Below are 58,577 nucleotides of genomic sequence, written 5' to 3' on the forward strand. Positions count from 1 at the left end.
CTCCCGCCTCATGCCCTCCCGTCTAATGCCCTCCCGTCTTCTACTTTTCAAAATAAAAGCTTGTCTGGTCCGCTATTTCTCCATTCTACTTTGGTGTATGTTTTTTTTTTTAGCTAGACTACAAACTAAAAATCCATTCTAGCAGCCTGGGAGGCCCGGTTGAGTTTAGGCGTCACAACGACGGGAGGCCCGGTTGAGTTTAGGCGTCACAACGACGGTTGAGGTTAGGATTAGTTTAAGGCCAGGAGTCGTAGCAGAGGTTTAGGTTAAGGTTAGGCACAACCACGACGGTTGGGGGACAATGATGGTCGGTACAGCACACCGTGCATTTTGTCATCTGCGGTGTGTTCTTTTTTTTAAAGACACTGATGTGTACCTTAAGGAAAATCTCAAAAAATAACCATCAAAGTCTGCAACCATAAATTGCTCTAGGTAACGTTAGCTGATATTCGCTAACAAATGTCAGAATAAAACGCTGATGCAGTTGATGAAGAAAGTGTTTTGTCCGTCTCTTCATAAACGGAGTGACTAAGTTCAGTTGAGTTCTGGATTTTAATAAGTATTTATCAATCTGCAGATTGGGAGAGAAAACCAGACCTCTGGCAATAAATGACACCACAACACCAGGCTTAGGTCTCAATGATGTCTCTCTCAGCTCTGAAAGCCAGAGGACCATCTTTTATAGGGCACAAGAATGTAAACATAGATAGTGACAGTCAGGCAGTAATGACGTTACAACAGTCTCAGAGAAAGAGATTCACTGCTCCCAACACATGACAACTCTCAGACTAGAGTTCAGCAGTACTTTCTCCTGATCCCGAACATCTATTAATCCTGACACATAGACACAATCTACTATTATTAATAGCAAGCTTACATGAGAACATACTAACTAGTATGTAATGACTAGTTCTATTGATTAGTGAATAATGTAAGCACACAGGAAATCGCAATTTCTTCCAAACAGTCATCGCAGGTTTCATTAAATATACGTTAACATCAGGGAAAACCTCCAGAAATCAGCCAACTATATGGATAAAAAAAGTAACATTTTAAGTTTTTCAATTTATTGCAACAAACGTGCTCACGAATTTACCTTTAACTCCATCCGTACAATAATTCGCGATTTGGTATTTTTGACCCTCTGCATTTGCCGTTGGACAGCTTGGGCATGAGATGGGAGGGCATGAGACGGGAGGGCATGAGACGGGTGGGCTTGAGACGGGAGGGCATGAGACGGGAGGCTGCAGGCTGCAGCCATACCCGTCTCTCGTAAGGGTTGAAGCTAAGTTAAAGGAGACATGTAATGCTTTTTTTGGATGCTTTTATATAGGCCTTAGTGGTCCCCTAATACTGTATCTGAAGCCTCTTTCCCGAAATTCAGCCATGGTGCAGAATTATAGCCACTACGAGTAGTCCCACAATGAGCTTTCCTCAGAACGCGCTGTTTTGGTGTCTGTAGCTTTAAATGCTAATGAGGAGGAGAGGGGCGGCAACATGCGCTAATGTTTACAACGGATGTATCGCAATGGCTCGTAGTCCCCGTTGCTGTAAGATGCCTCAAATTGAGTCATTCTCAATTCTGATCAGGTGATTCATTCTGATCACCCTGGTTTGCAGAGGTGCACACTCATAGTCATTTCAATGAAGAGAAAGGCGGATATCGCGCGCCATAACAGCAGAACGGTTATCCAAATAACAAAGAAGTGCACAACACTGGCGTTACAGCGTTTGTATTCACACACATAGCCTACTTGATGCCATCTATCTTTACATAAGCAACAGTAACTCTGCTGTTAGCTGCAGAGCTAATGTTACAGCCACATTCTAAGGGTAGCAAGCTAGGGAACCATATACAGTAAAGCAACAAAATGATATAGCGTTAGTTAGCTTGCTTGACCAAGGAGAGTTAGTAATGATGGATGAAGGAACTAAAAAAATACTTTTGTTTTTATTTGCACATCCAAGCAATGAGCAACTGTTATGCTTTGTTTGTTTGCTCGCCATGATGTCTCTCCAGGAAAAACCGATATCGCACTCGCCCTTGCACGGTGGCAGATCAGTTTCTCATGGGCGGGCCAGATGATCTGAGCGGGCAAAGCAGAGAGAGGGTAGGTAACCTTTCTCGTATCTACGTCACTTGGAGGAGATTTTCAAACAGAGCGTTTGAGCCTTCATTTTGTCAAAGGCGGAGAAGAACACGCAGGGCTTGGTTTACACTTATCGAAAATTCTAGCCATTGGGGGACCAAAGGCAGGCTAGGGGAACTCATATTAATGTTAAATAACCTCATAAAATGAAGTTTTCATTACATGTCTCCTTTAATCAATTGTCCCCTTAAGCCCGTTAACATTAGCGAGCTAACTAAGAACCGCAAATATCGGTTCGTCGACGGCTGATCCGCATCCAAATCATGTGGTTAATTTTAATCAGGCTAAACTTATCAGGGCAAGTGCACGAGCACGTCCTACTTCAAAAGGACGGAAAGGTTGATAACCAAAACCGGGATTTTATAATGGTATGATGGCGGAACAGACGAAAGAGAGAGCGGTGATATTCTCGCCATCTGAGCGAACTATTATAATGAGTCTCTACGAAGACAATAAGCATATTATCATGACTAAGTCAAACACCACTGCCAGAGCAAGACAGGCAGCTTGGCAAAAAATTGCCGATAAACTAAATACGTATTTTGGTAAAATGTATAGGCTCATCTTTAGTGCCTTTTTACCCCAATCAATCAGATCTTTAAATATGCCTGCTGGCAGTAGGCTTAATGGAAATTAATCATCGAATGAGATCTTGCTAGCGAAAATAATGATATCAACTCTTTCAGAATAAGTATCAAAACAAGGCCAAAGAGTATCTAATTGATAAGAATTCATAGACACTTGTGAGGATATATGTAGGCCTACCGAAAGCGTTTATATCGTGTACTAGGGTGATATCGGGTAAAATGGGCCACGTTTTGGTAAATCGTTTGGGACAATAATACAATACCATATATGCCTTTTCCATGTGTTTTTATGATTACTAATGACTGTTTTTGATAATGTTTTGTTGAAATTATGTAATAAAATATAATTATTTAGGCCCTACAGTTCTTGAAACATCAAGGAAAAATCAAAATCCACTTGCTGGACATCACGTTTTGTGAAGGGAAACCCCCCCTGCGCCAATGTCTTGAGGGTGGCAGCAAGCTCCCTTTCCGCCTCCTGTGGAAAGGTAGGGCTTCCGCCCTGACACATGTTCACTGCCAGTCACCTTTCCACTGATGCGTCTTTGCAGTGTGGATCGCGGCACACCCCATGCTCTTAAGAGGTGAACACTCACTGTAATTCCTTTTTTCTCTCCCTCCATGTATTCATCTAAGGCCCCCTTCATCCTCTCCTCTTTCCACATATTGTAATTGTTTGGCCTTCCTTTCCATCACTGTTTTATCTTTGTATCCTTTCCTCTCTGGTCCTTGCTCCTCTCTTTTCTCTCCCTTTCCTTCTCCCTCTCTCCTCTCGCTTCCCTCTCGTTCGCCATACTCACTGTACATAAAATATATACTACCATTATTACTGTTGGGGGGGTCATGGTGTGACACACACACACACACACTCACACACACTCCAACACATGTGTATGTGTGTTTGTGAGTGACACAGATGATGGCCCATTTTAGCTGAAACCATGTTAGCCATTTTACCTCAGTGGGTTAAGGTAAATTGGGCCACCAAGAAAAACATCACTTAATAAATCAATTATTCAATCAACTATATTAAACTATATACCAAACTAACAACATTATTTCTGATTTATGCCATCAAGACAGATATTATGCATCGTTTTTTTAAGCGCATGTTTTATTTATTTATAGATTTATCATCCTTATAATAGTGTAGTTAGATTTGGTATGCCAGGCTACTTACCACAGCTTTCTGGTGCAGTCTTGTTTGAATTATTGGCCCGCCCACCATAGCAACAATAAAGCAATCAAAACCCCTGTTCCTTGTCAGGGCTGTGACCCCCAAACCTTAAATGGCCCATTTTACCTGATATCACCCTATATATGTGTATATGCATGTAGGCCTATGTGTAAATCCCTCTTTGATTTCATTGACTGGGACATGGCCAGGGAATATGATGAATTAATTCATCAGCTGGTTAAGCGCCAAGTACACTTTTCTTACAGCAATGCATGCTGTGGCTTTGCCAATGTTTTCTGCATCGCTTATACTGTATACAAGTTTACTTGACGCGAAAAACCTCAAGGCTATGCAGAGAGAGTTTGAAGCACAGTAAAAGTTTCAAGTAGCTTTATTGTCAATTTCTTCACATGTCAAGACATAAAAAGGAATCCATATGATTTCCCACTCTCCCACAATGAAACATAAAAAGCACAGGCACAACAGATAAGACATTTCTTAAAACATAGTGTTACATATTCACATACAGCAGCATAAGCTCATAAAGCATAAAACTTGCTGCGGCGTGTGATATTTGCAATGTACGGCCCGAGAAGGTCTTGCAAATAAATGAGTCCTTGTCGGGTGAATCGATATCGCTCAAAAAAGAACTCATCCATGTGAAATAAAGGATCTTGGCGATCGCGAAGAACTCTATTGGTATGGAAAGCTAATCGAACTAGAATATATGATCTCCTTGGCCAGCTGGGTCTCTCAAAAAGGGAGCTGCCAATTTTTTTCCGGGGGTGTGGCAAGCTTATCCAGCTACACTTACGTTAGCCTGTTCTGGTGCAGGTTAGTGCTAATTGATATGTTACTATGGTGATTTATCGAAAGTTGCTTACACAAACCAAAAAGAGGGGCGTTTTTTATCTTAGCCTGAAAATTTGCTCGCTAACCTGCTTAGCGAGCTACGACATTAGCCTGCTCTGGAGCAGGTTAGTGCTAATTAGTGTTGCCAACCGTCCCGATTTGTCCGGGACATCCCGATTTATGGGTGATTTTGATTTGTCCCGTCCGGGACAGCTCCAGTCCCGTTTTCCAATCACAGCCTCGCCGGTCGGTATTCATATTCAGTGAACTGCGAACAGGTGCGCGTGTCAGGAGGGAGCGCCACATCCTTGCCTTGCACTGAGCAGGGTCCTCAAGTTTGATCAAAAGCCCCACGAGATGAGCTTTCGCGTGTGTTCGTGCGTCTTTGTTGCTTAGCAACGAACGTACAGTGGCCGAGACTGTTTAACACAGGGGGAAACGATACGTGCTAGTTGAAATGCGAGCGTCTCACGGTCAATGCGTGAGGCTTTACCCGCCACAGCCGAATTCTACCCGCATTTGGTGGATGGGCGGGTGCCAATGTCATGCCCTGCCTGTACTACAGGGCTCGACAGCAGGGGCGTAGCAAGCTTTTCAAAAGTGAGGGGGATGGATGTGATTTGTTTATCAACAATAGAAACGATGAATACAATGACAGAGGTGTACAACATGTATAACATACAAGATTTAAAAAGCATCCCATTTAATGAGTGATACTAGAAAAGTATAAAAACACACTTGGAACACATGAAAAATAAGTCAAAACTCTGGTGAAAATACACAACAGTAGACTTATAAAAGAATCAGAAATAATTGAATAATCCCAGGGGGAAATTATTTTTGTTACAAACTACAAATATACAAACAAAATATATTAACATTACCTAGCCTGGCTGCCAGCCCTACTTCGCCCCGCCCACAAAAAAATTTGGTCGGGAAGTTGGGTCTGGAGGGTCTCATATTGGGAACAACTAAAACCAGGATCTGAACGGACCAATTACATTGCCAGGCAGGGATTTATACGATGATGGACAGATGATCAACAGTAACGTAATCAACAATGTCACGAAAGAGCCCTTGGGTTGAATTCGTTTTCAACAAATAACATATTACGTTGCTCTGATTGGTCGTAGGTCTATCCAATTGAGCGAAGCAGCATTTGTTTTACAGTTCGGTTGAAACACGCCCCATAGTCACAGCCCAACGGAGAGTTTTCAGACTTATATTCTGACTAGAATTATGAGTATGACAACGTCAGGCTACTCCAGACCCAACTTCCCGACCAAATGTTTTGGTGGGCGACGCCATGTTGGGCTGGAAGCCAGGCTAGTAATAGTGGGCAGTGGTAAAGGAATTGGGCCAAACAGTTACAGCTGTGGCACTAGCAAACCTCAGTGAATATTGAAAAGTATATATATATATATATAGTATATCATGAAGTAAATGCAAACAATATCTAATGGAAATAGGCTACTGTTGTTTTATGTCAACAATGTTCAACGTTCAGCTTTCAACTTCACTTACAGGCTTTCTCTTGAAAAAAGTGTCAATATTCTCCTGCCTCTTTCTTTTCTGCATCTTGATACTGTGTGACAAAAAGACGTTGCTTGTGAAGTTAAAAAGGTGCAGTTACAGTACCTTCCATCCTGTAGTTACAACTGATAAACACACCATTTTCTAAATATCTGCTAACGTTACACATATAGCTACAGTAACGGCATATAAAAAGAGATGAAAATGCCACCGGACATTAAACTTTACGAACACAAATGGCAAAATACAACCTAACAAGCTAGCTAACAGTCTAATGTTAAATAATAGGTTCAGTTAGTTAACGTTAGCTCAGGTTGTATCTACCTAATTACAGTACGATAGCAATTTGTACCAGTATTAAAGAGTTAAGCTTTACATTGATGTAACACATTAACGGTGATAACACGTGTACGGCAAACACTAAAGATACTTGCATTACATTTCTTAAAAGTACTGGACTATTGGTTAAATTCCAGTGTAGAATACGGTATGTTAAGACCGCTGCGAAGTATAACACACCGTTGCCATGAAAAACAGAGCGCAGTTCTGTTCACTTACTAGGCAATATAATCGCTGTACACAGCCTACGACGTAGCTACGGCGGCAGTTCGACGCAAGGCGTTTGTGGAAAACTGTGGAAAAACTGCAGAAAAAGTGTGGGTGTTTAACTCTCTCACCGGGAAAAGTGTGGGTGTTAAAACACCCACATCCCCCACACCACGGGTGCGACGCGCCTGCTCGACAGGGCTTGTCCGGGACAAGTGGATTTTTTGGTAGGGCAAGTCTGGAAGAGAAATATACTTGCCCCACTTTATGTGCTACTCGTTACGTCTATTTTACAGATTTTATTTGACCAAATTCTGCATTTAGCAAAACACACAAAAGTGGCTTCGTCCCAAAGTTTCTACTGTAGACCGTGCAGCTAATAATGCTCAACACTTCAACGGGGGCTTATTACTTGGAGGAATTATTTACTGTGTCGTCTCAGTTAGCCTACTACACTATCAGGGGATACTGTGACTTGCTTAAGTAGGGAAATGGCTACATAACATTTCAGAATAATTTCAGTAAATCAAGCAGTGCTGCAAGACCCAGTGAAATGTAGAGCTAGCTAACGTTTGCTACTGTACCATCGACATTGGCTAACTCAACTTCCGTAGGCTACCCTCAGTATTTGCAAGCTAGCTAAACTTATACCAAATCTAAAAAAATTTGTAGACATAACAATGTATGTACATGTGTGTACAAATAAAATAAACAATGAAATAAAATATAAGTTGCCATAAAATAAAATATAAGTTGCCAATTTACAGTATAAAATACAATATAAAATACAAATATTACACAAATTGTAGGTAGTGCAAATGCAATTGTTTTAAGACATGAAGTAATTAAAGTCAGTGTGAACTCTTGGCCTTGTTGAGGAGGCCAACAGCGGAAGGGAAGAAACTGTTTGTGTGGCGTGAGGTTTTGGTCCTGATGGACCGCAGCCTTCTGCCGGAGGGGAGTGACTGAAACAGGGAGTGTCCAGGGTGGGAGGACTCGGCCACAATCTTCTTCGCTCGCCTCAGGGTCCTCGAGGTGTGCAGGTCCTCGAGGGAAGGCAGATTGCAGCCAATCACCTTCTCCACAGAGCGGATGACACGCTGCAGCCTTCTCTTGTCCTTGGCAGTGGCAGCAGCGTACCAGATGGTGATGGAGGAGCAGCGTACCAGATGGTGATGGAGGAGGTGAGGATGGACTCAATGATGGCTGTGTGGAAGTGCACCATCATCGACTTTGGCAGGTTAAATTTCTTCAGCTGCCGCAGGAAGTACATCCTCTGTTGTGCTTTCTTGGTGAGGAGCTGATGTTCAGTTCCCACTTGAGGTCCTGGGAGAGGATAGTGCCCAGGAAGCGGAAGGACTCCACAGTGTTGACTGGGAAGTCACACAGGGTGATGGGGGTGAGTGGGGCTGTGTTCTTCCTGAAGTCCACAACCAACTCCACTGTCTAGAATGGGAAGTACTGATGACATCACAGACCTTAAAGCTGTCTGTGATGTCATCTGTATATCACCTTTCACAGTTTATTCGTCTGTAGTCATGTCTTCAACAGCCTCCACCCCATGAAAGAGTTGACCAACACATAGCACCACTAATCAATGATACATTTTATGTGAATAAATTCACACATATGTTACTTTAGAATATCATTGGGACTATTTGAGAAAACATTCCTCGATAACTATAATTACTGACTCTTTTATACATATACGAATGCATAAAACTCGTTCTCCAAATCCATTGTACTTTCTGTCCTGAACAACAGTGTTTGGAAGTAGTTTTTTATCCCAAAATTACGGACGATATGAAAATGGAATCGATTTATACTCGAACCTTTTGACCAGTGGCGGAACCAGACTTTTATATATGGGGCGGCCAAGGGGTGGCCAGGGCTTGGTGGGAGTTGACTCTATATATTGGGGGGGGGGGGGGGATTTGTGTACTTGTAAAAAAAAGTTTTGTGTCTCCGTAGAAGAAGGCGGGAACACTGCTCCCAAAACCATCTAAGCCAATCAAATATAGCCATTTCTGTGTCTAATATCATTGGACATTTTCGTCTGTCTATCAAAGAACTTCAGCGAATAAGAACAAAACTAGAATGCTGATGATTTCAATGGCGAGTCATTTGGTAACGTTTAGTAGTTCAAAATATCCATCCATATCTTTAATGCAACATTTAAAGATTCACTACATGTTACCTTTCAGAAAATCCTCCGTTGCTATGAGGGATTAAATGCTGCGCTACAGCTACTGAGCAGGTACACATTTGAACAGCAGGTGGCGTAGTAATGCCAATTTAGTGGAATTTAATCTGAACCCAGATAACTATGTTACACTGGCAGTAAATAATACATTTCGAATGAAAACCACTATACTTCGCGCCAGTTCCCTCCCATTTATCTGCACATTGTCCAACAAATGGTAGGTTTAATGAATGGTTGTCTAATTAAATATCCGTATACATATTTACATAAAAAAACTATTAAATTACTACGACCTAGGTCATGTGTGATAGACAGACGAAAATGTCCAATGATACTAGACACAGAAATGGCTATATTTGATTGGCTTAGATGGTTTTGGGAGCAGTGTTCCCGCCTTCTTCTATGGAGACACAAAACTTTTTTTTACAAGTACACAAATCTTTTTCTTCTACGGAGACACAAAACTTTTTTTTACAAGTACACAAATCTTTTTCTTCTACGGAGACACAAAACTTTTTTTGCAAGTACACAAATCATTTTCCACAGAGACACAATTTTTTTTGCAAGTTACAAATCGTTTTTACAGAGCTCACTCTCCTGGCACTAATTTCACGCCATAGGGGGGGGTTCATTTGGGGAATGTACTCATATTAGGGGGTGTGTTTTGCACTTCAGGGCCATCGTACCACAGCCATCAAAACAAGAACACTCATGAATCAACAACCATCATTTTAAAGTGAGGATTAATCTGGGAAAAAACGTTTGTGTAAGCTTACATCTGTGGCCTACAAACACAGGCTAAACTTGGCATGTGACTGACTGACTTGTATGCTGCTCTGAGGTCATGCAAGGACTGGGGTTTATTTCCACCTGATCCTGTTTGCTCAGCTTTTTGAAGAAGTCTGCTATCTCACCCTTTCTTTTAATGTTTGAAGTGAACACTAAGCAAAAATAACATGTAGGCTTACACATCCAATTACCCACATTTGAGTCCAATCTCAATCTTAAACATATTCCCATTTTTATCTTCAATCAACTTCTAGATCATGGCTAGCCCTACTCTGAAATAAATATTTCAAACAGGCATATACAATTGCACACAGGGTAGCTATCTGACTGCAGCGTTAATCTTTTGTAACGTTAATAAATTGATAAGGCATCTCATCAAGGAATCTTAGCAGTTAAAGTACAAAAAATGTGTAGCGACTCACACTGAAAGACGTGTGTTATGTTAGGCTGTTAGTTGGTTGTTTACCAGTAGTGTTCGCGGGGTCCGACATACCAATCAACCTGCTGTCTGCTAATCACGGGAATGCCCAGAATGTTCGGATGCCGGGCATCCTGGTGGTTGGAGAAGGGGTATGGAGGGGGGTTGGGCAGGGGGATTGGAGCATTTGAAGTTAAGACCAGGTTTAGCGTCTGTTCTTTCTGTTACGTCTGGGTTTCACAAGAGACGGTTACTATTGTTTTGTGGGCTACCTTTCTTTTATTTAGCGTGGGCTAGGGCCAAACAGCTGTTTGGCTTATTGTGCCTGTGTACCGTTAGCCTGGCTGCCAGCCCAACTTCTCCCCGCCCCCCCAAAAGATTTGGTCGGGAAGTTGGGTCTGGAGGGTCTCGTATCGGGGACCAACTACAGAAAACCAGAATCTGGGCGAACCAATGAAATTGCCAGGGCGGGCTTTATACGATGATGGACAGATGATCAACAGTAACGTAATCACCCACGTCACAAAAGAGCGCTTAAGTTGAATTCGTTTTGGACAAACATTGCTACCGCTGGAGATCTGGGATGTTATGATTCTGCCATCGAGTCTGTTTTAGAAGACATCGACAGCGCATTAATTTTGAAAGAGGAACAGAGAGACGCAATCAAGGCATTTGTGATGGAAAATATGTTTTTGCCGTCCTTCCTACGGGATTCGGTAAAAGTTTAATTTATCAGCTGGCCCCGATGGTCGCGAAGAAGATGGGACACAATGAAAACCCAGTGGCCATTGTGGTTTCTCCTTTTCTTTTGTGGAGTTGTAATCCTAAACGGAGAACGTGTTCGTATATGCATTGCCCTTTATTGTTTCGCTCAAAAAGGTTGACCGTGTGAACAAGTACTCCCCCTACCCTTAAATTAATTTTACAACACCGGCAAAAATCTTTGTATTCATTCTTCAAGCATACTTCAAGTCTGCTTGCAGTTTAGTCAGAGAATGTATAATAAAGATCCTTAAACAGGCTCTGGTTTAGTTCTGTTGACAACAACTATGCGGCGCTTAACATACGTCACATACTCTGTTGCTCTGATTGGTTGTAGATCTATCCAATTGAGCGAAGAGGCATTTGTTTTCCAGGCTCGTTTGAAACACGCCCTGTAGTCAAAGCCCAACGGAGAGTTATCAGACTCATATTCTGACTAGAATTATGAGTATGACAACGTCAGGCTAGTGTACCGTGTGGTTACAGTAATAAACGCCAACTCGGGAACTTCATCTTATGCCTGGACGATTGTTCCTTTCTGACCTAGTCAAGTCATTACAATAGATTTCAAATGGCTAAATGATACTGCAGGGCTCTCAAGTTTTGAAGACAGGCAAGAGTGACATTCTCTCCCCCCCCCTGCCCCCGTCAGGCGGTAAATAAATTAATCGCTTTTTACCTGACATCTTTGAAAGGCAGCAATGATTAATGCATCCATGGCCAGGATATAATAATAAAATATGACATTATTTTAAAAGTCAAAGGAATCGGGCCTATTTACCTCCCACACTGGGTTCGATCCTGCCACCTCTGACATCCCAAGCGCTGCCACTACCAACTACGCCAACGAAAAGCTAGATATCTGTTGATGCGGGTGGCCTGTTATTTACCTGAGGAGTGAGTTTCACCGATACACACCGGCTACATCTATGAACTACTTGTTCTGAGCAGGTGTTGTCAGTGAACAGGCTATAAAACTGTTGGTTAAGAGACTCGTGAAAAACTGATAATAAATATCTGGGATTTTTTTTTTAAAGCAGTCAAGTTCTCATTGTTTGTTTCAAACAAGTTGTGAATTTATTGTAACATTAAAACAGGAGATCATGATTGTGCTCAAAGTGATGCTCGAGTTCCAGCGGTTTGCTTTGTAGGTGAACAAAACTTTCGGAAGACGTAGCAGAATCACGAAAAATTACAGGATATGCTTTTTTTCCATTGGTTGTTGCATTAAATCTTACCCAGATACAATGGTGCTATTTTCCGATTGGCTATTGTATAGACTAGAGGTGTCAAACGATAAAAATATTAAATCGCGATTAATCGCATTAATGTCATAGTTAACTCGCGATTAATCGCAAATTTTTATCTATTCTTAATGTCCGTTGATTTCTTTTTCATCCATTCTTTTTTCAAATTTTAATGCTCTTATCGACATGGAAAAGTGGTTTGGATTGCTTCGTGCAAATGTTTTTTTTAATTGAAAACAACATTGCAATCGCCTGGCCTTGACGAGCGGGCGGAGAATTCGCATCAGCTGTGTGCTTGGCCATCAAAATGGTATTTAGACTCCACGACGTGCTGCGATGATAGCTCAGTTCACAATGACAGAACACACTGATCACTTTGGTCTTGTCAATGGAACCATTTGCAACCTTTAAAAGTAAACTTTCCATTCAGAATCTTATTGGCATTCATTTCGGCGTCTGGCGCTGGCAATCGACTACGTAAACGGGCACTGCTACGACTCTTTAGCCGGCTCGCAAACCCAAACAAGTGTGTGTGGCGTGCCTGTTGTTTTGTTTCCGGTCTAGCTAGATCCGGTTCCGTATTGTAGTTTTTCAAACGTCAGTGGTTGTTGCAACAGAATGTGAAAAAAACTACAAAGTTTGCTAGGTCCAAAAGAGCGTTAACCGCTCGAAAAAAAAATGTATGTCGTTAATTTGGGTTTGCGTTAACGTTGTTAATAACGCGTTTAACTGACAGCACTAGTATACCCTTTCTTTTTTTTGATTGGCTGATAAGTGGCAGGCTCGACTAAGAACTCCAGGGGAGACGCGCTTGACTGCCGGTTCCATAGTGAGAGTGGGACGGCCAGAGGAATTTTGGTTGGGTGCTGCGGCATATTAAATATATAATAAATATTTGTTTTCTGCGTGAGAAATACAATGTGTGGCGGGAGGGCGTGACTAAAGACCGAAATGAGTGACTGTCACTCTCAATACGTGACACTTGAGAGCCCTGATACTGTTTTTGTTTTTTCAAAGTGTGCTAAATAAATGAAAATGAAAAAAAAAAAAATTAACAACTGCGCTGTTAGCTAGGCCTATTAAAATCGTGCCAATTGCTAAACAAAAACAGAGACATTTCTCTTATCTGAATATGTTATGGAACCAAATTGCCAATATATTTAGTCATTTTCAATATGCATCTTTTTCTATGGCTCTGCGGCCCAGCAACTCAACTTTCTCAACATTTTGCTCAGGAAGCCTCAACCCAAATGATAAACCTTAAAACGATAACTGTAATATGATGCTCTTGTTTTCCGTCGCTGGCGCTGTATCAGACGCTGGCGTAGTGATATGTGACTGACTGGTGAACTGTGAAAATATCCTCGATAGAAAAAATGCACTGCCAGATGTCAAAAGAAACGCTTCTTTTAACAAGATACATTTAATGTCAATCAGCATCCAATTGCCAGGGATAGCGAATGACATTTTGGGGTGGCGCCTGGGGTGGCCAGTCCGATAACAGGGGGGTCCAGTGCCACTCCGGCCACCCCTTTGGCTCCGCGACTGCTTTTGACAGCCTGAAAGCCATTTGTACGCCACGAGCATCATAAGCATGCCACCAGCAATTGATATATACAACAGTATATCTATTACAACAATACCAGGGCATATTCATAAGTATTTATCGTCTCCATTTTTTGGTGCAGGGTCCTGTTCAGAAACTTGGATTTCCAAATCCAACACGAGCTTGTAGCTCCTTAATCTCTTGCAAAACATACTCTTTCTGTAGTTTAAGCTGTGAAGGAGGGGGAAATTGTTTGTGTTGACTATTAGTATGTATGTACAAATTAGGAAACAACTTCAAGATTATGAGGGCATTGGGACAGGTCATACCTTCACGGCATATTTATAGGACTGCTCAGCCTCAGGTCTCCTTCCAGTCTGAAATACAAAAGCATCATAGTCAATCATTAAGAAAATGTTGATATCAGGGTGTGATCTTTTTGATATATGGGTCAATGACATGACGCCTACATTTACTGTCCGACTGCATTTTCTCCAGTTAAAAATGGTCTAGATTTATAGAAAAAAACACAATATATTTTTTGTGTCTCTCCCCTTTATGTAACCACATTAATTTTTCAAAAATCATATGGCTTTTCTAAATTTTTGGTTACTGAAAGTGTCAAAATATCATGTGGTGCGACCGGTTGGGCATGAGTGCTATTTTGTAAACTTCTGAAAATTTGCTCATAATGTATTAACATTTTTTTTTTTCCCTGTTTGGCATAATTTCCAAAGTGTTTTGTAGTCTTATATGAAATTACAGTGCTATTTTATAGATATTTCTGTCATAATATACAAACTTTGTCCGAGTATGCCCATTTTATGAAATATCATGCGGTGCGACCATCAAGAAATTTCAATTTTGGAGCTTTTATTTTGAATTCCACTGAAAGACAGGAAGTTGCATCATACAACATCAGTTTGCAAAGTACCCTTGAAAGCAACAAGCAGGTTTATAACCCTCTCTAATATTTTGAAGAAAATAACTTTTTGAATGGCTGGTATGTAGTTTCTACTTTTGGATGTCATGGGGTATGACCTCAAAAAGACAACGTCATCGTTCTCCGCCACTCCCTCTGTTCGCTGATTCGACCGCCCAAAATTTGGGCGGACAAAACCGGCTACTATACTGCAAACCCAGACGGAGTAATCAAGGAAAATGAAAATTGAGTGGAAGTAAGTAGGAGGGACCTGGAAATCCAGACCCAAATCCGAAAGATTAAGGGTCTGCCTATGTGTAATGAAAATGGCCCAAACCGAGGGGCGGCACCAAGCATGCATTTGAAAATATCACTGCACGCAATTGGATAACACTACGACCGATGTTTACTCGCTAGAGTGCAGTGGCGGCTGCTGGTCTTTCAAATAGGGGAAGCTCATTTTCGGCCTACATCATATATACATTTTCAGTTCACTGGCTAGTTCACCCCTACGATACTAGCCTAGCCTACTGTATGAATGAATGAATGAACGATCTAATGAAAAAATATTAAACCCGAAGGAAATGTGGGAATTAGGTTTAACTGAAAAAAGGAATGTGATGTATGAAATGTATGATGAAAATTGGCTAGCAATTTCGCCAAGCAAATACCTATAAATACGTTGCAGCAATTTGTCTTTCAACTACAGTTACATGTTAAAAAAATAAATAAAAAAATTCAGTTGCAAAATCCGTGATGGGACTGAGCTTGAATAGCTTCGGCGACTTTTTATAGTACAAAATCGCTGTCAATCAAAAGGAGATGCAGTCTTTCGACAGACCCTCCAATCATCACGCGGAAGCCCAGCGTCCAGGCCAGCCTACTCCTCCTTTCACCCCCAGAGACGCTGAGCGTCCAGGGTGGGACATAATCGCAGCATTTATCCAGTGACCGTATAGTTTCGAAGCACTGAAACAAACTGTTCAAAGCAGCCCCATTGAAGTCCATGGAAGCTGAACTTCAACAGGGAAATGCACTGTGGCGCTACGGGAATGTATGAGGAGGAAATCAGTCGACCTGCTGATATGTAGCTGATTCTGAATGAACTCGTCTTCGATATGAACGTGTTCTAACGCATTTAAAATGTTAACACAATAAAAAAAAATATTTGACCATGATTTTTTTTTTATGTTAGGGGAAGCTGAGCTCCCTTGCAGTCTTATAGAAATCGCCACTGCTAGAGTGACTCGCTGAGCAAATTCAAATTTTGCTCTCGTGAGAACTCTGGATTTTTAGGTTAGTTCTTTCAAACAATCCTTGTTGTTCTTTAAATCTTTCATGAAATGTTTACAACATGCCCTGAACGGTCTATTCTCTTAAGCGGTTTGTGATTTTCTTTTTTTAAATGGTATGTTGTGGAAATGAAAATGAATTGTTTGTCTTCACTGAAAAAACTGTTAGATTTGATTACAAATCTGTTTTAGATTTTTGCATGCAACTTATTGCTTCCTAATTTATTGATTTTTGACAATATATGGTTGCCCCATCATTTGGTGCACCACACATCATGTGGTGCGACCAGAAATGGCAATAACTGTATTAAAAAGAAAATGCAATATGTAATTTCTGAGGCTAAAATATAAATCTCTGATTGAGTATGCTTACGGGAATTATATTGTTTAGAAATATTTTTCTGATTTGTGCAATTCACAGGAAAACTGTGTATATTAACTACATGTAGGTAGGTGACTGTGATGTTATAGAACAAAAACAAATATCAACAACTATAGAATTTCAGAAGAAATCCAGATAATGTTTCTATAAGTGGGGAACCTTCAGGGCCTTCTACGCCTTCAGAGAAGGCCTAAACAAATAATAAATAATAATATATTTAAAACTAATAATCAAGCATTCAAAAAATAATTTAAAACAATTATATCTCATTTAATTTAATACAATACATTTTCTCTCATCTATGTTCTATAGTTAAGCTTACTGTCAAGTTCATGTCCTGAAAACATGTTATCCAATCAGAATCGTCTGTCTATATTAAGGCCCAGTTAGCTGGCTCATTCATTGGTTAGGACAAATCCTGGAGAAGGCCAAGCTATGTGTTTTGGTGTGAAGAGTGACCGGCAAATTGACCAATCACGCTTTGATTTCAAGTGGGCGGGAGCAAAACAAAACATTTTAGGCCTTCATGAAGCCTAATGGTGCGTTCACACTGCAGCGGGGCGGGCAGAGCGGGGTGTCGGCTTCCAATTCATTTTCAATATAACCAGGCGTTGACGCCCGCGTAGGGCATTGTGGGAAGGCGAGCGGGGCGTCGACGCTCGCGTAGGGTATTGTGGGAAGGCGAGCGGGGCGGCGAAAGTTGGATTTTCTGAACTTTATGTAAATGACGAGCGTGAAAAAGCCAGCGATGGCCAATCGGGTTGGTTTCTTGTTTCTTGTAACGTAGCAACTGTTGGTCATGGTAAACATTTCTAGGTTTGACAATTTCAAGATGGAAGAGCAACTCATCTTATGTGTGTCTTCATACCCAGTATTGTATGATACGTCTATGTTCAATTACAGAGACATAAACAAAAAAAATTATGCCTGGCGCAGGGTTGCTGAGGTTGTCGGCGTCCCTGGTGTGTTTTATTTTGTACTTTAATTCCGTTTCTTCACATTACGTAACTTTCTTCTGTGCTAGCTGCATAGTCTAGCTAGCTCACCCGGCACACGATTGACATTCAACGCTGAAATGCTGGCTGGCAGCCACTCGCTATCCATACAGTGAATGTGTAGTGGCAAGTCATAATCTAGCGATTGATTTGCAGAGATTTTGAGTAATATAATAAAAGGTTACACATGTCAACGTTTATGTCTGATGCATCTTTTTTTCCAGCCGGAACAAGACCCGTTTCATAGAGTGCAGGTGGCATTGAATCTTTCACTCGGCCTAAAAAAAGTGTGCAAAAAGATAACCTATTGTGTGCCGTAGATAAGATCATGTCAGATCTAGAATGCGTGTCGGATTTTTGCTTAATGTGTGTAAAAGTTGTATTTTGTCCGCACATTTGCCATGACATTATACGAACTACAACAGTCATCGTATTGTTGCTTTTATCCGCGATGATTTTTTTCTCGGCGGTGGCCGAGGTGAAGGCCCAGCTGTAGTACTCACGGTTCGCCACTGGTTTCTATAGACTTCATATTCCTGAGAACTTGTAAAATAAATGTAAATAGGTTAAGGAAATATGTTAATTGTTTTAATGTTTCACGGTCCCACCACATGACATTTTTAAAGGTCATGGCCAATTCATGAACATGAAAAATACTCAAATTAGTTTAAATAATTGTTTTATATAAATCCATACATACACACTGTAACATTTGTTCAAACATTGTTAATGTTTGTACAAATGCAATAACAAATCATATTTATTGTATTTTAAAATTGGCCTTATACGTCATTGACCCATATATACAGTACTGTGCAAAAGTCTTAGGCACAATAATTATTATTTTTTTAAGTTAAAGAAAAATGCTTTAAGATATAATGAAATAAGGTTTAGCAAAATTGCACTTTTATACTGCTGCACAAATAAAAAAAATATATTACATATATTTCTTTGATTATATGTTGCATTCAAATCTGATACAAACGCAAAAATGTAGCAACATTAAATTTAGATTTACTATAATTCTAATGTATTTTTACTACAAATAGGTACAGTACAAAACTTTCTGCATCACTATAAGTATCCTCATCTGCCTCCTCACCGACGAGACACCAGAGATGTCGCCTACTAATTAATAAACTGCTTTGCGCAATTCCTGTGTTGTTCTTAATTACGAATGAAATATTAATAATAAAAGCTGCCTTCGTGTACACACCGCCCTCATCGAAACATGTAATTCAAGAAAAGCTGTAGCATTTCATTGAAGAAATACAGTATAAGACATTATATGTGTAAAAAATCTTGGGTGCCCAAGACCTATGCACAGTACTGTAGTTAATCAGAGAAACCTCAATGATTGAGCAGACAGTGTTGACACTCAAGTCTAGATGACAGGTTTTCACCCAGCACTCACCTGTAGACAGACAAGTGCCAGATAACCCCACACCTCTGAGTTCCCATTGTTTAAAATGTTAGCCTCGGTCAAGGCATCCTCTGCTTCTGTTAGCTCTCCTAGCTATGAGGATCCATATTCCCATACAAACCCAGGCATACACACACACACACATACACAAGTATATAAAGATTACACTCAAAGATAATAAGTGTGTGATTGAATATACCTAAGCTTAAGTAAGTATGTTTTTGTTACCCGGTAACAAGCGATGCCCAGTCCCAGCCAGGTGAGACAAGACGGGGTGCTCATGCAGGCACGTAAATATGTCCTTTTTGCCATCTCATACTACAAATGGATTTAAACAGATGGGTTTTACTTCTGATAAAAACAACAAATGAGGATAAAGCAAAACAATGATTATCCCAAACTACCCTTATAAGTTACTAAGTTACTAATTAACTACCGTTACTTAACCATCTAACTAACTGGTTGGCGTGTGTATTTGTGTGTGACCCTGCCCATCTCACCTTTGCCTCCTCAAGGTATATTGAGCCAAGGCGCAGATAGATGGGATGTGTGTCTGAGGCATCCACCACAAAGTCCAGGGTCCTCTCATAGCACTCCTGAGCCTTCCTGTGCTCTCCAGTTTGGTAATGCAGGTGACCGTACAGAGCCCACACGTCTGGGTCCTGCAAAGAAGGGAACCATCAGGAGAGAGATTACAGTTGAGTGTGCTTGCAGGCATTGAATGTACATCCCCCATGATCTCTGGTGTGTCTAGGTTTACTTAAAATGATCATTATTCAGTAAAAAGTGCATGAACATCAAAAGTAGATGCTCCGGAGGCCTTTCCCATAAAGGCCGCTGAAAAAAGCTGGACTTAAAGTCCCAAACCTGACTTGAATTAGCTAAACAAGTCGAGCGGGGCTAAAGCAGTTCCATAAAGGCCAATTTCAGCTCACACAATCCTACTAATTCAAATCAGATTTAAGTAGTCACGCTAATTGCGCGTGCACCCTATTCTTAAGCAGCCCGAGAGGTAGAACATGGATCATACCGATGCACCACGTCAAAAAGCAATGCACACGGCCACGTGACTTCTTCCAGAAAGAACGTTCCCTGTAAGCCGTGTACTATGACAGCTCCCTCATCCACCACTTCATCAAAATAAAATGACATGCCATGATTGACGTGAACGGTCGGCAACGTAGGTTTAGGTCCTTTTTTATAGACCTTTACTTCATTGATAAAAAAATCAGACACCCTCTAAACACATCTAAATTGACTTTTTTTTTACATTGTTTTAAATAAAAAGCAAAAATGGAGGATAGATGTATGGATTTCCTATATGTTTAAAGTATGCACCTCCCTGCCAAAGTAAATTCCTTGTTTGTGCAAACACTCATGGCAAATAAAAAACCTTCTGATTCTGATTTGCAATTGTAGGCTACTATTAACAATTATGTAGTTATGATAATTACACTCGGATAATTGGGTGTGTATTTTTATTTACGTTCTGTTGCATGGTTTAAGTAGAAATTAAGTTTTGTGGCGAAAATTGAAGCTAACAGTGGCTAACTTGCTAGCCACAGTCACTGACGCTACTGACATCACTAACGTAACGAAAACTCACGTGACTACCTCTAGCAGAACTTTAGTTTAGCAGCTCGTTAACTTCCGGGAGATAGCTAGGCTAACTAAAAACTGCAAAAACAAAACAAAATTATGAAATGTAATGTACGATATGATATACGCTGATATTATTAAGCTGGTACATCTATATTCGGAAACAGTAGTCTGAGGCGTTAGCATCATGACATTAGCCTCTACTGCCCGGGCGACACATGTGACAGCGATCTGTGATACATATATTTTCAATAAACCAATTATCACCCTACGTCACATAACTGTCAAGCAGGCTCAACTGCACATGTCGGTTGCAAAAGACGAACTTCTCCCTGGTCTGTTACACTCGATCAGGTCATATCTCTGGCCACTGGATTGCAGGGCTTGATATTAACTTTTTGAGTCTCTTGGCCTTTGGACAAATACATTTACGTTTCACTTGTCTATGCACAAAAGTCACATGACCCCGATACCCTTAAATAGCCTGACCAACTGATCGGGCAAAACTGCCTGGCTAACGGAGGTCTTTTTCTCAGGCAAATGATGAATGAAACAGGCTCGGTTAAAGAAATCCGAGATTCTGGCTATCTTCATCAGGCTCGTATCTACAATAGGCAGTCCTCCCTGACGTTTTGGTGTAGAATGGAGTGAAATACAACATTGTGCACACTGCCAGTGAGCGAGTCTGACTGAGGCTAACGTCAAAACAATGTAACGGGGATGCAGTCTCACTCAGATTGCCAGTTTAAACAAATCAGAAAAATAATCGGACCAGCTGGTTAAAAGCAGAATTCCCATATGTCTTGAAAGCTGCCCTGCTCGACTTTTTAGATGTAGAATTGACTGTAAAACTTTCAAATTATGAACTTTGTGACATGACGTGAAGACATGGTTGCCGCTCGACTATGCGATCTGTACCGGCGACATTCTCACTCAAAAACGGCAAAGCCGAGGTTTGATATTTTCCGGCATGACCGAACGGTCGAGGTTAGTAAGTAGTTTATTATATGGCATTTTTAGCTTCTTTTCGTTTTTTAAACAAAATTAATTGGTACCTCTAGGCTAATTGTAGCTAGCTCTCAAGTCTTCTCACGGTGTTTCATGTGTTGCCTGGCAACTCATTACTTTTGATAGAAAGCGGACAACATGGTTCTGCTAAAATGTCTTTAATTTCAACACAAAATAACGACACAAGTGATTCAAAGAGTCTAGTCTTCATCCTCACTTTCGATGACAAATCTTTTCAGCATCATCTAGATAGTAAAACTCAGCAGCTGACTCGTCGATATCGCACATTTTGAAGATGACGTCAGAGGGCAATAAGAATACTTATCAGACCGCGGTCAATACGCGGCTGGCATGACTACCCATTAGCCAATCAGAAAGCTCGTACCGTCGTTGCCATATAATAAACGCTGATATTATTAGGCTAGCTAAGCTAGTAGCTTTACTTTCGGAAACAGAAGTTTGCTATTTCACAGAGGAGTTAGGCCGAATTCCAATACTCCCCCTTACCCTTTCCCCTTAGTTTTGCGCGTTCCTGTGAGAGCTAGCTAGGCCAATACTCTTTTTGAGCTATGGGTAGGGCTAAGACTAAAGGGTATACACCCCTTAATACAAGTAAGATCCGGAGCTTACATGAAACCTAGGGCTATGTGAATACTGCACGACCGGTGTTGTATCACCCGATGCATGACTCTCTGGATTGGCACCCCCTCGCGGAGCGCGCGCAAATCAAAGAGTGAAGGATTTCGTATTGATATCGCAACCAAACGAAGGGGAGACAGAAGTCTCACATTAAACCTTCTTTGTTATAGAATTCAACAGAAGAATGTCGGTTATCTGTGTAAATATCAGATGCTATTTTCAACACAGGATCCTTCAAATTCGTCATTCAAACCGTATAGTAACGAACGCGAACCAGCATTCTTGCCTCCACGACATCGCATTACTCAGACAGGTCGAAAACAACAGCCTTCTGATCCAGAATAGGCTATCAGCTGTCCGGAGAAGGGACCAAAGGTTCACATGTCTATAGCCTACAAAAGACAAGTACTAAAAACTATGTATCAACTATGTATCAACATCAAAAGAAATGTTCTCACCATGAAATCATGTTTTAAGATATGATATGTTGCTCTTATTGTTTAAGTAAATTAAATAAATGAAAAAATAAAACATAATTATCCCCCACCTACCATGGACTATTCTGTTTTCAGACCTGAACAACCTATACATACAAATGTATTGGTATTAAAGTGATGCTATTAAATGTACATAATGCTGGAGTAGAAGGGAAGAAATGTGTGTGGGGGGGGAGCCTTTCATGGCAGGCCTTGTTGTCCATTTGGTGCAAGTGCAATGCACCCCCTGCTAACACCGACTAGGAAAGTGTTACATGCCTGAAACGTACTGTGCTTACTCATACTAGTGCCCTCAGTGTACAGTAAGAATCATTTGATGCTGGGATATACAGAACAGACAATATAGGGGGGTGCATCTCACGACAGGCTTAATGCACCCCCTGCTAACACTGACTAGGAAAGTGTTACAGGCCTGAAAATTACTGTGGTTACTCATACTCGTACCCTCAGTGTACAGTAAGAATCATTTGATGCTGGGATATACAGACCAGACAATAGAGGGGGGTGCATCTCACGACAGGCCTGTTGTATTTCTTCTTGTCATGAAATGCACCCCCCGCTAACTCTGACTAGGAAAGTGTCACATGCCTGAAACTTACTGTGGTTACTCATACTAGTGCCCTCAGTGTACAGTAAGAATCATTTAATGCTGGGATATACAGAACAGACAATAGATAGGGGTGCATCTCACAACAGGCTTGTTGTATTCCTTCTTATCATGAAATGCACCCCCCGCTAACTCTGACTAGGAAAGTGTCACATGCCTGAAACTTACTGTGGTTACTCATGCTAGTGCCCTCAGTGTACAGTAAGAATCATTTAATGCTGGGATATTCAGAACAGACATTGGAGGGGGGTGCATCTCACAACAGGCTTGTTGTATTCCTTATCATGAAATGCACTCCCCGCTAACTCTGACTAGGAAAGTGTCACATGCCTGAAACTTACTGTGGTTACTCATGCTAGTGCCCTCAGTGTACAGTAAGAATCATTTAATGCTGGGATATTCAGAACAGACATTGGAGGGGGGTACATCTCACGACAGGCTTGTTGTTTTCCTTCTTGTCATGAAATGCACCCCCCGCTAACTCTGACTAGGAAAGTGTCACATGCCTGAAACTTACTGTGGTTACTCATACTAGTGCCCTCAGTGTACAGTAAGAATCATTAAATTATGCTGGGATATACAAAACAGACAGTAGAGCCCCCTCTATTGTCTGTTTTGTATATCCCAGCATCAAAGCATTGTTGCATCTCACGACAGGTTTAATGCATCCCCTGCTAACACTGACTAGGAAAGTGTTACATGCCTGAAACTTACTTTGGTTATTCATACTAGTGCCTTAAGTGTACAGTAAGAATCATTTGATGCTGGGATATACATATCAGACAATAGAGGGGGGTACATTTAATGACAGGCTTGATGAGCAACTATGGGTAATGTATTTCAAAAAATCATGAAATATTTTTCAGGTTTTAGACTTCAAGATTATTTTATTTGCTGTGATCATTATAAAGTTGTATTTCATTATTACAAGCATGACTAAATCAGAAACAGTACGATTATTACTAAACACTCAGTTTAATAGAAGTGACGGTGCCCAAATTAAAGGACTCAGATTTTTTCTAAGATCTGCTGTGACATCTGTGGGAGATGGTACCACCATGTGTGCATGCAGAGACCTAAACTGGAGGAAGACTACTTGTGCCTTGCGTGCAGATAATCCCAAAAAATAAGTCATTTTTTCTCATTAGTTAATTTGTCTGTATTGTTCTATATTAGTTCATGTGTTTAACAAAGTTTAATGATTATTTATCTATTTTCAAGTCACTTCCTTTTACTTTTGTGTAACATTTTTTGTTTTTATGTTATTTAATTAGTTTTGGCACTAATCATTGTTAGGCTGGTTTATTTACATTAAAATAATACTTTTGTGGAACAAAGGCTTCCTTTATGTTTGGGGATTACCTACATGAGTGAGTATGTGTAACCACAGTAAGTTTCAGGCATGTAACACTTTCCTTGTCAGTATTAGCAGGGGGTGCATTAAGCCTGTTGTGAGATGCACCCCCCTATATTGTCTGTTCTGTACTTCCCAGCATCAAATGATTCTTACTGTACACTGAGGGCACTAGTATGAGTAAGCACAGTACGTTTCAGGCATGTAACACTTTCCTAGTCGGTATTAGCAGGGGGTGCCCTTGCACTTGCATCAAATGGACAACAAGGCCTGCCATGAAATGCTCTCCCCCCGCATATGTTTCTTCCCTTCTACTCCAGCATTATGTACATTTAATACTATTAATTTAATACCAATACATGTGTATGTATAGGTTGGTCTGGGGGCTATTGCACAAAAGTAGAATAAAGAAATCCAGGATAACTGAAAAAGCGCAGCTAGACTTAAGTGTGATCCGCTCATCGCGGCTTATTCGGTTGCACGTTTGCAAAACCAGGATGAGAAGGTGAAGCTATGTCAATCCAGATGTATATAGTTGGGATAAGTGCACCTTCAAGGCTTTCTTAAATAGACCATGGTATCGATCACAGATTGACTGATGCAGAAATGGAGAAGACGCGTGCAGCATATTTTTCACCCACTAAGCAGCAACTAATTACGGAAATTGAAGCATACTGAAGCAACAGCTGCTTTTATTAAACAGAGAGAAAAGCCTGGCAGACAATCGCGGACCGACTGAAAGCGTAATGATTGAAAAAGATCTACTTACTAAAAAAGTTGTACACTGTAATTGCTTTTAATATGCTTGTTTTATGTATTGGTTGTATTGCTGTATCTGTGTTTATGTGCTAAATGTGCTGGTTTTACTGTAAAGTGTCTTTGAGTAGCCTACCATGTAAAGCACTATGTAAATAAAATGTATTATTATTTATCCTACTTTGCCTTAAAAGTGAGCAGAAGGAATTCATTTTCCTTGGGAAATTTACCCTAAAGACTAGGCCTAATTTCAAACCCTTATTCACAATGTAAGAATATGTTTTACAACCATATGCACAAATCTCTATAAGCGGTGTCTGATTCTAAATGTATTTCTACAATTAATGTTCATACAGAACAAACATGACTGGATAAGAAAGATCCTGGCAACAAGTCAAGATAAAATATAAAAACATTTTGCAGGCTGGTAAGGCTGGTGCCTTAACAGTTTGTAAATGGTATGTAGAAATTACTTACAAAATGCCTGCTACATATTCTGCTACAGTCTGGTGGCAGGAGAGTAACTGTGTCGCTGGACACACAAGGCCTGCAAGTACCTTGTATGAAGAGGGCAGTTTTTGCAGGTGGTCAGAAGCTGTCCCACCCTGAATCCCTTCCATCAAAGGCCTTCCTTGGTTTAAAACAGCGACACAGTTACTCTTCTGCCACCAGACAAAGATCCAGTGAGTATTATTCATTAAAAGCACATGGCTTGGTACATCCTGTCAACACAAATTATATTCAATATGGCAGGGGGAAGGAACTTCTGCAGTATAGGAAGGGGCTTCTGCAGCTGATGATGAGGAGACTGTGTCACTTTACTCCAAAAGGCCTGAGGTATCATGTAAATCGTATGGAAATGCATATTTAGCCCATAATAGGTGAGACGTCATTTCAGATCAGTTTATTCTTTGCTCCAGAAGGGCAATTTGTATGCAGCAAGAAGGCATCACATGAGAATATACAACTCAAACCACACAACAATGAACACAATAAAAGTCAGTTATATAGCACTCATAATATATATTTGTAACAGGATCCAGACGCAGTAGGCTACAGCTAGACAGCCAGCCTGTCAACATACTAAGTATGGGCTAAAGGAAATCTAAATCATGCACAATTCCTGCTGTGCTAATCAATGGGTGGTTTATAGAATTCAATTTTTTTGAGATAAAGAAACAAAAAAAAAACGTGACTTCAATCCACCCTTAAGCATATCTGTAAAACAATGTATTAACCTCTCACGTCTCAATATCAATATCAAGTATTTTATTAGATTGTTTTATTTATTCAGATCTAGGATGTGTTAATTATTATTTTTTGAGCAGTGTAGGCTATATCGCCTTCATTACTCACTTCATTGAAATCACAGTTGCAACTTCATCAACCATTTCTAAACAACTGCAATGGTAGGGTTTAAATTAAACTCGTGACAAGTAATGCATGTTAATAAAAAATACATAAGAACATATTCAGAAGACAACGGAATAACTGTTAAAAACGTTTATTTCGGATATGAGCGGCTGCTGATTTAACACGAGACTCCAGAATTAATCTTAGCCTGACTGTTAGCCTGCTCGGGAGCAGGCTAGCTGCAAATAATAAATCTCCATGGTTACTTGGCTGGGTTTAATTCAACCTGCTTTCGTGCAACCAACTCAAAGCTAAATTCATCCAGGATAACTTGAATATCCCGACTTAATCCCTTATCCTGGTTTAGTGCAATAGCCCTCTGGTCTGAAAACAGAATAGTCCATGGTAGGTGGGGGATAATTATGTTTTATTTTTTCATTTATTTAATTTACTTAAACAATAAGAGCAACATATCATATCTTAAAACATGATTTCATGGTGAGAACATTTCTTTTGATGTTAATACATAGTTGATACATAGTTTTTAGCACTTGTCTTTTGTATGCTATAGACATGTGACCCTTTGGTCCCTTCTCAGGACAGCTGATAGCCTATTCTGGATCAGAAGGCTGTTGTTTTCGACGTGTCTGAGTAACCCACCCAATGCGCAGGCTAACTGCATTAAAATTGCATGCCTTTGAACCTATACATTAGTATGAAGAGCCCATAGAGTTAATATAACTAAAGTAAGCTACTTTTGTCTTCCAAGATGGCGTCCCCATTCATTTCTATGAAAAGAGCTCAGTGGCACAGTGAGGCAAGCGAGAGCGCGAGACTGGACGCGGCCATCTTTCCACTCCCGTGTCTTCCAGTGTAGCTTTAAACAGTGGCTCTTTTTTCCCTAGCTCCGAGACCTCGTGCACGCTTGCAACTAGCTGTACACGTCATACTTTGCGACAACCAGTCGCGAGCATAGATTGATATGGTTACAAGCCTATGTTACGAGCGTGTGAGCTGAGGGATTGCAGTGGCAGAATGGGGTACAAGTCCGATAAAAATCAGACACATGATACAAACTTAACGGAAATGTATTCTGTCACTGTATAGTATTCCTTTCACTTTAGGTAATAGGCTATAGGGCTGAATATAGGGCTATTCTAGATGGAACTATGGTATGATTTCCAATGCATTGTATCAGATGAAATAAACTGTTAACATGAACAGCTCCGTCTTTGTTCTCGCCAGGCAAAGAAAGCTTAATAGTTATTTTGGTAACCGAAATCTTCCATAACGCAGACTCACCATAGGTTACTTTCATCTTATATTCAAACGAAATGCCACGAAATTCACACTGCCTTCAATTTAACATCAGTGTAGAAATACGGCCTGTGTTTTATATGTTCATCCTACAAAACCAAACGCTTATTAATGGATATAACGTGATCTAACAAGACTTGGTAATAATGTAATAAATAAAAGCTTGAGAACTGTGTCTAAAATATACTTTATTGGACATTTGCCTTTGAAAGGGGAATATTCGCAGAACCATATAGGCTACAAGATGTTTCCATCAGATGTAAGTGGGGGTGAAACATATAGAGTCACTGAGGACCTTCATTGTCCCACAAAAGCAGTCTGGCTTGATGACACGATCAACAAAAGAATAATGGGTGTGTTTAACAAAAGCTTCTGAAGGCAAGACTAATATTATTTAAATATAGGCCTATATAATTTCCTATTGTGGTTACCGGTTAAAGTATTAATCTTCGTCTTTGCTCCAGATAGACATCAACAATCTATGTTCGCGCTTAACATGTTATATTTGCCATCATGTCATGAACGTTTTTACAAAAAATCTAATCTGTTTTAAAATAACGGGAATAAACTATATTAACAACATTTCATGTATTTGTGACAACCATTTGCTTAACTTGCTACAACAGGGCAGGCAACTCAAGCCAGTTCTCCCTGTGCTCATTCAATATATAAGTCTATGGCTCATTCAGCTCCATGTAAATCGGCTATCGGCCAATGTGAACTATTGTGCTTGTGCCCTGTTAGTATCCGCGAGCACATTTGCAGGCAACTTTTATTGACCTAAGCAAATAAATGGGGTGCTAGTTTACCCATTTCGGATTGGTCTCAAAAATCGGGATAAATTATTCTATGAAAAAGCTAGTAGTATGAGCCAGGTTCGAGAATCGAACAACATTTTTTGGGGGAGATAGTTTTGTAAATGTTGACTGGAGTTAATAGAATAAAAACGACCGGAAGAGTCAGAAACCTAACCGTAATGCAATACCACCTACATCCACCGGGGCCGTTGCTTCAAGCCGAGGGGCGAGGGGTGGGGGCTTGGAAGAGCCATGTGAAATACTTTGAACCTGCTTAACAAAATACATTTCCTTTGGTAATCATACTGGGGTATATTTCCTCAGAATGCGATGTCGTGGAGGCGAGAATGCTGGTTCGCGTTCGTTACTATACGGTTTTAATGACAAATTTGAAGGATTTTGTGTTGAAAAAAGCATCTGATATTTACACAGATAACCAACATTCTTCTCTTGAATTCTATAACAAAGAAAGTATAATGTGAGACTTCGGTCTCCCCTTCGTTTGGTTGCAATATCAAGACTAAATCCTTCACTCTTTGATCGTGCGCGCTCCCGCGAGGGGGTGCCAATCCAGACAGTCATGCATCGGGTGATACAACACCGGCAATAATGGTGGCCAGATCACCCAGAGAATCCGATGAATGTAATATATTCGGCTTAATTCATTGATAAAAAAATGATGACAGTCTTGTTTTGTGTTATACACAGTCCTGAACATATATATTTGCAACCATTTTCCTAATTTATTAGGAATTTATTATTTTGTGGCAAAAAAGTGCATTCTGTCAAGGAAGGGTACTCGCTAGCCTACGTCACTACGTCAGCAACGACGCATGGATACCAGGGTTTTTCCTACATAGAGAAAATGTTGGCGCGCGCCAAAGCCGTTTTCCCAAGCGCCAATGAGAAATCCCGAGCGCGTGCAATGCATGTCAGCAAATATGTTCTCAATAGTATGTTTTTAAGTAGGCTACAGCCGAACCCTCGTTCTGTTTTGATCAATAATAATCAAGTTGATAAGCGTGTGTTCTTGTCTGATCAATATGCAACTGTGAGGTGCGCGAATGGACAGAGCGGCCACTAAACTGTCGTTCGCTGCGAGGGCCAGCCCGACGTGCACGAACAGTACACCTGTAGCCTACAAATACTAATTACATTTCCACTCAAAATGCTGACAAAAGTTTGATTTACGATTTCAAACGCAGCCTCCATTGGTATTCTTAACCTGGAATGATAACATATAGTGCAGTGTTTCCTCTATGGCCACATTTCTGCTGTCGCGGTATTAGAAATCAGGCTGTACAAAAGTTTAATCCGTATATCAGCAGAGTGCATGTCGGAGAATAGCACGGACACACGCTTCACACCGCAGTTGAGATTGCGTGTGTGCGTCCTTGAGAATGTATAACTTATGTTGTCAGTTCTTAAGATCGTTATTGTATAAGTCTATAGTTCTTGCAAATTTAAATCAAGTTAACTGGTGATTTTCGTTGTTTGTATTCTTCCCCTGCTAGCTAAATTGCACATGTCTGTTGATTTGATAGCGATTGCTGCCCTTTCTCAGGTTTGTATTTTAGGCCCATTATTATGCTGAAGTAGTTTTCATTAATAAAAAGTGGGTATATAATATTTGCTACAGAATGCTTAGCCTATCAAGATCAAATGAAGCAGGCAGTGTACATGCTTCAGAGTGGCCTACCTTAATCGATAGGCTAGGCTACTGGCCATTTACAATAAGTTGTTACATCAATTATTAATTGGCAGCATTTGTGCCATTTAAAACATACTCTATAAACATACTCTAAAAAATTGCTTTAGGGGAAATAGGACGAAAATATGTGTGTGTGTGTGGGGGGTGCAAAACACTTGGGAATAAATACATTGATTAGAAAAAATAAAAATAAAGAATATATACATATATATATTATTTTTTTGGGAGCACCGAAGACCCATTTTGACCCAGGAAAACCCCTGGATACAAGGTGATATAGACGTTCTAGCACGCAAGTTGGAGCTTGGATTATGAATGAAAAATACCACCCCAAAAAATTCCCAACCATTTGGCTTTGTTGAGAGAGCGATTTCGAGTGGAACTGCCATCTCGGATTTTTGATTTAGGTTGTGAAAGTCTTTGTAATTTGAGCGAGTGCGGGTCGCCCGTGAGACCGCCTAGTCTTTTAGGTGGCATCAATGCTAGAAAGCGTCATAGTAGTATTTTCGTAATTTTATAGTTAAATTTTACACAAAAAAACTGAAATAGGGAAATGTTATGACGATATGACTCTTGTGAAGACAGCAAGGTGGACGATTGCGGCAGCTGTAGTCGATTTGCGTCTGATGAGTATTTTCTTAATTTCGTACCAGGGTCAATTCTACATCAAAAGGGAGAGCAGTTTTTTAAAGATATGGCAATGGCGAAGACAGCCAGTGGGTCAGCATATTTTTGTGATTTGTGTAAAACTTTTTGAGTGAGACCGTGTCTTGTTTTGACGTTAGCCACAGAGTCACAGACTCGGCTCGCCCACTGGCACTGTGTAGCAGGAGGCTACAGCACTGTCTGTTGGTTGTTTGTGATTGGTACCTGGAAGCTGTCTTTGAGCGCCTCCTGCAGGCTGAGCTGGGCACTGCCATACTCTGCCCTCTGCAGCTGCAGCCTGGCCATGGCCAGGTGATAGGAGCTACTCAGGCCCCCATCTGGACACAGCAGTTCCTGGGCCAGAGCCCGCTGAGCCATCTGCACACACAGTATACACATACACACATACAGTATGCACATACACATACAAATATATTTCAATTAATGGATCTGACGTTATGTTGTATGTTCTGGCTATGGTTGTATTGTCACATACATTCTGCCATGTTGCATTTGAAAGGGACAAATTAGACCAGTAGCTCAGACTGCTGACCTGTAGAGTGTTGTTCTGCAACAGGAACTGGACTGTCTCCATGTAGATGGTGGAGTTGAGTCTGGTGGGCGTGGTTACCAATCTGGCTGTGGCCAGATCAGGGTCCACTCCTCCATTAAAGTCCTCCCCAGACCTGTTTCCCTGGCTGCTCTGAGAGCCAGTTACCCCACTCCCACTGCCTCCATCTCTCTCTCCATCTGCGCCAGGGGAACAGCCCGAGTCACACACGGTGCATTAATATTTGGCATTGCATCCATTAAAAACATGCTTTTATCCAAAGTGACATCAAATAATAATGCAATAATGCAAACAAAAATGCATATAGAATGTACATTAAGTTGTCACTTGGCAAGGATTATTTTAAGAACTTTTATTCCACTTTTCGGAGTGCAAGCTCGGACTGCAGCTGGGACCTTGTTGTTCCGCCGCTCAGACGGAGGAAGAAGAAACGTGGCCGGCGTGCTGGAGTCCTCGTTCGGACTCGGAAACGGTGCTTCAAACCTGCTTTACCAACCATCTTACTAACTAACGTTCAGTCCATCGACAACAAAATGGATGAACTTAACGCTTGTGTCAAATTCCAACGGGACATCAGAAACTGCTGTGTACTGGCGTTCGTCGAGACCTGGCTGTCTCCGGAGATCTCCGACATAGCGGTTACACCGTTAGGATTCACCATATATCGCCAGGACAGAACAGCTGACTCAGGGAAGTGCAGGGGCGGAGGGGTCTGTGTTATGGTTAACTCTCTCTGGGCTACGGATGTAGCGGTATTAGCATCTCACTGCTCTCCGGTCCTTGAGCTGCTAACTGTAAAAATCAGACCCTTCTATCTACCTCGGGAATTCACTGCGGTCGTCATGAGTGCAGTCTACATCCCCCCCCAGGTAGACAAGGCCGCTGCTTTGGATGAACTGTATGGGATTATCAATGGTCTGGAAAATGTGCACCCAGAGGCAGCCTTCATTGTTGTTGGTGATTTCAACAGAGCTAACATGAAGTCCTGCCCAAGTACTATCAGCACATTGACTTCTTCACACAGATCCTTGACCATTGTTACACAACATTCAAGGGCAGTTACAAACCCCTCACCCGCCCTGCCTTTGGGAAGGCTGATCACACCTCCATTCTTCTCCTCCCCGCATATGAACAGAAGCTTAAACAGGTCAGACCGGTTGAGAGGTCAGTTCACCTATGGAGTGACGAGTGTGTGACGACCCTCCAGGACTGCTTTGACACCACTGACTGGCTAATGTTCAGGGAGGCAGCTGATGGGGACATCAATGAATACTCAGACACTGTCTCCAGCTACATCCAGCACTGCATTGATGACGTTGTCCCCAAGAAGGTTGTCCGGTCTTTCCCAAATCAGAAGCCCTGGGTTGATGCCGCGGTCCGGGCCAAGCTGAGAGCCCGCACTGTCGCCTTTAACTCTGGGGACCCTGATGAGTACAGGAAGGCCAGATACGACCTTCAGAAGGCCATCAAAGCAGCAAAAAGGGCTTACAGGACCAAGGTGGAGTCCAGCTACCATGGCTCTGACCCCAGGCGCATGTGGAGTAGACTTAAAGCCATTACAGACTACAAAGGGAGAGGCTACAATGAGACCCAGTCCTCTGTACTACTGCCAGACGAGCTGAACTCCTTCTACGCTCGCTTTGAGAGAGACAGTGACCCCCCTGCAGTGGAGTTGGAGGCCAAGCCAGTGGTGTGTCTACACTAACTGTAGCTGAGGTGAGGCTGTGCTTTAAGAAGATCAACCCTCACAAGGCACCTGGCCCAGACGGCATATCAGGTAGGGCCCTCAGGGGCTGCGCCGACCAGCTGGCAGGGGTCTTCAGTGACATCTTCAACCTCTCCCTTAACCTGTCTGTACTCCCCACCTGCTTCAAGAGGACCACCATTATCCCTGTGCCCAAGAACACCAAGGTCACATGTCTGAACGACTATCGCCCAATAGCACTGACCTCTGTCATCATGAAGTGCTTTGAGCGGCTAGTCAAATCATTCATCTGCTCCTCGCTGCCCCCCACACTGGACCCTATGCAGTTTGCATACCGGTCCAACAGGTCTACAGACGATGCCATCGCTCTAACTATGCACACCGCTCTCTCCCACTTGGACAAGGGGAATACATATGTGAGGATGCTGTTCATTGACTACAGCTCTGCATTTAACACCATCATCCCCTCCAGACTGGTCTCCAAGCTTGTGGACCTGGGACTGAGCACCTCCCTTTGCAAGTGGATCTTCCACTTCCTGACCGGGAGGCCACAGGTGGTGAGAATCGGTGACCGCACCTCTTCCGTTCTGATCACCAACACAGGCACCCCCCAGGGCTGTGTGCTTAGCCCTCTCCTGTTCTCCTTGTTCACCCACGATTGTGCAGCAACGCACAGCTCCAACCTCCTTGTCAAGTTTGCTGACGACACAACCATCGTGGGCCTCATCTCTGACAGTGACGAGTCAGCCTACAGAGAGGAGGTTGACACCCTGACATCATGGTGTCAGGACAATAACCTCTCTCTTAACATCAGCAAGACCAAGGAGATGATTGTGGACTATAGGAGGCGGCAGGAGGAGGAGCATGCACCCCTACTCATCAATGGATCGGAAGTGGAGAAGGTCAGCTGCTTCAAGTTCCTCGGGGTGAACATCAGCAATGACCTCACCTGGTCTGTTCACACGGACAAGGTGGTCAAAGCGGCCCGTAAGCGCCTCTTCTTCCTGAGGAATGGGCTTCGGAATGGACACTGATATGGACATTGTTTTTTTGCACACTAGTCACTTATACACTGTCACTTTCAGCTACTGGTTGCTCTATCAGTAACTTGCACTACTGTACCTCACTGTACCTCGCCAACAGGCTCCTGTATGGTCATTGACATTGCACTATTGTACTGTACTCCACTTAGGTTAGAATAGGTTATAGGGTTGGAACAGGTTTCTTGTGCATTTAGGGTTAGTATAGTGTACTATCTATTGTTATCTGTAATTTAGGAAGTTTTAGTATTAGGGTTAGTATAGTCGATATTTATTGCTATCTGTATATGTAGGAAGTTTCACTTATTTAAGCTCAGCATTGATGTAAATTGTGTTCCGTGTACTTATATGTTATGTTATGCCAGGTGCTTGCGTTGACTTGTCTTAAGAATTTCAGTGCCCAGTCTAACCTTGTGTTGTTCTGTGTACCTGAAAATAAAAGACTGAACTACAGCAGAAGATCAAGATTCAGAAGAAGGGCTGTCCCCACTAAGTCGACTAGTCGATTTTCTGGTCGATATGCTCCTGGTCGACTAAGATTTTTTTAGTCGAGCTGCCATATGGCAGTGTGAGATCTGATTCCCGCTTGTGTCATCATTGCTGAATTAACGAAATGTTCAACATAAACTGTAGATTATATTATTTAAGACAAATAAACCAACTCTAAAAATATATAATTTAAAAGAAAAGGTATTACTGTTTTCCCTTTTAAATATGCTTTGAAAATAGTTCACTTTTGATATACTTTTAAGAACTATGCTTAGAAACAGAAAATGGTATACATTTCTTCTGGAGTAGGATGTACGTTTTCTATTATTATACAGCAAAAAATACAATAAATTACATTACAGGTTACATTTTTTTGATCCATCTCATTGTAATTGTTCATGGCCCCCCATTCTGCCAAGGCGTTTGAGGGGCCCCTGAGCATTTTAATATATTAATAAGTCATAGTAAAATGATTTAGTTTACTTCTTGAAGTACTTAGATTAATTGAAAGTGCACTTGAAAGTATTGCAAAGTATACTTTGAGGCACTTAAGGAAGTATACTTAATGAACTGAAAGTGCACTACACAGGTTACTATAGAGTATTCCAAAGTATACTTTGAAGTACTTCAGGAAGTATACTTGATTAACTGAAAGTGCACTACACAGGCTACTTTACAGTATTCAAAAGTAAACCTTGAAATACACAATGTGTACTTTAAAGTGTACTAAATGACCTAAAAAGTGGGCCAAAAATACAAAAATAGTATATAAATAAGTACACTGCTAGTATACTTTAAGTAACATGATATTAGTATACTTTTTATACTAAGTATACTTACAAAATAAACTTGAAGTATACTTCTTTTTTGTAAGGGATCGCGAAAATGTTAATTTTTATTTTTAAAGCGTTTCAAAGTTCGATTAGTCGATTTTCAGACGTTTTAGTCGAGTCTTGGTCGACCAAGGAAAATCTTCGGGGACAGCCCTATTCAGAAGTGCAGAGTTCTACAGTAACTTCTACAGTTCTGAATACTCAGCTCTGCCTCTGTCTTTTTCTTCAGCTCACCTGTCCTGTTGGTCCTGGAGGACTCTGGCACAGCCTGCTCTGGTTCCTCCTCCCCGACAGGCCCTGCCTCTCCAGTGTCTGGTCTGCAAGGTGGAGTCACCACCAAGCAGGCACACTGCTGCTTGCTGGCCTCCAGGAAGGCCATCTCCGCCTGGATGGGGTTGTCCTGGCTCAGGTAGAACAAGCCTGGACACACACACACACACAAACCACAAACCAGCCAAGCAAAGATTTTTTATAACTTAGAAAATAAAAAAAGGTTCCAAAAAGGTATCCATGTGGAGTCTCAGGTAGAACAAATTGGTTCCAGCTGGTTGATGAAATAGTTACAGTATTTATGTACGTGGAACCATAGGGTTTTATGAACAATCGTTATGGTTTTAGTGTTCACACAATAGTTCTCCCTTTTCTTTTTAAGAGTGTATGATTCACAGATTTGTGTGTGTTCTTCAGAGGATGCGTGCATGTGTGCTCTCACCAAACAGAGTCCAGGCCGCCACACTGGTGGGGTCGACGCACGTGGCTCTCTCAAAGAAAATCTCTGCCTCCTCGTGGCGCTCACCCATCTCTGCCAGGACCCCACACATCATCAAGCTGCAGGGTGGAAACACTGTTAGCCAATACCAGATGGTTGAACATTCCCACCTGTGGCAGCTTTGCTAAAGCCATAGGCCCCCACTCTGCTCACCTGCGCAGGTGTGCCTGCTCTATGGACACAGCATAGTGGAAGCACTCCTCAGCCTTCAGGTAGTCGGCACTCAGCATGTAGAATGCCCCGTAGTCGAACCAGTGGGATGGGTTATTGCGCTCTCGAGTCAGCTGCTGTACAGTCAGCAAAACACCCAGAAGACAACATCATTCAGGTGAGAAAATGGCAGAAAATGCCCACTGATACACCGGTGGGTTCACTGATACCCACTTTCCACCAAAGTGAACCGGGAGCTAGTTTGGAGCTGGTGCTAGAGCCAGTTCGGAGCTGGTTCAAGAACGGAGCTTACTAAGAACCGGTTTGCTTTTCCACGGGCGAGAGCCACCACAGAGCCACGTCATTACGTCACTGTATACGTCTCATATTTCCCAGCAACGCTAGCGCGGTAGCGCCAAATACAACATCAACAATGGCGGACTTTTCGTTGCTGTTGTTGCTCATGGTTTTGCGAACCTACATCGGCATCCAAACACGGCGCATCCGACGTGTTTGTTCAACTCGCCATTTGTATAGACCAATTATCACCCTACGTCACACAACTGTCAAGCAGTCTCAACTGCGGATGTCGGTTGTAAAAGACAAACTTCTCCCCGGTCTATTACACTTGGAGTGTCGATCAGGTCATCATATATCTCTGGCCACTGGATTGCAGGGCTTGATATTAACTTTTTGAGGCTCTTGGTCTTTGGACAAATACATTTACGTTTCACTTGTCTATGCACAAAATTCACTTGACCCCGATACCCTTAAATAACCTGACCAAGTGATCGGCCAAAACTAGCCTGGCTAACGGAGGTCGCTTTCTCAGGCAAATGACGAATTAAACAGGCTTGGTTAAAAAAATCTGAGATGCTGGCTTATCTTATCTATAAGATATTATAGCTATATTATCTTCATCAGGCTCGTATCTACATTAGGCAGTCCTCCCTGACGTTTCTGGTGTAAAATTGAGTGAATCACAACATTGTGCTCACTGCCAGTGAGCGAGTCTGACTGAGGCTAACGTCAGAACAGTGTAACGGGGACGCAGTCTCACTCAGATTGCCAGTTTGAACAAATCAGAAAAACAATCGCACCAGCTGGCTAAAAGCAGAATTCCCATCTCTTGAAAGCTGTCCTTGTCAACTTTTAAAATTTAAAATTGACTGTAAAACTGTAAAATTATGAACTTAGTGACATGACGAAGACATGATTGCCGCTCGGCTACGCGGTCTGTACCGGGCGACATTTTCACTCAAATTTCAAGACTTTCGTGACCCAAATAAAAATTCTGATGCGACAGATCAATGGGTAATCGCTTTCTCTTTTAAAGGCTGTCCTCCTCGACCTTTTTGGTCTTTTTAAATCTTAACTATTTGTATTATCCGTGTGGTCCTTTTGCCATTAAAAATGCTATCCTTTCCCGGTTTTCTGCAGTCACATTGCGCGCGCATCCCGAATGTTTACATTACAATCGAGAATAATAAAAGTCGGAGCAAATTTACAAATTAGCAGTTTCATCAATAAAATAAGCACATTTTCAGCAACTACACTGCCCCCTTCTCGATACGTTTTCATTCAGATTCTGATTAGCTGAAATATGAATTGTAAAAACTTAGAGCAATGGCGGCCAAAGCGTTTTGTTGGTCACGGTAACCCCGCCCCAAGCGGTTCTTTGTTGGTTCGTAAACTAGACCAGCTCCGAAGTGGTGCTCGTTGCGAACCACGTACGAACCACGTACGAACCACTTTCCGGTTCCCAGTCTGTCGAAAGAGTAAGAACTGGTTCGCGATTAAGCACCGGCTCCGAACCGGCACCCAAAATGCGTTGGTGGAAAAGGGGTATGAGGGACAGAATGGTGAATGAACCCATGTGGTATTATGATGAATACGTTTGAAGAGGGTGTTGGCAACGTGTTCATGCCAGGGTCAGTGGTAGTGCACCTCCTGGTAGTACTGAGAAGCCAACTGGTAGTCTCCGCTCAGCTGAGCCTCCCTGGCAAAGTGCCTCAGCTGGGCACAGTCTAGCAGCGGGCGAGGCTGGCTCTCCTGGGCATCCACTGATAGGGTCTGGAGAGGGGGAAACAAGAGTGCAAGGAAAAAAGTGAGAGAGAAAGAACTCGATGGATTACAAACATGACGTGGCATAAGGCTGGTTTGCTACTGTCTCTGTGGACACATCTCCAGACACATCTAAGGATGTGACAGTGGTAGGTGTGTTTTGCCTTGTTGAGAGCCACGTGCATCTCATCCACCAGGAACACATGGAGCGAGCTGAGGAATGCCTGGAGATGCTCAGGGTCAGTGAAGGCCTCAGTTCTCAGCATCTTCTCCCGTACGATCTTCACCACTGAGTACTGAGAAACACACACAGACACACAAACAGTAAGAGCAAAAGGAAGAAACGCTTCCACTATGTTTCTTTCATTTCATAAATATTTTCTATGATTTAACCTTTTTAAACATAAATAAACAAACAAGTAAACATAAGTAAACAATACTTTTTAAGTCTATAATTAAACCCTGCTTTTTAAATGTGGCTTAGAAAGACCAAAAGAGCGAAAAACGAAAAAAAACATTCCCCTATCTCTCACCTTCATCTGCTCTTTGAAAGCAAAGAACTTCCCAGAGTAGTTGAGCTCTCCCAGGAGCTGAGTCTTGCGCTCTTCCTGTGCATTTGGATCCAGCGGCTCGCCTCCGGGCAGGAAGGCAGGTCCAAACAGCTGCTTGTACTGCTCCAGAACCTGGCCCGCCACACTGGCAATCTGGCTGTGGTACCCCTGGATGGCCTAAGACACAACTGCAGTCAGAACTCGTCATTCCTGCACACCAGCAGGGGGAAGTCGGAAGACATGTAGTGGCTGGCAAATGGCCACAAGGTGTGGCCGACACAGCAAAGTGAATGGACAAGTGTGCTAACGTCATGGTGATTGGATTGTGTTATTGTGAAGTGTGTGTTGTGATTACTCTCTCTGCTCCAGCGGGTCTGCGAGACAGGGGGGGTCTGGGAGGAAGCAGCTCCTTCACCCTGTCAAAAGACAGACTGAACCATTTTGTCTCTCTTTTGACTATTCCTCACTTTTTTCGGCTTTTTTTGTTTTTTTTCGTACTTGTACCGTCGTACAGTCACAGTACTGTACCTTTGTGCTAGCTCCTCAGGTGGTCTCTTGGGCACCAAGGGCTTCTCCAGAGCTATTTCAATGATTATGTAGGTTCTGGAGTCTGCATACATCTGCACACATACATCAAGGAGTGTGGAGGGTTCTGAGATACTGAAACTTGACCTTTAGTGAGATCCTTCTCAGTGACAGTGGTGTTGATCCCACTTACCTGGCCCTCCACGTTGACCTGTGGCTCCACTTCGGTCACACTCTCAGCTGTAATAGGCTTCACCGTAGCACCTGGCTGATATCACAACACAGCACGCATCACCACAGTTTTGTTTGGGAGATGTTGTGGGGGCGGGAGAGGGTGCACAGGGCTGATTTTCGCAGGATTTTTTCAGCTGTTATTTATAAGAGTGTGATCCTGGATCGTTGAAGACAGTTATAGGCAGTTTCATATACATTTGGGGAGCAGAAAAAGAACAAAAAATCTGGCCTTTGATTCAATTCTATGATATAGCACAATTCGAAATAACCATTGCTATTGCAGGTGCCTGTGGGCATGTGAGTCTACGCGTGTGGGAGTTTGTTATCTGTCTGGCAGCCGTCTGCCGTGTCAGATGCTCAGTTGGTGGGGTGGCTGTGCGCTCCTCTCTCCCTCTGTCTGCTGCGCCTCCACAGGGAGCCAGCCGGTGAGGGGCAGATGAGCTAACGAGATGATTCACCATCCTCTGATGGAGCCACGAGCTGCTGCTGTTACTGATAATTGCTTTGGGAAGCAGCTTCTGTATCGCGGAACCTGTTTCCATCAGTTGGGAAATCCAGCTCTGATCTAATACAGACCACTGGCACAGGCGGTCTTTGTCGGCCCTGCCAGAGCCTACTTTGATAAGTGCTGTGCTATGTGAGTAACACTGTAACTAAGAGCAAGGGTTGCATTCAGGACTGCTTTCATGGCAGCTGGCCTTACTTTTTTGGGAGATTCCTTGGTGTCCTTCCCGCCCTTGAGGCTGTCAAAGGTCTTGCTGGGGGCGGCCTTGCAGGACCCCATGGACGAAGGAGCTCGGCCTCTTCCCTGCGTGGCGGGGGCCCTGGTGCTCTCCTTCAGAACGCTGACATTGCGCTTAGCCTTTGAAACACACAAGGTCACAAAGGTGACAACTGGGAAAACAGTGCGAGGGGGCTCCATGTTGCCAAGGAAACAGCCTGCCGAGGAGCTAAGAGGCATTTTGTGGAGATCTTTAGAGCACTTATGATGGATTTCAGCGAGGTAGAGGTCAAGAGACAAAAAAACCTGATTTTGACAGAAGTGCTGGAACGACACAGGGAACAAAGTAAGAGACTCTCAAGAGACCAGAGACCTGATCTCATCCGTGTCTGCCTGCAAGCTTGCTTTGCCTTGTTTGTCTGCCCTCACCTTAGCAAGCAGCTCAGAGTCGTAGAAGGGGTAGAGACGGTAAGCTCCTCGGATACGTCTCGCCCCGGGATACAATAGAGGGGCCATGTCGACGTAAGCCACACCGTGGAAGGAGATCTGGGACTCATCCTCAGCTTGCTAACACACAAACACAGAGGCAGCTATTGAATTTTGTTCTTGTAAATACACAACAGAGGACACAGATCATACTACTATGCCTACCAACACACTATCTGAGACCACCTGGACTCATCTAAGCAGTCTCTGGTTACCAACTTCTGAGACGTGCTGAAACAGTAATCAGAGCAGTCTTAAGTTTTGATAGTCCAATACAGACAGACTCATCAGATCCAGTTATGAGTAAATTTGTTAAGATCGTCTCTGACGCTCTGTGATGCTGAATTATGCTCTCTGAGACTCTATGATGCTCTGTGATGCTGAATTATGCTCTGTGAGGCTCTGGGATGCTCTATGATGATCTGTGAGGCTCTGTGATGCTGAATGATGCTGTGTGAGGATAAATGATGCTCTGTAATCTTCTTGGTGGTTTTTTGCTTGTGACATCTCACCGTTGCCGGTTTCCCAGGTTTTCCTCCCTTCGGGGCTCCAGCCTGCATGGACCTCATGACCTCCACCGGCCACAGTCGACTCTTCCCTATCCTACGGGTTAAGCTGAGCAAGGCAGGAAGGAGAAGAGTGTTGGTGAGATGAAGGATAGCCACACTTCATTTTTATATCCCAACACAAGCTCTTCTCCTGCCTGGCCCCCCAATGGTGGAACCAGCTCCCCACCTCCATCAGGGACACCGACTGTCTCCCCACCTTCAAGAAAAGGCTCAAGATACACTTGTTCCGGGAGTACAACGGCACTTAGGAATGCTTGGCTAGACCTGTTGTTAGTTTCCTCCAGGATCACAATGACTCTTATTGAGTGACTTGTTGCTCTTGTAGGTTAGTTATAACGAAGTTAAGTCTTGTACTCGCTATGAAATTTTTTACTATTGATTGTTCTTCCACAGGTACAGTCCTGCACTTTTTTGTGGTTCATGTTGTTGTAATTTGGGTCTTCCCTTTTGGCACTTGTTTAGTTTTTTCACAATGTATGCTTCATGTTTTGGCTGCTTGCAATGTTTGGGACTACCTTGTTGTTATGATCAGTGACCTATGCTCTTTTGTAAAGCTCTCTCTTGGAAGTCGCTTTGGATAAAAGCGTCTGCTAAATGCATAAATGTAAATGTAAATGTATATATTTTGCATATGTCGAAAGCAGGGATCTCAATGGAGTTTAGCTGATCTCAACAGGGTGGAGCTGCTGAAGTCCATCTCACCAGACAGCACCCCCTGTATCCAGGAAGCAGCGTCGCTCCGTGTCCCAGCTTACTCTCTTTTTGTTAGTCTCAGCGTCAATACGGAAATCTCTATCCTAGGAAACACAAGGACAGTGATAAAGAAAAGGGATTACTTGACTATAAATTGTAATGTTTCACATATAAATGCTTGTAATACATATAATTTATTTGAAAGGTCTCTGAATTATTAGTATGAGATGTTTTATATTTTTAGGAAGAACACTATTGGTAAAATGTATTTCCTTTTATATGGCTCTAGGTAACACCTCAGTATGTAGGTTAGAGTACCTCTATGCTGGTCAGGTCTCCATCCTCCAGCTCGATGGGGTCTCCCTCAATGGACGACGCTGGGATGAACTGAGCTCCAGGCGCCAACAGGGGCCCCAGAGGCCACTTTCTGGGCCTGCCTACAGTTTCTCTCTCTCCACCTACTTTCAATAACCCGTTGGAAAACCACAATGTTTCCTCTTTCTGTGAAGAAACAAAAGATATGTGCACACATGGTATTTAAATCATATTTTAAGTTAAAAAGCACCATTGTGGTGGAATGTTTTTTTTCTCACAATGTATGCTTCATGTTTTGGCTGCTTGCAATGTTTGGGACTACCTCGTTGTTATGATCAGTGACCTATGCTCTTTTGTAAAGCTCTCTCTTGGAAGTCGCTTTGTATAAAAGCGTCTGCTAAATGCATAAATGTAAAATGTAAATGTATGTTGATAGGAGCTTCATCATTGAATAAAGATAACATAATGTCTCTCTTACCTCGGCTGTGAGGGGTATCTGCAGTGCAGCCACATAGTCGGACCCCAAGGCAGTGTTCCATACTTCCGGGATGGAGTAGGCTGTCTCCACCGTCACCTTCAACAGGTTGGATTCTGACAGTTGGACAACAGAGAGCAGAGGCTCTGGCACACAGATGATCACATCTAAAGATGCCTGGGTGCCAAGCAGAAAGGGGCAGAGAAATCACAGACAAGCTCTTGTACAGAAAATATATATTCATTATAATCATTCATTGTGTCCTGTTGTGATTATACACAACACATCCTCTAGAATTGCTGGGTTTGAGATTTAGAAGTTTGATGTTAAAGTTTCAAAATCAGATAACTTTATGGATCCCAGCATTATTATAAGCATGCAGTTAAATGTCAAAGGTACAGATTAACATACATAGGTCAATACATAATACATAAAAACTAAGCATAAATAATAATAATAATAAAAACATATAAATAAAGCATTGTTAAATAATTGAGTTTAAAATAATGTAACAGTCCTGACTAATGACTAAAGTCAGCGTTTAAAAGCCTCACAGTGGAAGGAATTAATTATTTAATTATTAATTAATTAAATGAATTAATTTTAGTGCAGCGGCAGGGTTCGACATAAGCGATGGCTCGATGGCCCGGGCCAGTAAAAAGTAACGTCGGGACAGGTAAATAGCAACTCACTGGCCCGATCGGGCCACTGCAAATTATTGCTTGAAAAAAAAAATTCGTTAAAGTCAATGTTCATATGTTTTGCAATCTGCTAAATGCATAAATAACTTTGCAGCTCGTGGGGCGTACATTTGGCAAATCAAAAGTTGAGTGAGTGATGAATGGTTGTCAAATTGTAATTCTCTAATCTCAAAAAAAATTTTAACAACTGGCTCGAGACAAAAGTGAAGATGGCAGCAAAGTAATAGCCTGGCTCTGCCCTCCTACGTACTTCCGCTCAATTTGGATTTTGCTTCTGTACTAGGTCTGGGGTGTCGGTTCTGAAGTCGGTTTCCAGAAACACATTTTTTGTAGGTCCAATCAGCGAACAGAGGGAGTGGCTGAGAACGATGACGTTAATGTCGTGCACTTGTTTGAGTAGTTCAGGAATGGCGGCGGAGAAAGATGCGAGCGAAACTATTCTGCGGTTGTGGCAACGCTGCCGAATATAGGTTAAAGCCGGAGCGAGAACATTCCTTGCTGAGTTTTGTTGGTGGCCATGATGTTGTGGCCCTCCTCCCCACGGGGTTCGGGAAAATTTGATTTTCCAACTACAGCAGCTAGCTCCGTTACAGTAGTGGTGAAGGAGTTGGCTAAGGCAAACGCTTGCGATTGGTTATGGCAAATCAGAGTGGCTCTGGGCAGATCCAATAGTTTTACACTTCAACAGAGGATCCGCCTTCAAGGAAGTTAACGTTTGTCAATCGAGAGATCCCAGACCCTCTGTACAAATGAAATGTACGAGGGTCTGGTTAGGACCAGGCTAGCAAAGTAGAGCCGCTCTGAGTAGAGCTACGAGTTCAAACGGAAGCAACTTTTTTATGGAGCTAAGATGCACTGTGTCGTCTGTCGTATGTTCCCGTCTAAAGCAGACAAAAGTGGATCTTTTTACACAGGCACCGACAATTTTCGAAAACAATCCCTGACCAGCCATGCTAGCAGACAGCACCTGGTTTGCGTGACAGTTAGGCGGATGGTTGACAATCCATCTTCCAGGCCGTTGACCATGCTGGTTAGGAATTTAAATGCAGATGCCCATCATGTTATTGCACGACTTATAACAACGGCATATCACGTAATTTAGACGGACAGACGTTCGCCTTGTTCACCCGGGCTATTGAACTGCAGCAGAAGAATGGTGTCGACTTGGGTACTTATGGTGCTTTCACACCTGACATGTTTGGTCCGTTTCAATTGGACCATGGTCCATTTTTTCTGAAAGTCCGGTTCTTTTGGATAGGTGAGAACACGCATTCGAACTCTAGTGCGGACCAAACAACCGAACCATGGTCCCCTAAAAAGATGGGACTCGGTCCGGTTCCGAGTGAACCATGGTTCGGTTCGCTTTAGGTCTGAACGGAATTGGACTTAATAGTGACAGGAAGCAAACCAAAATGTAGTGCATTGTGGGTTGAAAAAGGAATTTACACTTGGCGGAAACTGAAGGTGTCCGAATATTCCAAAACACGCGTCAAAGTTGTTGTGTGTGAGTCTGGCCAATCATGAAATAGCAGTGTCGTCACTTGAACCCGTGCAGTTGCTCTTGAGAAAATGCGCTCGGCTACACAGCCGGCAGTTCTCGAATCGATCTCACGGTACTTTGATGGCGACGTCACAGTGACGTGTCCTCGGTGCCGTCTCAAGTCGGACAAAAAGTCTAACCAGAATGCACTTTTTCAAGTCAGCCGCCTGCAGCCGGCTGCGGCGCCGTATGAAGTCGGGTCATGTCGAACGCACCTATTGTTTTTTACAAACGTCATTGTATTTTTACAAACGTTGGTTCGCTTAAAACAGGACCGTGTTAACACTAGCTGGACCTAATGAAAAATGCAACAAAGTAGCAACTCATCCATTGATTCGGACCTAGCAAACGGACTTGGTCCGAGGTGTGAAAGCACCCTTAGTATCATACTGATGAAATGCAATGGAAGCTTTTATAAGTTAGCATTGAGGGACCAGAGGTTTCAGTTTCAGCCAGACAGTTGTGCAGCGATGGCTGTCAGCAGGGAAGAGAGCACGTCATGTTTGAGGTTAAAAGTCAATTGTTTTGCTGACTATTACCTTATTATTTTTTATCACTAGAAATGTGATTTCATTTTTGTTCTATTTATATCCAGGATGTGTGTAATAAATGGTTAAACATGTTAACAGAATAACATAACTTATAACTCTTTGGTTTTGTTGTAACAATGATAAAAACAACTTTTGGAGGGGGTCCAGTAAAAATGGCCTTGGGGCCAGTAAGTTTCAAACCCACTGGCCCGTGGGGCCAGTCACAATTTTTTTTTATGTTGAACCCTGAGCGGTTTGTTTTCCTAAGGGCGCCAGCCAGAAGGTGAATTCACTGTACAGAACATGTTGAGGTGGCTGATAACTATTTTTGCTTTCTGGGCCACCTGTTTCTCCCAGGGAGCCCAAGTCTCTTTCCTGGGTTCCAGATATCGTGTAGCAGGCTTTCACAATAGCATTTAGGCTCTGCTTGTCCTTAACAGGCAACACATTTAACCAGCAAATACATGAGAAAGTGAAAATACTTTGAAAGATTGACAAAAAATTACATAAAATAGTATCACAGCACAGACACTAATAGTTCTGCATTAAGTGACAAAAAAGCTTCTTTTTTTCCAGACACTTACATGTGTTGACAATTTGAATGTCTTTGCCATGTATAATGCTGACTATTGGTTTGTTACTATTCTGCCTGAAACCAATCATTAAGTCTTTCGTTTTGATACAATAAGGTCTAGGAATTTATAATTTAGTCATTTAGCAGACGCTCTTATCCAGAGCGACTTATAGTAAGTCCAGGGACATTCCCCCTGAGGCAAGTAGGGTGAAGTGTCTTGCCCAAGGACACAAGTCATTTTGGCAGGGCGGGGAATCGATCCGGCAACCTTCTGATTACTAGCCCGACTCCCTCACCGCTCAGCCATCTGACTCCCCATCATCACACGATCTGACGAAGGCAGGTCAGTCACAACAATGATCTGACTGACCGCCACGAGCCCAGAAGAAAAGACACAAGGTTGTCTCTGTAATGGTAATGTATGATCTTTCATTTCCTATACAGACCAAATGGTATGGCAGTTTGAAATGTGTGTAGTGTGGAGGGGGGGTACCTTACTGCTGCCTTCCTGGTAGGCAGCCTCGGCAGATGAACCAGGGGTGGGATGGAGTAGCACAGTGGATGAGAGGCTGCACTGACCTTAAGAAGGGGAGAGGACAGCATGTCAGAATAAATGCACAATTAAGTCTTCTGGGAAGATGTGCCTGGAATAGAGACTTATTCTCTTCTCACCATGCAAAAGAGGCAGCAGATCGACTACAGCTTGACCTACGACTGCAGTCTTCTCTTTCTTTTCCTTGGGAAGGATCTCAATCACTGTCACTATAGCACCCATGAGAGAGAAAGGTATGTGTGTGTGTGTGTGGGGGGGGGGGGGGGTCAGTGAATGGTGAAATGTATATATATATATATTTAAAATAGAATGTCATACTACTGTACTATCACTGTTTTACATTACATGTTTTTCACAGCTAATTGCTGTACAATCAATAGCCAGGACAATAACAGTTATCTCACGTATGACTGGTTTATGTGCCACATCATCCAATGTGTCTGCAGCGTCTGAACACTCAAAGCTGCAGGTAAAGTTGTAATTTACTCCCAGGTCAACGGACGCATCAAGCTTCTGGGAATCCCCCAGGACTTGACCATTGAATTCAGCCCGGACAAAGTTGAGGAAAGACTCGTTGGGCTTGTTGCCCTTCTGCGAAAGATTTTTTTTATCAGTTTACTGTAGGAAACACAATAGTTTCCAGCACTTATAGGTAAACTAGCTGTAGAATTGTAATTGTCAAATACATATTGACAATAATTAACTTTAATTTGTTTCAGCATTATTTAAGCATTTCATCGTAGATTTAACTATGTATTAATTAGCATTACTTTTGATAATGATTAATATATTTATATAATTAGTTTAGGCCCTTGAAAAAACAAAATCCAAACGTTTGACACTAAAATGAAATAAACACGATATCTGTGGGCGTCGCAAGACTGTAATAATGTGACCAATCATTTAGTTATTTGTAGTCATTGGTTTGGACCTGGACACTAAAACCAGTTCCTTTTTCAACGGTTAAAAGTTTGAGCTCAAGTACTGTACAGTGCAATACACTTGAAGCTAAGAAACTACTGTACAGTAAGCTAGCTGGCAAATGTTTAACGATGCATTAAAAACTAAACAAATAATAACTAACGTACACAAACACATAAGGTAGAGTTATATTATTTTTTCGTTTTGTTTTCAGATTTGCGTTTTTGCCAGAAGTTTCCTGCTACTGTGGGCTAACAGTGGACTGCCTATACGTGGTCCAGTACTGGTACTGTACTGTAGTCAGGCAGTTGACACTCAGTTACTGTACTGTACACAAACATGTAGCTACTGTAATTCCCAGCCTTTCTGCACTGGTCATGCCGTGGATGCCTTACCAGATTATTCCCACGCGAAACTGTAATTTGCACAGGTACTGCTTTTTCTCGAAATGGCTCCATGTTAAATTATGAACTCCACAAATATGTCAGTTGTCAAGAAACTGTTTGAATGGCAAAAGTCAGTTACACAGCCAGGCAGAAACATCAGCGTCTCGTTTCCATAGCAACGAAGCTGAATATCGCGAGAGCGAGACACAATATCGTGATTGAGTCTGAAAAGTGTATCTGTCCCGGTGTGAAGGGATGAAAACTACCCCAAACAATATTTTGAAGTTACATTTATTCATTTACATTTATTCATTTACATTTTACATTCATTCATCAATGAATAAATGTAAGCTTGACTCATTAATTAAGCAGTTACAGTGGGGTCACATTCTGAGGGCTGCTACTGTACTCATAATATATGGTGACCTCTGAGGTTTTGGCTCTGTGATGACTCCAAATAAGAAAACATGTGTCCAGATTAGTGTGAAGGGATGACATAACTACCCCAAACATTATTTTGAAGTTTAACTCCTTTATTAAGCAGTTACAGTGGGGTCACATATTCTGACAAAGTACCCAATGTGCTGGTCCATAGTTCTTTTTTTTCTGTACAGCAAAATATGATTATTTAAAGTTGTAAATGTAGTCCTAGTGTAAGGTTTTAGGTAGGTTATTACAAATGTAACTTGTGCATGCAGTCACAAAGAAATACATGTTTAGAAACATTTCAGAATTTTTCTTCCTTACTATATTTTATTTTATTTCAGATAAACATGTTAGGCTACTATGCCTGAGGTGGTTAATATGGTCACCAGCAGTTTACTCTTTGTCCTTATGAAGCAATAACAAACCGCAAAATAATCATACATCTTGCACCTGTGTATGTAATGTATTGTAACGAGCTGAGTTATTGTGTTCCTGTTATTGTCAGTCAATCAGTTAGACAAATGTTTACATGTGTTTGTGTTATGCACTAATGTTATCAGGAAGGTTGATGTGGTTCTGCTGTTGAGACCTATTGGGGGGGATTGTCTAGCGACAGGGGGGGACAACAGGGAGTTAGAGAGAGCAAAGTTTGGTTGGTGGTTGGTAAAAGAACTAGAAAAGTACACGGCGTGGTCACGGCCAACAGTGATCAGAATTAATCTGTTTTGCCTAAATAAATGCAAGGAAGTCGCAAGTGTGCAAGTCGCAAGTCGGAAGTGTGGCAAAATGGCGGTGCCCATGCTTACCGGGCCCCGAGTAAAACACAAAAGTACTCCGGTAAGGCAGACTGGCAGGCATTTCACGCCCAATTTGAACCGCTATCGCTAGCTGCGGGCTGGTCGGAGAGTAATAAAGCGCTACAGTTGGCCTTATGCCTCATAGATGATGCACTAGCGTGCCTGTTACTACTCAGCCCAGAAGAAAGGAATGATTATGCAGCTCTTGTTGGAGCCCTACAGAGACGGTTTGGCCACTGTGAACAACCCGGTCTCCTGCGCTCTGAACAGTCCAACAGACGCAGGCGGCCTGGGGAGCCCCTCCGTGTCTTAGCTAATGACATTGAATCCCTAGCCCGGAGGGCTTATGCCCACATGCCCCCTGCAGTACAGACGGAGCTTGCCAGGGACCAGTTTATCCAGGCCATAACCCCCAGGGGTTTGCGCGTTCAGACCCAGCTCGCCCACCCCCGTTCTTTACAGGAGGCTTTGGAGTTGGCTCTGGAAAGGGAGATTGTGGAGGGCGGGGCCATGGAAAGCGGCCCTGGTGAAGGTGGTCCTACGGTGAGAGCCGCTGCATGCACTGACACAGCCCAAGTAAAGCCTGCATGGGTGGCTGAAATTACTGAACTGATCCGGGCTGTGTCCATGCATTCGCCACAAAGTACCAAGCGCCCTCGTCAACGGCCCCTAGTCTGCTGGGGATAAGGAGAACCTGGCCATCTCCTCAGACAGTGCCCCAAGCACTCCAACGACCAGGGAAACGGACAGGGGCCCGTATAGATGGGATGATACGGACCCCTGGCATTATGCCCCATGCTGCATCATCGAGGGAAGGGGGATCCAAATAGCACAGGCGGGGTGGGGGGGCTCCACTTCCCCCTGAGGCAGACGACAACACAGAATCCACGATGGTGGTGGGTTGGACTCATGCTGGGAATTTCTGCCACGTTCCCGTCACCATATGTGGGGCCTCATGTACCGCCCTTGTGGACACAGGCTCCACAGCGACACTGATGCGGCCAGATGTGGTTCCGGAGGGGACACAGTTGGAGCAGACTGCAGTGCAGCTAAGGACAGTGACTGGTGAGCTGGCCCCTATGCTTGGTAGGGGGAGGGCGACGTTGAATGTGGGAGGTCAGGCGACCATAGACATATATATAAAGGCTAGACAGAGCCTGTTTAAGTATGGAAGTTTATTAGACTCTTTATTCGAATGGAAATGCATTTGTCAAATGGCAATTCAATGCGCAAAGTGACTATCCAATCTGCAATTCAATATGCAAATGACAATGCAATCCGCAATTCAGTTTGTATTATTTTGAATACAAATTTGAATGAACGCTTATTGCATTGCATTTCATATTGACAAGGTTTTCCCCCATTGACAAGGTTCTCCCTCCCATTGACGATTTCTCGTCCCACCCTACTAACACTGCCACCGACTCCTTGTTAACCACTCTAACTGCATCACTTGACTCTCTCTGTCCCCTGTCAACCAGGCCTGCGCGATCTTCTCCCTCCTGCCCGTGGCTTACGGATGTTTTTCTTGAAGAGCAGTCCACCCTTAGGGCAGCTGAGAGGAGATGGCGCAAGTCCAAAGACGTCTGGACCTTGATAAGTATCACGCCCTCCTTAAATCTTTCTCTTCTCATATAACTGGTGCTAAAACCATCTACTTTCTGAATAAGATTAACTCTGCTTCAAAACCCCACAAGCTTTTTTCTACCTTCTCCACCCTTCTTTACCCACCTCCCCCACCCCCTCCCTCCACCCTGACAGCAGACGCCTTCTCCTTCTTTGAGAAAAAGTCGCCGACATTAGCAGTCGGTTCCCTAAACCCACCTTTCCTACCCTCTCACCCTCCATGACTGACCCAACTAAATGTCCCACCTCCTGTCCCCTTGATCCTATCCCCTCCCCTCTCTTTCAAACCATCTCCCCCTCCATCATAACTTTTCTTCTCCATGTCCTAAAATCCTCCCTTACCACCGGCACCTTTCCCTCTGCCTTCAAACAGGCCAGAGTTACCCCAGAGTTACCCCTAAAAACCCTCCCTTAACCCTGCCGTCCTCCAGAACTACAGACCGGTATCACTGCTACCCTTCTTCTCAAAAACAATTGAACGTGCTGTATCTAACCAACTGTCTTACTTTCTCTCTCAGAACAACCTGCTTGACCCCAACCAATCGGGATTCAAGACTGGCCACTCCACAGAGACTGCCCTTCTTTCAGTCACCACTGCCCTCCAGTCTGCCAGAGCGGTTTCCAGGTCATCCGTCATCATTCTGCTGGACCTTTCTGCAGCGTTTGACACGGTTAACCACCAGATCCTGCTCTCCAGACTTTCTGAGATGGGCATCACTGGCACTGCACTCCAGTGGATCTCATCCTACCTGTCGGGAAGATCCTACCAGGTCTCCTGGGGAGGCAAACTGTCAGGCCCTTGCCAGATCTCCACTGGTGTCCCACAGGGCTCCGTCCTTGGCCCCCTCCTCTTCTCTCTGTACACCACCTCACTTGGACCAATCATCACCTCCCATGGCTTCTCCTACCACTGCTACGCTGACGACACGCAGCTGTACCTGTCGTTCCCCCCAACTGATCCGGGGATCTCAACTAGGATTGAGGCCTGCCTCACAGACATCTCCGCCTGGATGACCGAGCACCACCTCCAGCTGAACCTCGCCAAAACAGAACTTCTCATCATCCCGGCTAAACCCTCCATCTCCCATGATCTGTCAATCACCCTGGGATCTGCGATGGTGACCCCTTCATCCTCTGCCAGGAACCTTGGGGTTACCATGGATGACGAGCTCTCCCTCACGGCCCACATTGCCGCAGTCTCCCGGTCTTGTAGATTCACCCTCTACAACATCCGGAAGATCAGGAGATACCTGTCTGAGCACTCCACCCAGCTGCTAGTCCAAGCAATGGTCCTCTCCAAGTTGGACTACTGCAACTCGCTGCTCTCCCAGCATGTGCAACCCGCCCTCTTCAGAGGATTCAGAACGCAGCGGCCCGTCTGGTCTACAATTTAACCAGACGCTCCCATGTTACCCCGCTCCTCATCTCTCTCCACTGGCTACCCATCAACTCCCGTATCAGATTCAAGACCCTGGTACTGACCTTCCGAGCAGTGAACGGGACTGCACCCGACTACATCAAGTCTGTCCTGTAACCTTACACCCCCACCCGTCACCAACGGTCTTCCTCAGCCTGGTGGTCCCATCGCTCAAGACTGCCAGGTCCCAACACAAGCTCTTCTCCTGCCTGGCCCCCCAATGGTGGAACCAGCTCCCCACGTCCATCAGGGACACTGACTGTCTACCCGCCTTCAAGAAAAGGCTCAAGACGCACTTGTTCCGGGAGTACAACGGCACTTAGGAATGCTTGGCTGGACCTGTTGTTAGTTTCCTCCAGGATCACAATGACTCTTATTGAGTGACTTGTTGCTCTTGTAGGTTAGTTATAACGAAGTTAAGTCTTGTACTCGCTATGAAATTTTTTACTATTGATTGTTCTTCCACAGGTACAGTCCTGCACTTTTTTGTGGTTCATGTTGTTGTAATTTGGGTCTTCCCTTTTGGCACTTGTTTAGTTTTTTCACAATGTATGCTTCATGTTTTGGCTGCTTGCAATGTTTGGGACTACCTACCGTTGTTATGATCAGTGACCTATGCTCTTTTGTAAAGCTCTCTCTTGGAAGTCGCTTTGGATAAAAGCGTCTGCTAAATGCATAAATGTAAATGTAAATGTATATATTTTGCATATGTCGAAAGCAGGGATCTCAATGGAGTTTAGCTGATCTCAACAGGGTGGAGCTGCTGAAGTCCATCTCACCAGACAGCACCCCCTGCATACAGGAAGCATAAAGCATTGTTAAAAGCATATAAATAAAGCATTGTTAAATAATTGAGTTTAAAATAATGTAACAGTCCTGACTAATGACTAAAGTCAGCGTTTAAAAGCCTCACAGTGGAAGGAATTAATTATTTAATTATTAATTAATTAAATGAATTAATTTTAGTGCAGCGGCAGGGTTCGACATAAGCGATGGCTCGATGGCCCGGGCCAGTAAAAAGTAACGTCGGGACAGGTAAATAGCAACTCACTGGCCCGATCGGGCCACTGCAAATTATTGCTTGAAAAAAAAAATGGCATCGTTAAAGTCAATGTTCATATGTTTTGCAATCTGCTAAATGCATAAATAACTTTGCAGCTCGTGGGGCGTACATTTGGCAAATCAAAAGTTGAGTGAGTGATGAATGGTTGTCAAATTGTAATTCTCTAATCTCAAAAAAAATTTTAACAACTGGCTCGAGACAAAAGTGAAGATGGCAGCAAAGTAATAGCCTGGCTCTGCCCTCCTACGTACTTCCGCTCAATTTGGATTTTGCTTCTGTACTAGGTCTGGGGTGTCGGTTCTGAAGTCGGTTTCCAGAAACACATTTTTTGTAGGTCCAATCAGCGAACAGAGGGAGTGGCTGAGAACGATGACGTTAATGTCGTGCACTTGTTTGAGTAGTTCAGGAATGGCGGCGGAGAAAGATGCGAGCGAAACTATTCTGCGGTTGTGGCAACGCTGCCGAATATAGGTTAAAGCCGGAGCGAGAACATTCCTTGCTGAGTTTTGTTGGTGGCCATGATGTTGTGGCCCTCCTCCCCACGGGGTTCGGGAAAATTTGATTTTCCAACTACAGCAGCTAGCTCCGTTACAGTAGTGGTGAAGGAGTTGGCTAAGGCAAACGCTTGCGATTGGTTATGGCAAATCAGAGTGGCTCTGGGCAGATCCAATAGTTTTACACTTCAACAGAGGATCCGCCTTCAAGGAAGTTAACGTTTGTCAATCGAGAGATCCCAGACCCTCTGTACAAATGAAATGTACGAGGGTCTGGTTAGGACCAGGCTAGCAAAGTAGAGCCGCTCTGAGTAGAGCTACGAGTTCAAACGGAAGCAACTTTTTTATGGAGCTAAGATGCACTGTGTCGTCTGTCGTATGTTCCCGTCTAAAGCAGACAAAAGTGGATCTTTTTACACAGGCACCGACAATTTTCGAAAACAATCCCTGACCAGCCATGCTAGCAGACAGCACCTGGTTTGCGTGACAGTTAGGCGGATGGTTGACAATCCATCTTCCAGGCCGTTGACCATGCTGGTTAGGAATTTAAATGCAGATGCCCATCATGTTATTGCACGACTTATAACAACGGCATATCACGTAATTTAGACGGACAGACGTTCGCCTTGTTCACCCGGGCTATTGAACTGCAGCAGAAGAATGGTGTCGACTTGGGTACTTATGGTGCTTTCACACCTGACATGTTTGGTCCGTTTCAATTGGACCATGGTCCATTTTTTCTGAAAGTCCGGTTCTTTTGGATAGGTGAGAACACGCATTCGAACTCTAGTGCGGACCAAACAACCGAACCATGGTCCCCTAAAAAGATGGGACTCGGTCCGGTTCCGAGTGAACCATGGTTCGGTTCGCTTTAGGTCTGAACGGAATTGGACTTAATAGTGACAGGAAGCAAACCAAAATGTAGTGCATTGTGGGTTGAAAAAGGAATTTACACTTGGCGGAAACTGAAGGTGTCCGAATATTCCAAAACACGCGTCAAAGTTGTTGTGTGTGAGTCTGGCCAATCATGAAATAGCAGTGTCGTCACTTGAACCCGTGCAGTTGCTCTTGAGAAAATGCGCTCGGCTACACAGCCGGCAGTTCTCGAATCGATCTCACGGTACTTTGATGGCGACGTCACAGTGACGTGTCCTCGGTGCCGTCTCAAGTCGGACAAAAAGTCTAACCAGAATGCACTTTTTCAAGTCAGCCGCCTGCAGCCGGCTGCGGCGCCGTATGAAGTCGGGTCATGTCGAACGCACCTATTGTTTTTTACAAACGTCATTGTATTTTTACAAACGTTGGTTCGCTTAAAACAGGACCGTGTTAACACTAGCTGGACCTAATGAAAAATGCAACAAAGTAGCAACTCATCCATTGATTCGGACCTAGCAAACGGACTTGGTCCGAGGTGTGAAAGCACCCTTAGTATCATACTGATGAAATGCAATGGAAGCTTTTATAAGTTAGCATTGAGGGACCAGAGGTTTCAGTTTCAGCCAGACAGTTGTGCAGCGATGGCTGTCAGCAGGGAAGAGAGCACGTCATGTTTGAGGTTAAAAGTCAATTGTTTTGCTGACTATTACCTTATTATTTTTTATCACTAGAAATGTGATTTCATTTTTGTTCTATTTATATCCAGGATGTGTGTAATAAATGGTTAAACATGTTAACAGAATAACATAACTTATAACTCTTTGGTTTTGTTGTAACAATGATAAAAACAACTTTTGGAGGGGGTCCAGTAAAAATGGCCTTGGGGCCAGTAAGTTTCAAACCCACTGGCCCGTGGGGCCAGTCACAATTTTTTTTTATGTTGAACCCTGAGCGGTTTGTTTTCCTAAGGGCGCCAGCCAGAAGGTGAATTCACTGTACAGAACATGTTGAGGTGGCTGATAACTATTTTTGCTTTCTGGGCCACCTGTTTCTCCCAGGGAGCCCAAGTCTCTTTCCTGGGTTCCAGATATCGTGTAGCAGGCTTTCACAATAGCATTTAGGCTCTGCTTGTCCTTAACAGGCAACACATTTAACCAGCAAATACATGAGAAAGTGAAAATACTTTGAAAGATTGACAAAAAATTACATAAAATAGTATCACAGCACAGACACTAATAGTTCTGCATTAAGTGACAAAAAAGCTTCTTTTTTTCCAGACACTTACATGTGTTGACAATTTGAATGTCTTTGCCATGTATAATGCTGACTATTGGTTTGTTACTATTCTGCCTGAAACCAATCATTAAGTCTTTCGTTTTGATACAATAAGGTCTAGGAATTTATAATTTAGTCATTTAGCAGACGCTCTTATCCAGAGCGACTTATAGTAAGTCCAGGGACATTCCCCCTGAGGCAAGTAGGGTGAAGTGTCTTGCCCAAGGACACAAGTCATTTTGGCAGGGCGGGGAATCGATCCGGCAACCTTCTGATTACTAGCCCGACTCCCTCACCGCTCAGCCATCTGACTCCCCATCATCACACGATCTGACGAAGGCAGGTCAGTCACAACAATGATCTGACTGACCGCCACGAGCCCAGAAGAAAAGACACAAGGTTGTCTCTGTAATGGTAATGTATGATCTTTCATTTCCTATACAGACCAAATGGTATGGCAGTTTGAAATGTGTGTAGTGTGGAGGGGGGGTACCTTACTGCTGCCTTCCTGGTAGGCAGCCTCGGCAGATGAACCAGGGGTGGGATGGAGTAGCACAGTGGATGAGAGGCTGCACTGACCTTAAGAAGGGGAGAGGACAGCATGTCAGAATAAATGCACAATTAAGTCTTCTGGGAAGATGTGCCTGGAATAGAGACTTATTCTCTTCTCACCATGCAAAAGAGGCAGCAGATCGACTACAGCTTGACCTACGACTGCAGTCTTCTCTTTCTTTTCCTTGGGAAGGATCTCAATCACTGTCACTATAGCACCCATGAGAGAGAAAGGTATGTGTGTGTGTGTGTGTGGGGGGGGGGGGGGGGTCAGTGAATGGTGAAATGTATATATATATATATTTAAAATAGAATGTCATACTACTGTACTATCACTGTTTTACATTACATGTTTTTCACAGCTAATTGCTGTACAATCAATAGCCAGGACAATAACAGTTATCTCACGTATGACTGGTTTATGTGCCACATCATCCAATGTGTCTGCAGCGTCTGAACACTCAAAGCTGCAGGTAAAGTTGTAATTTACTCCCAGGTCAACGGACGCATCAAGCTTCTGGGAATCCCCCAGGACTTGACCATTGAATTCAGCCCGGACAAAGTTGAGGAAAGACTCGTTGGGCTTGTTGCCCTTCTGCGAAAGATTTTTTTTATCAGTTTACTGTAGGAAACACAATAGTTTCCAGCACTTATAGGTAAACTAGCTGTAGAATTGTAATTGTCAAATACATATTGACAATAATTAACTTTAATTTGTTTCAGCATTATTTAAGCATTTCATCGTAGATTTAACTATGTATTAATTAGCATTACTTTTGATAATGATTAATATATTTATATAATTAGTTTAGGCCCTTGAAAAAACAAAATCCAAACGTTTGACACTAAAATGAAATAAACACGATATCTGTGGGCGTCGCAAGACTGTAATAATGTGACCAATCATTTAGTTATTTGTAGTCATTGGTTTGGACCTGGACACTAAAACCAGTTCCTTTTTCAACGGTTAAAAGTTTGAGCTCAAGTACTGTACAGTGCAATACACTTGAAGCTAAGAAACTACTGTACAGTAAGCTAGCTGGCAAATGTTTAACGATGCATTAAAAACTAAACAAATAATAACTAACGTACACAAACACATAAGGTAGAGTTATATTATTTTTTCGTTTTGTTTTCAGATTTGCGTTTTTGCCAGAAGTTTCCTGCTACTGTGGGCTAACAGTGGACTGCCTATACGTGGTCCAGTACTGGTACTGTACTGTAGTCAGGCAGTTGACACTCAGTTACTGTACTGTACACAAACATGTAGCTACTGTAATTCCCAGCCTTTCTGCACTGGTCATGCCGTGGATGCCTTACCAGATTATTCCCACGCGAAACTGTAATTTGCACAGGTACTGCTTTTTCTCGAAATGGCTCCATGTTAAATTATGAACTCCACAAATATGTCAGTTGTCAAGAAACTGTTTGAATGGCAAAAGTCAGTTACACAGCCAGGCAGAAACATCAGCGTCTCGTTTCCATAGCAACGAAGCTGAATATCGCGAGAGCGAGACACAATATCGTGATTGAGTCTGAAAAGTGTATC

General features: G+C 42.8%; 1 protein-coding gene across 1 annotated transcript; it reads right to left on the reverse strand.

Moving 5' to 3' along the window:
• Positions 1–13,954: 13,954 nt before the first annotated feature.
• cfap70 (cilia and flagella associated protein 70) lies at positions 13,955–48,574 on the reverse strand. The gene is made up of 26 exons (XM_047037326.1): positions 48,512–48,574; positions 47,600–47,786; positions 47,315–47,404; positions 47,134–47,221; positions 43,301–43,478; positions 42,826–43,008; positions 42,517–42,611; positions 41,758–41,860; positions 41,189–41,326; positions 40,742–40,900; positions 39,998–40,072; positions 39,808–39,899; positions 39,635–39,695; positions 39,262–39,456; positions 38,893–39,024; positions 38,612–38,737; positions 36,668–36,801; positions 36,458–36,573; positions 35,980–36,165; positions 31,661–31,857; positions 31,333–31,485; positions 19,325–19,486; positions 19,053–19,142; positions 18,816–18,917; positions 14,140–14,187; positions 13,955–14,041 (listed from the first exon to the last, which is right to left on the reverse strand). The coding sequence occupies exons 1-26, from the start codon at positions 48,572–48,574 to the stop codon at positions 13,961–13,963; spliced, it is 3,234 nt and encodes a 1,077-aa protein (XP_046893282.1). The 3' UTR covers positions 13,955–13,960.
• Between the last annotated feature and the right edge of the window lie 10,003 nt (positions 48,575–58,577).

The sequence above is a fragment of the Hypomesus transpacificus genome, chromosome 16 (assembly GCF_021917145.1).
Source record: "Hypomesus transpacificus isolate Combined female chromosome 16, fHypTra1, whole genome shotgun sequence".
NCBI lineage: Eukaryota > Metazoa > Chordata > Actinopteri > Osmeriformes > Osmeridae > Hypomesus > Hypomesus transpacificus.

Excerpts from the sequence above, each read along its gene's own strand:
- cfap70 (XM_047037326.1), bottom strand. The coding sequence starts at position 48,574 with ATGGAGCCATTTCGAGAAAAAGCAGTACCTGTGCAAATTACAGTTTCG. Across the intron at positions 43,479-47,133 it reads CAGGAAGGCAGCAGTAAGGT|CCAGGCATCTTTAGATGTGA; the intron begins ACCCCCCCTCCA and ends TCTGCTTGGCAC. Across the intron at positions 14,188-18,815 it reads TGGCACTTGTCTGTCTACAG|ACTGGAAGGAGACCTGAGGC; the intron begins GTGAGTGCTGGG and ends TTTGTATTTCAG.